We start from the raw sequence: 60,453 nt of genomic DNA, 5'->3' as shown, positions 1-60,453 counted from the left end.
AGAGATAAAGAGAGAGAGGGGAGAGAGAGAGAGTGAGAGAGAGAGATAAAGAGGTGAGAGAGATAAAGAGAGAGAGAGAGAGAGAGAGAGAGAAAGAAAGAAAGAAAGAAAGAAAGAAAGAAAGAAAGAAAGAAAGAAAGAAAGAAAGAAAGAAAGAAAGAAAGAAAGAAAGAAAGAAAGAAAGAAAGAAAGAAAGAAAGAAAGAAAGAAAGAAAGAAAGAAAGAAAGAAAGAAAGAAAGAAAGAAAGAAAAGGGAGATAATAAAAGGATGACTTCTTTGTTGGTTCCTAGAGGGCATCATTACAATCAAACATTTCTGAGGATACCATGGTTAACTGGGTTGGATTCATTCCTGAGGATACCATGGTTAACTGGGTTGGATTCATTCCTGAGGATACCATGGTTAACTGGGTTGGATTCATTCCTGAGGATACCATGGTTAACTGGGTTGGATTCATTCCTGAGGATACCATGGTTAACTGGGTTGGATTCAAACAACATAGTGTGACTGACCTTCCATTACAAAGCTGTTGCGAAGAATCCACAGGATACATAAACGTGATGGACACTACAACAAAGGACAGAATGACCCGTGTATTGTCAGCCAAGCCTAGTGAACCTTTTCAGTGAAGAATCCAGCCAAGCCTAGTGACCCTTTTCAGTGAAGAATCCAGACAAGTCTGGTGAACCATTTCAGTGTGGAATCCAGCCGAGCCTAGTGAACCTTTTCAGTGAAGAATTCAGCCGAGCCTAGTGAACCTTTTCAGTGAGGAGTCCAGCCGAGCCTAGTGAACCTTTTCAGTGAGGAGTCCAGCCAAGCCTAGTGAACCTTTTCAGTGAGGAGTCCAGTCAAGCCTAGTGAACCTTTTCAGTGAGGAGTCCAGTCAAGCCTAGTGAACCTTTTCAGTGAGGTATCTTTTCAGAAGGACCAAAAATGAACAGGGACTCTATGGGGTATGAGTTATACATGGTATCAAGGGAAACCTCTGTCCTGCAGCACCGTCTGTCCTAAACATGTTATAAACCTCTGTCCTGCAGCACTGTTTGTCCTAAACATGTTATAAACCTCTGTCATGCAGCACTGTTTGTCCTAAACATGTTATAAACCTCTGTCATGCAGCACTGTTTGTCCTAAACATGTTAGAAACATTACAGTCTATCAATGTTTACATGAACTTGAGGAAATTATGTCATCTAATATGTAAATACTGTAAATTCTCTTGAGTAATTCTAATCATATCAACCTGTTACAACTGGATTCAGTGATGTCATATGTAGAGACAGACTATCTAGTACTGTAGGTCGCCCCTTTAAAGCACACTTCTTTACACCTGACAGCCGTGGATCCTTTGGCTGCTACTATGGCTTATCATAATACTATTTACCAGGCTTACTGTCCTAAATGATATAGCAGTGTTGTGATGTTCCATATTGGACATCAAAAGGAGGTCAGCTGCTCTGCATGGTTGAATATGTTGTCTTCTGCTGCCTACTCAAACAAACTGTATGTGTGTGTTACAGTGTGCATGTGTGCACATGCTTGTGAGCATATGTCTGTCTGTCTGTCTGTCTGTCCGTCTGTCTGTCTGTGTGTGTCAGCCTGGGTGGGCTCTGACCCTGTGATGACATTTTGTCTCATCTGCGACCTACTCTATGGTGTCTCAGAAGGCTATTCTTACTTCCTACCCTGGCCTGACATGCACCGATCCCTCAGATGCCTGTCATCAGCAGCAACACAGTGGCAGACAGTCAGTCATTCTACCATCCACTCGTGTTACTATTTCAAGTTTAACTTCCATGTGTAAGGAATATATTGGAAAACATACTCATTCACTGACTGTACAGAGGGACTATCCACCCACTAAACTTGAAGATGACTATCTGACACAATAATTAATCTCGGTTACCCAGAAGTACTTCTGTGGGGAATGCCGTTAAAGGAGCAATATGCAGGAATCGCTCCACCATTTCCTGGTTTGTAAAGTTCTCATAGTTCTCCTGAGTTTATGTGCCAAATCAAGCAGTAGTAGATCTTTAACCTAAATGATTGTATTTTCAGCTGTTTGAAGCTGGTGTTCAAAACCGAAAGTAAAAGACGAGGAAATGAAACTTAAACACGGGAAGCATAGAAATAGCGTACATCTACCTCTTCTTAGATTTGCTTTCAATGAGAATGACAGATCTATAACTCACAATTCTATGTGAATTTGGTCAGGTCTTAAAGTTACATATTGCAGCTTTAACAATTGTGCAAAGGAAGGAAGTGATGTCTCCCTCGCAAACGGAAACTCGGCCATATCCCTCCCTTCCGCTAATTTCACCCGTGTTTATCACGGCCAAAAAGCACATGTTTGTTACCATTTATTTTTATGATACAGACAATTATGACTTTGTGACTGTGGTATCTAGTAGAAAACTTGTATTATCTGCACATGGGGTTGAAAATCACAGCACCAGATTATGCACCGCCAATCGCCCAATCATGATTCGTCCAAATAATCAACGACAAAAACCCCAAACCAGGAACTACTGCTGCTTGTAATCACATAATTCTATGCAAACCTTGACAGATTATCACCTTTTATCTGTCCATGAGAATTGTCCCACAATAATTTGTATTTATTATTTAACCTTTATTTAACTAGACAAGTCAGTTAAGAACAAATTGTACCCCGGCCAAATCCGGACAACTCTGGGACAATTGTGCGTCGCCGTATGGGACTCCCAATCACGGCCTCATGTGATACAGCCTGGATTCAAACCAGGGAATGTAGTGACGCATCTTGTGCTGAGATGCAGTGCCTTAGACCGCTGCGCCACTCGGGAGCCCAAATGACAAAATAATAAAATAATATGAAGTCATGTCAATATGAAATATAACTTACAGATTGAAAGTGAAGCTTGTTTTTCAACCTCTGCCCACATGATGTGTCAGTTACCTCCTCTTAAACTCTGCTGGTCTTGCTAGGTGCCACTTAAGGGTTAAGACTGCCTTTGAGGCGCCTGCTTAGCCTGCTTAACAGGGCTGATCGCTCCTGAGCCCCCCACGGCCCGTAAAACAGACAGAAGAAAGTGTTGGAATCCCTCTACGACATGAACAATTAGTGCACTGACCTCTGGCCGCTGGAGGAATGTTCATCCAGACAGATGTAGAGATATTAACAGAATGCACATAACACAGAATAATACTATTTAGCATTGGGACAGCCCATTCAGTAATAAAACTACGAGTGCTGTTCAGCACTGGGACAGGCCATTCAGTAATAACACTACGAGGGCTGATCAGCACTGGGACAGCCCATTCAGTAATAACACTACGAGGGCTGTTCAGCACTGGGACAGCCCATTCAGTAATAACACTACCAGAGCTGTTCAGCACTGGGACAGCCCATTCAGTAATAACACTACGAGGGCTGTTCAGCACTGGGACAGCCCATTCAGTAATAACACTACCAGGGCTGTTCAGCACTGGGACAGCACATTCAGTAATGTGCTAGATGGCCCATTCATAGTCCTACAAGCATATCAGAAAACCCCACACTAGTATTATACTTCAGATGATACTTCTACTCAAAATCCCAGCACAAGATATATATCCAGTCATATAGATAGAGGACTGTATATGTTTCCCAAGGAGGATCAATGACACGAGCCCTTTAGTAATCCCTGAAATATCTCTGATAATCTCTCTGACATGAGAAGCACAGGGGATGGGGTTGATGACGGCTGTACTGACAGTCTCATGATGATGGCTGTACTGACAGTCCCATGATGACGGTGGTACTGACAGTCTCATGATGATGGCTGTACTGACAATCCCATGATGATGGCTGTACTGACAGTCTCATGATGATGGCTGTACTGACAGTCCCATGATGACGGTGGTACTGACAGTCCCATGATGATGGCTGTACTGACAGTCTCATGATGACGGTAGTACTGACAGTCTCATGATGACGGCTGTACTGACAGTCCCATGATGACGGCTGTACTGACAGTCTCATGATGATGGTGGTACTGACAGTCTCATGCTGACGGCTGTACTGACAGTCTCATGATGATGGCTGTACTGACAGTCCATGATGACAGCTGTACTGACAGTCTCATGATGATGGCTGTACTGACAGTCCATGATGACGGCTGTACTGACAGTCTCATGATGACGGCTGTACTGACAGTCCCATGATGACAGCTGTACTGACAGTCCATGATGACGGCTGTACTGACAGTCCCTTGATGACGGCTGTACTGACAGTCTCATGATGACAGCTGTACTGACAGTCCCTTGATGACGGCTGTACTGACAGTCTCATGATGACGGCTGTACTGACAGTCCCTTGACAAATGGAGGTATTTCAGTAGTAAATGTCCAGACAGACAGGAAGGAACCGTACTAGCAAGACGGATGGAGGTATTTCAGTAGTAAATGTCCAGACAGACAGGAAGGAACCGTACTAGCAAGACGGATGGAGGTATTTCAGTAGTAAATGTCCAGACAGACAGGAAGGAACCGTAAGACGGATGGAGGTATTTCAGTAGTAAATGTCCAGACAGACAGGAAGGAACCATACTAGCAAGATGGATGGAGGTATTTCAGTAGTAAATGTCCAGACAGACAGGAGGGAACCGTAAGACGGATGGAGGTATTTCAGTAGTAAATGTCCAGACAGACAGGAAGGAACCATACTAGCAAGACGGATGGAGGTATTTCAGTAGTAAATGTCCAGACAGACAGGAAGGAACCGTACTAACCCCAACAGATTGAGATTCCTCATGTAAAGTCTTTCAACAGCACTTTGCAGAACACACCCCTGTCAACAGCACCTTGCAGAACACACCCCTGTCAACAGCACCTTGCAGAACACACCCCTGTCAACAGCACCTTGCAGAACACACCCCTGTCAACAGCACCTTGCAGAACACACCCCTGTCAACAGCACCTTGCAGAACACACCCCTGTCAACAGCACCTTGCAGAACACACCCCTGTCAACAGCACCTTGCAGAACACACCCCTGTCAACAGCACCTTGCAGAACACACCCCTGTCAACAGCACCTTGCAGAACACACCCCTGTCAACAGCACCTTGCAGAACACACCCCTGGAATGAAGAAATTAAGCAACCACGACACGTCTCTTGGGACGCCAACAGCAGGCGACGATGTCTGTTTGTGTTCCAGCTGTCATGTCCCTGATAAGGACATTTGGTGCAGTAGTGACGGCCGTGTCCGTCTTCATTAATCCATGTCACAGCATGACTCTGATAAGCTCTGGACATCTGGTGTAGTAGTGACGGCCGTGTCCGTCTTCATTTGGTGCAGTAGTGACGGCCGTGTCCGTCTTCATTAATCCATGTCACAGCATGACACACACGTTCCCTGAAGGCACTGACATCCTTCTACGGCTACAGACTTCGTCTAAACTTTAAAGGGATGTGTCATCAGTTAAAGTGGGTCTCTAAATAACCTAGGACAGAAACAAGGTCTGTCATATGTCACATGTGGAACAGAGAGGTAATGTGGAAGATTCTGGCTGCATCTAATCTGTATGTGTCTGGAACAACTCAACGCTTTGCAAGAAAGCACACAAGATGCCCAATGTTCCTTTGAATAATGATATGACTTGCTGCTTTTTAAAGCTAAGAAAATGTCCACACAGCTTCTAAGTCAATCAGCCTGCAGGACTCTAGAACTCAGTAGAGTAGCAAAAAGATGAACAACAACTATTGCACAACGTTGTTTAGAAATATTTAAAGTAGTGTTTGCGACACAGGCAATATTGACAGGAATGGTGAACAGTTGCCCAATGTGTTGTCTGACTTACACTCAGGTTACTGAAATGCTAGGACGGGGTGACACAGTGCATGGGAAAGTCAACTGAAAACACAGTCAGACAAATCCAAACACATCCCATACATCTCTGGTTCAACAAACAGACCCTTTGAACCAACCCACTTAGTACACAACACATTGACAACACATTGACTGATGAATGGACTGAGTCGGTTCAAAACCAATTCATACAAGGTTTTTAGTAATACCCACACGGCAGTAATACCCACTGATTAACATGGATCTTGCAATGATGAATAGACAATAAAAATGATGCATTGCTGTTGTCCACATTTAGAAAATAATGTGTTTATAAACTTGCAATCATTTAGTCTGTTATGAATAGATCAGTTAGTAATCTGTTATGAACAGATCAGTCAGTTAGTCTGTTATGAACAGATCAGTCAGTTAGTCTGTTATGAACAGATCAGTCAGTTAGTAGTCTGTTATGAACAGATCAGTTAGTAGTATGTTATGAACAGATCAGTCAGTTTGTTACAAACAGATCAGTCAGTTAGTAGTCTGTTATGAACAGATCAGTCAGTTAGTAGTCTGTTATGAACAGATCAGTCAGTTTGTAATCTGTTATGAACAGATCAGTCAGTTAGTAGTCTGTTATGAACAGATCAGTTAGTAGTATGTTATGAACAGATCAGTCAGTTAGTCTGTTATGAACAGATCAGTTAGTAGTCTGTTATGAACAGATCAGTCAGTTTGTAATCTGTTATGAACAGATCAGTCAGTTAGTAGTCTGTTATGAACAGATCAGTTAGTAGTATGTTATGAACAGATCGGTCAGTTAGTCTGTTATGAACAGATCAGTTAGTAATCTGATATGAATAGATCAGTTAGTAGTCTGTTATGAACAGATCAGTCAGTCTGTTACAAACAGATCAGTCAGTTAGTAGTCTGTTATGAACAGATCAGTCAGTGTGTAATCTGTTATGAACAGATCAGTCAGTTAGTAGTCTGTTATGAACAGATCAGTCAGTTTGTTAAGAACAGATCAGTCAGTTAGTAGTTTGTTATGAACAGATCAGTCAGTCTGTTATGAACAGATCAGTCAGCTAGTAGTCTGTTATGAACAGATCAGTCAGTTTGTAGTCTGTTATGAATAGATCAGTCAGTCTGTTATGAACAGATCGGTCAGTTAGTAGTCTGTTATGAACAGATCAGTCGGTTAGTAGTCTGTTATGAACAGATCAGTCAGTTAGTAGTCTGTTATGAACAGATCAGTCAGTTAGTAGTCTGTTATGAACAGATCAGTCAGTTTGTTATGAACAGATCAGTCAGTTAGTAGTCTGTTGTGGACAGATCAGTCAGTTTGTTATGAACAGATCAGTCAGTTAGGAGTCTGTTATGAACAGATCAGTCAGTTTGTTATGAACAGATCAGTCAGTTAGTAGTCTGTTATGAACAGATCAGTCAGTTAGTAGTCTGTTATGAACAGATCCGTCAGTTAGTAGTCTGTTATGAACAGATCCGTCAGTTTGTTATGAACAGATCAGTCAGTTAGTAGTCTGTTAGGAACAGATCAGTCAGTTAGTAGTCTGTTATGAACAGATCAGTCAGTTAGTAGTCTGTTATGAACAGATATGTTAGTAGTCTGTTATGAACAGATCAGTCAGTTAGTAGTCTGTTATGAACAGATCAGTTAGTTAGTAGTCTGTTATGAACAGATCAGTCAGTTGGTAGTCTGTTATGAACAGATCAGTCAGTTAGTAGTCTGTTATGAGCAGATCAGTCAGTAGTCTGTTATGAACAGACCAGTCAGTTAGTAGTCTGTTATGAACAGATCAGTCAGTAGTCTGTTATGAACAGACCAGTCAGTTAGTCTGTTATGAACAGATCAGTCAGTTAGTAGTCTGTTATGAACAGATCAGTCAGTAGTCTGTTATGAACAGACCAGTCAGTTAGTAGTCTGTTATGAACAGGTCAGTCAGTAGTCTGTTATGAACAGACCAGTCAGTTAGTCTATTATGAACAGATCAGTCAGTTAGTAGTCTGTTATGAACAGATCAGTTAGTCTGTTATGGACAGATCAGTCAGTTAGTAGTCTGTAATGAACAGATCAGTCAGTTAGTAGTCTGTTATGAACAGATCAGTCAGTTAGTAGTCTGTAATGAACAGATCAGTCAGTTAGTAGTCTGTTATGGACAGATCAGTCAGTTAGTCTGTTATGAACAGATCAGTTAGTCTGTTATGGACAGATCAGTCAGTTAGTCTGTTATGAACAGATCAGTCAGTTAGTCTGTTATGAACAGATCAGTCATTCATACTCATCGGACAACACATTGGTCTACACCACTGACTGTCTGTAGACCTGAAGATGAACATGGGAGAGGGATTTAAATCCAGAGCTATTAGTAAATGATTCATTAAGATACAAGTAACCTGTGCAGGTGTGTCGGGGTTAGATGTTCTCTACGGACCAATGAGGGGTTAGATGTTCTCTACGGACCAATGAGGGGTTAGATGTTCTCTACGGACCAATCGGGTTAGATGTTCTCTACGGACCAATCGGGTTAGATGTTCTCTACGGACCAATCGGGTTAGATGTTCTCTACGGACCAATGAGCGGTTAGATGTTCTCTACGGACCAATCGGGTTATATGTTCTCTATGGACCAATGAGCGGTACAATACAGAGCAGAGCCTGGATTTCATATGGCTACAGAATGCAGTGTTCAATTCAGTTCTGGATTTCATATGGCTACAACAGAATACAGTGTTTAATTCAGTTCTGGATTTCATCACTGTTGAACTTTCAGAGCATGACATTTTTTACCTCCTCCAATACTGAGTAGATTTGACTGAAGTTTTGTGGTGAACTGCTTGTGTGGACGTGCTGTGTGGACGTGCTGTGTGTGAGAAACCATGACGACACCGAGGAAACTGTGACTGTTATCAACCCTCTATTGACTAATTGAGACCTGCTATGTTAGATAGCAGGTGTTCCACTCCTGGACACATCAGAGCTTGACATCATTCACTCATGTTCCATCAACAAACTAAGAAGCTGGTGTAAACTTGAGTGAAGTTTCAATAAAAACCAAACAGTTTATGTTAAATATCTTTATTTATTCGCTTCGATTTAAACATTTCAAATGAATTATACACCATGCAGTTAGAATGGCCATGAATCAATCATATTCCTGCTTTTATTTGGAGCCTCCATAAGGTCACAGGCAGAGTTCAAAGCAACATCTGAAAGCTCCTTTTCCTTGTGGTGCTGTTCCTTCATTGAGGGAACGTCTTACAGCACCCCACAGCCATACTAGGCATGGCGGAGCAAACTGCAACAATGTAACCATTTACAAATGGAACACACGTCTAGAACCTTGTGTACATATATCCAAATCATGCTCTGAGATCATCAAATTAAAAGCATAACAGAAATGATCAACACATACTTGGGGAATGAATCTCCATTCTGATTCAACATAATTCACTTCCTGGTGAGATTTATTTACATGACCTTTACTTCAAATGAGTTTATATTAGGCAAGTCAGTTACCAAGACATGTTTATTTACAATGACAGTTTGGCAAGTGGTGAGAGGCAAGTTCGGTGATAAATAACTAAAACAATTGGAGCCACATTGTAAGTAGAAAGCTTACATTACATTTTTTTTTTAAACAATTTCTCTTTCTGTTAGTGTTTTGGATATAGAGTGTATGGCACTGTTCCCCAGGATCACTGCATGAACATCTCTGATTGGCTGATCAGCATCACTGCATTAGCCTAGTATGGATACAGTGCAGTGCACTAAGCTGTCAAACACTGCCCTCTAACGGTGGATATTGAAACCTACCTCACAATTTGAGGCTCTTGGTAAAATTGGGACATTTTTTGGGTCTCAACGCAGTGGTCATTACAATCAGTTGCATAATTGAAATAAAAAACTGGGTGGTTCGAGCCCTGAATGCTGATTGGCTGACAGCCGTATACCACGGGTATGACAAAACATTTATTTTTACTGCTCTAATTACGTTGGTAACCAGTTTATAATATCAATAAGGCACCTCGGGGGTTTGTGGTATAGGGCCAATATACCACGGCTAAGGGCTGTGTCCAGGCACTCTGTGTTGCGTCGTGCCTTAGAACAGCCCTTAGCCGTGGTATATTGGCCCTATACCACACCCCCTCGGGCCTTATTGCTTAAATAGAGCACAGCTTGTTTTGTAAGTGAATTAAAACATTACATTCAAACTGAATGAATATGGTGCAAAACACAGTGCAGGTGGGCGATCATTCCAGTCTGAACTTTGAACTTCTTTAGGTGAACTATCATACATTCCTAATGCAGTCGGAAAAGCAAAGGATTCTTCAACAACAAGTAAAGATCATGTTTACATTACTGTGACTGTCATATGCTATACAATGTGGTTCTTAGTGATGGCATATCACCCTCTGTAATATACATGTAACCATCTATCAGCACACATCTTCCCCTCCAAGACAACACTACAATGAAATATATATGTACATGTACAATGGAAAAGAGAGAGACATACAATATGCGAAAACTATGAAAGATGCCACAGAGTAGAGTGGAAGGGGGCAGACGGGTCTTACTCCTAGACCCAGGGGAAGGACAGGAGGATGAGGGCAGAGGGGTCTTACTCCTAGACCCAGAGGAAGGACAGGAGGCTGAGGGCAGAGGGGTCTTACTCCTAGACCCAGGGGAAGGACAGGAGGATGAGGGCAGAGGGGTCTTACTCCTAGACCCAGAGGAAGGATAGGAGGATGAGGGCAGAGGGGTCTTACTCCTAGACCCAGGGGAAGGACAGGAGGCTGAGGGCAGAGAGGTCTTACTCCTAGACCCAGAGGAAGGATAGGAGGATGAGGGCAGAGGGGTCTTACTCCTAGACCCAGGGGAAGGATAGGAGGCTGAGGACAGAGGGGTCTTACTCCTAGACCCAGAGGAAGGACAGGAGGCTGAGGGCAGAGGGGTCTTACTCCTAGACCCAGGGGAAGGACAGGAGGATGAGGGCAGAGGGGTCTTACTCCTAGACCCAGAGGAAGGATAGGAGGATGAGGGCAGAGGGGTCTTACTCCTAGACCCAGGGGAAGGACAGGAGGCTGAGGGCAGAGAGGTCTTACTCCTAGACCCAGAGGAAGGATAGGAGGATGAGGGCAGAGGGGTCTTACTCCTAGACCCAGGGGAAGGATAGGAGGCTGAGGACAGAGGGGTCTTACTCCTAGACCCAGAGGAAGGACAGGAGGCTGAGGGCAGAGGGGTCTTACTCCTAGACCCAGGGGAAGGACAGGAGGATGAGGGCAGAGGGGTCTTACTCCTAGACCCAGAGGAAGGATAGGAGGATGAGGGCAGAGGGGTCTTACTCCTAGACCCAGGGGAAGGATAGGAGGATGAGGGCAGAGGGGTCTTACTCCTAGACCCAGAGGAAGGATAGGAGGATGAGGGCAGAGGGGTCTTACTCCTAGACCCAGGGGAAGGATAGGAGGATGAGGGCAGAGGGGTCTTACTCCTAGACCCAGAGGAAGGATAGGAGGCTGAGGACAGAGGGGTCTTACTCCTAGACCCAGGGGAAGGATAGGAGGATGAGGGCAGAGGGGTCTTACTCCTAGACCCAGAGGAAGGATAGGAGGATGAGGGCAGAGGGGTCTTACTCCTAGACCCAGAGGAAGGACTGGAGGATGAGGGCAGAGGGGTCTTACTCCTAGACCCAGAGGAAGGACAAGATGATGAGGGCAGAGGGGTCTTACTCCTAGACCCAGAGGAAGGACAGGACAGGAGGATGAGGACAGAGGGGTCTTACTCCTAGACCCAGGGGAAGGACAGGAGGATGAGGGCAGAGGGGTCTTACTGGGAATGGGACAGTCTGTACCTACCACACATGCACTCGTGACTCAGGGTCTAGATTCTACATGGTTACTTGGTGCTGAGGTTGTAGCTGTGGCTGTAGAGGCCTCCTCCTCTGATGACTGTAGGGGAAGACAGGGGGTGTTGGCCTGGCCGGATGGGCTTAGCTGGAAGACAGAACATAGTCATCAATACAAACACACACTGCCACCCCCACCCCCACACACACCACCAACCCACCCTCCCTCCCCTCCCTCCCTCCCTCCAATCCCTCCCCTCCCTCCATCCTTACCGATCTGAGCGGAGTTTCCTCTCCTGGCCATGTTCTTGGCCCTGACGACCTCCTTGATGCGGTCCACCTCTAGCTGGTAGCGTTTCCTGTCCCTCATAGCGTTCTCCTTGGCATCCTTCAGGGCATTCTCCAGGGCCTTGACCCGCTCGGCCGTGGCCCGCAGACGCTTCTCCAGCTTGGGAAGCTCGCAGCGCAGGTCCGCGTTGTCACGCACCAACTGGGAGGGAGAGGGGGGACACAGGGAGGGAGGGAGGGGGGAGACAGGGAGGGAGAGGGGGGACACAGGGAGGGAGGGAGGGAGGGAGGGAGGGAGGGGGAGGGAGGTGGGAGACAGGGAGGGAGAGGGAGGACACAGGGAGGGAGGGAGGGAGGGGACACAGGGAGGGAGAGGGGGGACACAGGGAGGGAGGGAGGGAGGGAGACAGGGAGGGGGGACACAGGGAAGGAGGGAGGGGGGAGACAGGGAGGGAGAGGGAGGACACAGGGAGGGAGGGAGGGAGGGAGGGAGGGAGGGAGGGAGGGAGGGAGGGAGGGAGGGAGGGAGGGAGGGAGGGGAGGGAGGGAGGGAGGGAGGGAGGGAGGGAGGGAGGGAGGGAGGGGGGAGGGGAGGGAGGGAGGGAGGAAAGGGGGGAGACAGGGAGGGAGACAGGGAGAGAGAGAAACAGAGATATGAGGGTCAGCTTACGAAGCTTGCAGCGCAGGTCTGCGTTGTCATGCACTAACTGGATGGACACTGCCAGAAGGGGGCAGGAATAATAAATCAATCAAATGTATTTATCATTTCGAACAAATCAAACAATCAGACGATACATTTTCTCCACCTGCAAAGATGTACAGTACCTGTTTAATAATGTCCCAGTACAGTACCTGCTTAATAATGTCCCAGTACAGTACCTGCTTAATAATGTCCCAGTACAGTACCTGTTTAATAATGTCCCAGTACAGTACCTGTTTAATAATGTCCCAGTACAGTACCTGCTTAATAATGTCCCAGTACAGTACCTGCTTAATAATGTCCCAGTACAGTACCTGCTTAATAATGTCCCAGTACAGTACCTGCTTAATAATGTCCCAGTACAGTACCTGTTTAATAATGTCCCAGTACAGTACCTGCTTAATAATGTCCCAGTACAGTACCTGCTTAATAATGTCCCAGTACAGTACCTGCTTAATAATGTCCCAGTACAGTACCTGCTTAATAATGTCCCAGTACCTGCTTATTAATGTCCCAGTACAGTACCTGCTTAATAATGTCCCGGTACAGTACCTGCTTAATAATGTCCCGGTACAGTACCTGCTTAATAATGTCCCAGTACAGTCCCTGCTTAATAATGTCCCAGTACAGTACCTGCTTAATAATGTCCCAGTACAGTACCTGCTTAATAATGTCCCAGTACCTTCTTAATAATGTCCCAGTACAGTACCTGCTTAATAATGTCCCAGTACAGTACCTGCTTGTGGACTTTAGTGAGTTGCTCCAGGTTATTCTCCAGGAAGGAGATCTTCTGTTTCTGGGCGGCGCTGCCCACTCCATCCTCACAGTCCAGCTCTGCACTCTGAACACAACAGGAGAGAAACATCAGTCAGTCTGTCAACACAAAGCACAGACTATAGACTACAGAGCACAGACTACAGACAACTCTGCACTCTGGACATAACAGGAGAGGAGAGAAACATCAGTCAGTCTGTCAACACAAAGCACAGACTACAGAGCACGGACTACACACTACAGAGCACAGACTACACACTACAGAGCGCAGACTACAGACTACAGGTCCTCACTGAAAGACAACAGACTACAGACGAGTATCTCTGACATTCTGCAGACAGGTTGGGGCATTCTGATACACAGCCTCTCTTACATGGGAGAATACCTCCTTACCTTCTTGACGCGTGTTGTGAGGTCTTGAACAAAGAGCCTGCGTAGGTTATGAAGAGTCTGCAGCTCTTTGGCCTTTAAAGACAAAACAGAAAGAAGACACACTTGTGAGTCAGCCAGCCAGCCAGCCAGCCAGCCAGTCAGTCAGTCAGTCAGTCAGTCAGTGAGTCAGTCAGACAGTCAGCCAGCCAGCCAGCCAGTGAGTCAGTCAGTCAGTCAGTCAGTCAGTCAGTCAGTCAGTCAGTCAGTCAGTCAGTGAGTCAGTGAGTCAGTCAGTCAGTCATAGAGCCTTGACATACCACAGTCTCCTCCAGTCCCTTGAGGTCCTGTCTGGCCTGCTCTCTCTGCTCGTTGAAGATGACCAGCTTCTGGAGCTTCATGTCCTTCTCCTGTTCCTCCACCTTCAGCTTCTCATGGTCAGACATCAGCCTCCTCTGCTCCAGCATCAGGCCCTGGTTCAGACTGGGAGAGACACGGAGGAGGAGAGGGGGAGAGCAGAGGTAGAGGAAAGGTAGGGGAGAGGAAGAGGAGAGGTAGGGAGAGGTAGGGGAGAGGAAGAGGAGAGGTAGGGGAGAGGTAGAGGAGAGGTAGAGGAGAGGTAGGGGGAGAGGAAGAGGAGAGGTAGAGAGAGGTAGGGAAGAGGTAGAGGAGAGGTAGGGGAGAGGTAGAGGAGAGGTAGGGGAGAGGTAGAGGAGAGGTAGAGGAGAGGAAGGGGAGGGGTAGAGGAGAGGTAGAGGAGGGGTAGAGGAGAGGTAGAGGAGAGGAAGAGGAGAGGTAGGGGAGAGGTATGGGAGAGGTAGGGGAGAGGTAGGGGAGAGGAAGAGGAGAGGTAGGGGAGAGGTAGGGAGAGGTAGGGGAGAGGAAAGAGGAGAGGTAGGGGAGAGGTAGAGGAGAGGTAGGGGAGAGGTAGGGGTAGAGGAGAGGAAGAGGAGAGGTAGGGGAGAGGTAGAGGAGAGGTAGGGGGAGAGGTAGAGGAGAGGTAGGGAGGGGTGGGGGAGGGGTAGAGGAGAGGTAGGGGAGGGGGAGAGGAGAGGTAGAGGAGGGGTAGGGGAGAGGTAGAGGAGAGGTAGGGGAGAGGTAGGGGAGAGGAAGAGGAGAGGTAGGGGAGAGGTAGAGGAGAGGTAGGGGAGAGGTAGGGGGTAGAGGAGAGGAAGAGGAGAGGTAGGGGAGAGGTAGAGGAGAGGTAGGGGAGAGGTAGAGGAGAGGTAGGGGGAGGGGTGGGGGAGGGGGTAGAGGAGAGGTAGGGAGGGGTAGAGGAGAGGTAGAGGAGGGGGTAGAGGAGAGGTAGAGGAGAGGAAGAGGAGAGGTAGGGAGAGGTATGGGAGAGGTAGAGGAGAGGGTGAAAAGGAGGAGAGAAAAGACTAAGTTATAGAGGCTTTATGGAGCTTTATAAGGCCTATATAGATGCTTCAGATGTAATGACCTTTTATACCACCTTTCATTTAGTACTGCATTATGACAGCCTGTAAAGGATTTGTGAAGCCGTTATGAATGCCCTATGAAGCCTTTATGAATGCCCTATGAAGCCTTTATGAATGCCCTATGAAGCCTTTACGAATGCCCTATGAAGCCTTTCCGAATGCCCTATGAAGCCTTTACGAATGCCCTATGAAGCCTTTATGAATGCCCTATGAAGCCTTTATGAATGACCTATGAAGCCTTTATGAATGCCCTATGAAGCCTTTACGAATGCCCTATGAAGCCTTTATGAATGCCTATGAAGCCTTTATGAAAGCCCTATGAGCCTTTACAAATGCCCTATGAAGCCTTTACGAATTCCCTATGAAGCCTTTACGAATGCCCTATGAAGCCTTTATAAATGCCCTATGAAGCCTTTATAAATGCCCTAGCAGTTAGAAAAGTGTGGACAAACACAGAGAGTCGCCGGACGGTATATATAGCTTCTCACTCTGTGAGTTCATCCAGCATCCTCTGTTTGTCATCGATCTCATCCCTGAGTCGGGCCAGCTGCTTCTGGTGGGCCTCTCTGTGAGCCTCCATCTGCTGTTCTAGAGTCTTCTACAGGATGGACAGGAGGACGGATCAGAGGACACACACAGAGACACACACACGGGTAAATCTAATCTGTACTCCAACAGAATAATCATCCTACTTCCAGATCCACCTTGTGGACGTCTTTAATCCCAGGTTTAATCACCTTAACCTCCTCTTCACCCCCTCCAGTCTACTGACGTGCTCCTTCTCCGTGTCCACCACTGACACCTCGTGCATTTTCTCTGAGGAACAACAATGTGAACCAGGTTATAAAGGAAGCAGTGGTGTGGATAGAGGAGATGTGTAGAGGGAGTCGTGCATCTCACCCTGAGCGTGCATCTTGGCCAGCTCCTCAGTCAGAGCGTCCTGACTCTCCTCCAGCTGTCTCTTCTTCTGTTCCATGTTCTGCATGTAGTCTGTCAGGGACTTGATCTTGGCCTGGTGCTGCAGCACAACACACCAACACCGGATCAGCACTTCTAAACCTTCCCTGTTGTCACACCTACTGAACACAGCCCTGTTTGGCCGTTTTGTAGGACTTTAGCAGAGAGTGAAAAGATATTCAGAGACTCAACGTAGGACAATGAAAGTGCATTTCTGCATCGGCCTTAAGACGCTTCACAATTAACCTGGCCCCTCTGTTACCTGGGAGATGAGCAGCTGACAGGAAGCCAGCTCCTTCTCGTTGGCGGCCATCTTGCGTGACGTGTCACCCTGGGAGCTTTCCAGCTGCTTGGAGCGGTTCACCAGAGACTTGACCTCTGACCTCATCTTACTGATGTAGAGACGGGTCATGGTGAACTCTTCCTCAATCACTCCACCGTTACCGTTCCCCCTCAGCCATCTAGACAGGAAACAGAAGACTGCATATAAAGCCTGGGGGGTGAACAGTAGGATTAGAACAGTCCAGGAGGAAGATATACTGTTAGGAAACTAAAGAGCATCAACTCTGACTCATGTTGTATGTTGTGGAGAGGTTTGCTAGCTACACAGGTCAACCATGTTACAACCCGTTAAGTTAACAGGACTGTTGTGAATGGGTCTGTTTGTATTTGGTTCGGTGTGTGTCTATGTGTATCTGCTGTGTAGGTCCCCTCACCACCTTGATGTCACTGGTGCCCATGGAGGCTCCTATCTCACTGAGGTCTCTGAGCAGCAGGTGGAGGATCTCTGCAGCTCTCTTCTTCTGGTGTCCACTGAGCTCCTGGAGCGTGGTCAGCTCCATCTGAACTGACAACAGGACCGTCTGGGGAACACACATCAGTCACATGCCAGTTGTCCTTCACCGCATCATTAAGGACCCTCTATACGGTTCTAGTACCTCATCTATCCACAGGGGAACTTGGGAAGACTCATTAGAACATAGCTATATGGATCACTCACACATCAGGGGGTACCTCGGCAGAATAAAATGTCATTAAGGGTGCAGTAAACCCCATAATAAGCTGAACTGCTCTAGGCCCCTCTATCCCTCCCATCATGCCCAGAGACCCACAGTCCTCTGCTGCAGCTCCTCCTGCAGCTGTTGGTTGGCCTGGCTCCTGTCCTCCACCTCCTGGCTCTTCTGGTCGTAGTTCACAGCCAGCTCCTCCAACGCCTGCAGCACCTCCTTCACCTAGAGCCATAAGAACATAATGATGAACATCTAGTCAAATGGCAACCCAGACTATCACATCTCCCTCCCCTCTCACACCACTGCCACTCTCTTGTTGTCATTGATGCATAGTCACTTTAATTAACTCTGTACATACTACCTCAACTAACCGGTGCCCTGCACATTGACTGTACCGGCTCCCCCTGTATATATCCTCCACATTAACTCTACATACTACCTCAACTAACGGTGCCCAGTGCACATTGAACTCTGTAATACCCTGTATATAGCCTCCACATTGACTCTGTAATACCCTGTATATAGCCTCCACATTGACTCTGTAATACCCTGTATATAGCCTCCACATTGACTCTGTAATACCCTGTATATAGCCACCACAATTGACTCTGTAATATCCTGTATATAGCCTCCACACCCCCCCCTGTATATAGCCTCCACACCCCCTGTTTCCTGTATATAGCCTCCACACCCCCCTGTATATAGCCTCCACACCCCCCTGTATATAGCCTCCACACCCCCCTGTATATAGCCTCCACACCCCCTGTATATAGCCTCCACACCCCCCTGTATATAGCCTCCACATTGACTCTGTACAGGTACCCCCTGTATATAGCCTCCACATTGACTCTGTACAGGTACCCCTGTATATAGCCTCCACACCCCCTGTATATAGCCTCCACACCCCTGTATATAGCCTCCACACCCCCCTGTATATAGCCTCCACACCCCCCTGTATATAGCCTCCACCCCCCCCTGTATATAGCCTCCACCCCCCCTGTATATAGCCTCCACCCCCCCCTGTATATAGCCTCCATACCCCCTGTATATAGCCTCCACACCCCCCTGTATATAGCCTCCACACCCCCCTGTATATAGCCTCCATACCCCCCTGTATATAGCCTCCACACCCCCCTGTATATAGCCTCCACACCCCCCTGTATATAGCCTCCACACCCCCCTGTATATAGCCTCCACACCCCCCTGTATATAGCCTCCACACCCCCCTGTATATAGCCTACACACCCCCTGTATATAGCCTCCACACCCCCTGTATATAGCCTCCACACCCCCCTGTATATAGCCTCCACACCCCCCTGTATATAGCCTCCACACCCCCCTGTATATAGCCTCCATACCCCCTGTATATAGCCTCCACACCCCCTGTATATAGCCTCCACACCCCCCTGTATATAGCCTCCATACCCCCCTGTATATAGCCTCCACACCCCCTGTATATAGCCTCCACACCCCCCTGTATATAGCCTCCACACCCCCCTGTATATAGCCTCCACACCCCCTGTATATAGCCTCCACACCCCCCTGTATATAGCCTCCACACCCCCCTGTATATAGCCTCCACACCCCCTGTATATAGCCTCCACACCCCCTGTATATAGCCTCCACACCCCCTGTATATAGCCTCCACACCCCCCTGCATATAGCCTCCACACCCCCTGTATATAGCCTCCATACCCCTGTATATAGCCTCCACACCCCCTGTATATAGCCTCCATACCCCCTGTATATAGCCTCCACACCCCCTGTATATAGCCTCCACACCCCCCTGTATATAGCCTCCATACCCCCTGTATATAGCCTCCACACCCCCCTGTATATAGCCTCCACACCCCCTGTATATAGCCTCCACACCCCCCTGTATATAGCCTCCATACCCCTGTATATAGCCTCCACACCTCCCTGTATATAGCCTCCATACCCCCTGTATATAGCCTCCACACCCCCTGTATATAGCCTCCACACCCCCTGTATATAGCCTCCACACCCCCCTGTATATAGCCTCCACACCCCCTGTATATAGCCTCCACACCCCCTGTATATAGCCTCCACACCCCCTTGTATATAGCCTCCACACCCCCTGTATATAGCCTCCACACCCCTGTATATAGCCTCCACACCCCCCTGTATATAGCCTCACACCCCCCTGTATATAGCCTCCACACCCCCTGTATATAGCCTCCACACCCCCTGTATATAGCCTCCACACCCCCCTGTATATAGCCTCCACACCCCCTGTATATAGCCTCCACACCCCCTGTATATAGCCTCCACACCCCCTGTATATAGCCTCCACACCCCCTGTATATAGCCTCCACACCCCCTGTATATAGCCTCCACCCCCCCCTGTATATAGCCTCCACCCCCCCCCTGTTATATAGCCTCCATACCCCTGTATATAGCCTCCACACCCCCCTGTATATAGCCTCCACACCCCCCTGTATATAGCCTCCATACCCCCCTGTATATAGGCCTCCACACCCCCCTGTATATAGCCTCCACAACCCCCCTGTATATAGCCTCCACACCCCCCTGTATATAGCCTCCACACCCCCCTGTATATAGCCTACACACCCCCCTGTATATAGCCTCCACACCCCCCGTGATATAGCCTCCACACCCCCCTGTATATAGCCTGTATATAGCCTCCACAACCCCCCTGTATATAGCCTCCATACCCCCCTGTATATAGCCTCCACACCCCCTGTATATAGCCTCCACACCCCCTGTATATAGCCTCCACACCCCCTGTATATAGCCTCCACACCCCTGTATATAGCCTCCACACCCCTGTATATAGCCTCCACACCCCCTGTATATAGCCTCCACACCCCCTGTATATAGCTTCCACACCCCCCTGTATATAGCCTCCACACCACCCTTGTATATAGCCTCCACACCCCCTGTATATAGCCTCCAACCCCCCTGTAATATAGCCTCCACACCCCCCCTTGTATATAGCCTCCACACCCCCCTTGTATATAGCCTCCACACCCCCTGTATATAGCCTCCACACCCCCTGTATATAGCCTCCACACCCCCCTGTATATAGCCTCCACACCCCCTGTATATAGCCTCCACACCCCCTGTATATAGCCTCCACACCCCCTGTATATAGCCTCCACACCCCCTTGTATATAGCCTCCACACCCCTGTATATAGCCTCCACACCCCCTGTATATAGCCTCCACACCCCCTGTATATAGCCTCCACACCCCCTGTATATAGCCTCCACACCCCCTGTATATAGCCTCCACACCCCCTGTATATAGCCTCCACACCCCCTGTATATAGCCTCCACACCCCCTGTATATAGCCTCCACACCCCCTGTATATAGCCTCCACACCCCCTGTATATAGCCTCCACACCCCCCTGTATATAGCCTCCACCCCCCCCTGTATATAGCCTCCATACCCCCTGTATATAAGCCTCCACACCCCCTGTATATAGCCTCCACACCCCCCTGTATATAGCCTCCATACCCCCCTGTATATAGCCTCCACACCCCCCTGTATATAGCCTCCATACCCCCCTGTATATAGCCTCCACACCCCCCTGTATATAGCCTCCACACCCCCCCTGTATAGCCTTTATAGCCTCCACACCCCCCTGTATATAGCCTACACACCCCCCTGTATATAGCCTCCACACCCCCCTGTATATAGACTCCACACCCCCTGTATATAGCCTCCACACCCCCCTGTATATAGCCTCCACCACCCCCCTGTATATAGCCTCCATACCCCCCTGTATATAGCCTCCACACCCCCTGTATATAGCCTCCACTACCCCCTGTATATGCCTCCACACCCCCGTATATAGCCTCCACACCCCCTGTATATAGCCTCAACACCCCCTGTATATAGCCTTGCCACACCCCCTGTATATAGCCTCCACACCCCCTGTATATAGCCTCCACACCCCCTGTATATAGCCTCCACACCCCCTGTATATAGCCTCCACACCCCCCTGTATATAGCCTCCACACCACCTGTATATAGCCTCCACACCCCCTGTATATAGCCTCCACACCCCCCCTGTAATTAGCCTCCACACCCCCTGTATATAGCCTCCACACCCCCTGTATATAGCCTCCACACCCCCTGTATATAGCCTCCACACCCCCCCTGTATATAGCCTCCACACCCCCTGTATATAGCCTCCACACCCCCTGTATATAGCCTCCACACCCCCCTGTATATAGCCTCCCCACCCCCTGTATATAGCCCTCCACACCCCCCTGTATATAGCCTCCACACCCCCCTGTATATAGCCTCCACACCCCCTGTATATAGCCTCCACACCCCCTGTATATAGCCTCCACACCCCCTGTATATAGCCTCCACACCCCCTGTATATAGCCTCCACACCCCCTGTATATAGCCTTCCACACCCCCTGTATATAGCCTCCACACCCCTTGTATATAGCCTCCACACCCCCTGTATATAGCCTCCACACCCCCCCTGTATATAGCCTCCACACCCCCCTTGTATATAGCCTCCCACCCCCTGTATATAGCCTCCACACCCCCCTGTATATAGCCTCCATACCCCCCTGTATATAGCCTCCACACCCCCCTGTATATAGCCTCCATACCCCCTGTATATAGCCTCCACACCCCCCTGGTATATAGCCTCCACACCCCCTGTATATAGCCTCCCATACCCCTGTATATAGCCTCCATACCCCCCTGTATATAGCCTCCATACCCCCCTGTATATAGCCTCCATACCCCCCTGTATATAGCCTCCATACCCCCCTGTATATAGCCTCCACACCCCCCTGTATATAGCCTCCACACCCCCTGTATATAGCCTCACACCCCCCTGTATATAGCCTCCACACCCCCCTGTATATAGCCTCCACACCCCCCTGTATATAGCCTCCACACCCCCCTTGTATATAGCCTCCACACCCCCTGTATATAGCCTCCACACCCCCTGTATATAGCCTCCACACCCCCCTGTATATAGCCTCCACACCCCCTGTATATAGCCTCCACACCCCCTGTATATAGCCTCCATACCCCCTGTATATAGCCTCCATACCCCCCTGTATATAGCCTCCATACCCCCCTGTATATAGCCTCCACACCCCCCTGTATATAGCCTCCACACCCCCCTGTATATAGCCTCCACACCCCCCTGTATATAGCCTCCACACCCCCCTGTATATAGCCTCCACACCCCCCTGTATATAGCCTCCACACCCCCCTTGTATATAGCCTCCACACCCCCTGTATATAGCCTCCACACCCCCTGTATAGCCTCCACCCCCCCTGTATATAGCCTCCACACCCCCTGTATATAGCCTCCACACCCCCTGTATATAGCCTCCACACCCCCCTGTATATAGCCTCCACACCCCCTGTATATAGCCTCCACACCCCCCTGTATATAGCCTCCACACCCCCCTGTATATAGCCTCCACACCCCCTGTATATAGCCTCCACACCCCCTGTATATAGCCTCCACACCCCCTGTATATAGCCTCCACACCCCCTGTATATAGCCTCCACACCCCCTGTATATAGCCTCCACACCCCCTGTATATAGCCTCCACACCCCTTGTATATAGCCTCCACACCCCCTGTATATAGCCTCCACACCCCCTGTATATAGCCTCCACACCCCCCTTGTATATAGCCTCCACACCCCCTGTATATAGCCTCCACACCCCCCTGTATATAGCCTCCATACCCCCTGTATATAGCCTCCACACCCCCCTGTATATAGCCTCCATACCCCCCTGTATATAGCCTCCACACCCCCCTGTATATAGCCTCCACACCCCCTGTATATAGCCTCCATACCCCCTGTATATAGCCTCCATACCCCCCTGTATATAGCCTCCATACCCCCCTGTATATAGCCTCCATACCCCCCTGTATATAGCCTCCATACCCCCCTGTATATAGCCTCCATACCCCCCTGTATATAGCCTCCACACCCCCTGTATATAGCCTCCACACCCCCCTGTATATAGCCTCCACACCCCCCTGTATATAGCCTCCACACCCCCTGTATATAGCCTCCACACCCCCTGTATATAGCCTCCACATTGACTCTGTATATATTGTTATTTTTTACTGCTCCTCTGTAATTACTTGTTACTTTTATCTCCTATTCTTATCCATATTTTTTGAAACTGCATTGTTGGATACGGGCTCGTAAGTAAGCATTTCACGGTAAGGTCTACTACACCTGCTGTATTCAGCGCATGTGACTAATACAATTTGATTTGATGGGCTCATTTAGAAATCTGGAATAACATGGATTCATCCAGAATATTCTCCTTCACCTCCTCCTTGGCAGCCTCGTTCTCCGTCTGCAGACGAGACAGATCCTCATGGATCTTCTCATAGTCCCTTCTCGTCGACGCCAGCAGCTGAGGAGAGACCCACACGGGGGCACACACAGGGACACACACAGGGACACACACAGGGACACACACAGGGACACACATATACACAGGGACACACATATACACAGGGACACAGACAGGGACACACACAGGGAGACACATATACACAGGAACACAGACAGGGACACACACAGGGAGACACATATACACAGGGACACAGACAGGGACACAGACAGGGACACACACAGGGACACACACAGGGACACACACAGGGAGACACATACACAAAGGGACACACACAGGGAGACACATACACAAAGGGACACACAGGTACACAAACAGGGACACACACGAAAAAGGGAACACACACAGGGACACACACAGGGACACACACAGGGACACACACAGGGACACACAGGGACACACACAGGGACACACACAGGGACACACAGGGACACACACAGGGACACACACAGGGACACACACAGGGACACACACAGGGACACACAGGGACACACAGGCAAATGCACACCATTTAACATGGTTGAATCCCCCTTAGATGTAGATCATCCATCTGAAAGCATCATCAAGACATTGGACTTTTAAGAAGAACAGTGTCTCCAGCCACATCATCATGACGAGGAAGCAAAATGCATCAGATGACTCAAAACGTCCAAGATCTGGACAACTTTACTTTTTAACATTTTAAAATTGATTTATTTCACCTTTATTTAACCAGGTAGGCAAGTTGAGAACAAGTTCTCATTTACAATTGCGACCTGGCCAAGATAAAGCAAAGCAGTTCGACACATACAACAACACAGAGTTACACATGGAGTAAAACAAACATACAGTCAATAATACTGTAGAAAAATAAGTCTATATACAATGTGAGCAAATGAGGTGAGATAAGGGAGGTAAAGGCAAAAAAAAGGCCATGGTGGCAAAGTAAATACAATATAGCAAGTAAAACACTGATGGTAGATGTGCAGTGGAAGAATGTGCAAAGTAGAGAGAGAAATAATGGGGTGCAAAAGAGCAAAATAAATAAATAAACACAGTAGGGGGAGAGGTAGTTGTTTGGGCTAAATTATAGATGGGCTATGTACAGGTGCAGTAATCTGTGAGCTGCTCTGACAGCTGGTGCTTAAAGCTAGTGAGGGAGATAAGTGTTTCCAGTTTCAGAGATTTTTGTAGTTCGTTCCAGTCATTGGCAGCAGAGAACTGGAAGGAGAGGCGGCCAAAGGAAGAATTGGCTTTGGGGGTGACCAGTGAGATATACCTGCTGGAGCGCGTGCTACAGGTGGGTGCTGCTATGGTGACCAGCGAGCTGAGATAAGGGGGGACTTTACCTAGCAGGGTCTTGTAGATGACCTGGAGCCAGTGGGTTTGGCAACGAGTATGAAGCGAGGGCCAGCCAACAAGAGCGTACAGATCGCAATGGTGGGTAGTACATGGGGCTTTGGTGACAAAACGGATGGCACTGTGATAGACTGCATCCAATTTATTGAGTAGGGTATTGGAGGATATTTTGTAAATGACATCGCCGAAGTCGAGGATCAGTAGGATGGTCAGTTTTACAAGGGTATGTTTGGCAGCATGAGCGAAGGATGCTTTGTTGCGAAATAGGAAGCCAATTATAGATTTAACTTTGGATTGGAGATGTTTGATATGAGTCTGGAAGGAGAGTTTACAGTCTAACCAGACAGCTAGGTATTTGTAGTTGTCCACATATTCTAAGTCAGAACCAGTGATGCTGGACAGGCGGCTAGGTGCAGGCAGCGATCGGTTGAAGAGCATGCATTTAGTTTTGCTTGTATTTAAGAGCAATTGGAGGCCACGGAAGGAGAGTTGTATGGCATTGACTGCTTACATGCAAAACATTTTGGACTGACAGACTGTATCAACAGTGGACTAATGAGAAACAATACCAAAATATAGTTTTTGAGTGACATTTTCCTTTAACATGAGAAAGAGGGTTGTTCATGATTGGTCACCTCATCCTGGTCTAACATCTGTTCCTTGAGTTTCTCAGCCAGCTGGCTCTGCTGGTTGATCTCATCATCCTGGGTGACACAAACAAAACAAGCAGCAATTTACATTTCAGTTAGAATAGAATTGGTAACATTGATTTGTCTGTAAAAAATCCAACCCCTTCCTGTTCCTGCCCAATCTAGCCTTCCATTTAATGTTGATGCATGTTTGTTATTTAAACTGTGTTTCAATGTCTGTTATTCTTTATGTACGTTGAGTTTGTACCCTCCAAAATGATTTGACTTCTCTAATCTAGTCTGGTTAGATTTCCCTTGTTGACCTTGTCGTCCAGTTGTTTGTACAGATTGCTGATGTCCTCCTCGTACTTGCTCTTCTCCTCGGTGGAGACCAGAACCAGTCCGTTAGCTGGAGCCATGTTATCTATGATGGGAGTGTTGTCACACGGCTCCAGGTGCTTCTGCTCCTTAGCACTCAGCTGCTCCTCCTCAGGGACGTTCTCACCTGAGACAGGGACAAACAGATTCTCTACCCTGAACTGTGCACTCATTCACTCAATATCTACCATTGGAACACTAACTCATGTCCAACTCAGTGTGGCTCTGTCGATTTCATATGAAGGGTTTCAATCATTTCTCTCTCTCTCTGCCCTCCCTCCCCACTCCCTCCTCAATCTCTCCCTCTCCCTCACTGTTCCTCCAGCGGTTGAGCTCCATCTCTCTCCCTCCTCCCCATCTCCCTCCCTCCTCCCTCACGTTCCTCCAGCGGTTGAGCTCCATCTCCCTCCCTCCTCCCTCACTGTTCCTCCAGCGGTTGAGCTCCATCTCTCTCCCTCCTCCCCATCTCCCTCCCTCCTCCCTCACGTTCCTCCAGCGGTTGAGCTCCATCTCCCTCCCTCCTCCCTCACTGTTCCTCCAGCGGTTGAGCTCCATCTCTCTCCCTCCTCCCCATCTCCCTCCCTCCTCCCTCACGTTCCTCCAGCGGTTGAGCTCCATCTCCCTCCCTCCTCCCTCACTGTTCCTCCAGCGGTTAAGCTCCATCTCCCCCCTCCCCATCTCCCTCCCTCACCGTTCCTCCAGCGTTTGAGCTCCATCTCCCTCCCTCCCCATCTCCCTCCCTCCTCCCTCACCGTTCCTCCAGCGGTTGAGTTCCATCTCCAGCCTGTGGATAACGTTCTTCAGACTCTTGTTCTTGTCTTTCTCCTTGTTGTACTTGTTCTTCCACTCCTCAGCAGTCAGCTCCAGGTTCACAGACACGGTGTTCTTGATGGTCTTGGCTCTGTGTGGAGGGTGGGACAGACACTCAGACTCCTATATCTAATCACACCCTATTCCCTATACAGCAGTGCACTACTTTGACATGGCTAATGGGCTGTAATTCATCCACTAAAGGACATTGTGGCCTCATTTACTCATCACTTTTTTCTCCACAGTATATTTTTTTGTCAGAACAGGAACAGATGGATAAACATTGAATCAACACAACTGGAGGAGGTGATCCAATAAGAAGCAGGGAGGCTCCATATTTGAAGTGGTCTGAGATCTATTGCAGGAGGTTGTCCCCTGTGAAGATGACCGGGGACTAATTAGCCCTGCTGGGTACTGTAGACCGTACAATGATGTGTAAAGTCCAACTCCTCTCAGTCTCCTCTCACAGACAGCAGTGGTGGTCACATGGGTGCAGAAAGTGCAGTGGAGCGCACCACACCATGCCGCACCACACCATGCCGCACCACACCATACCACACCATGCTGCACCACACCATGCCGCACCACACCATGCTGCACCACACCACCCCATGCCGCACCACACCACACCATGCTGCACCACACCACACCATGCTGCACCACACCACGCCGCACCACACCACATCATGCCGCACCACACCATGCCGCACCACACCACACCATGCCGCACCATACCATGCCACACCACACCACACCATGCAACACCACACCATGCCGCACCACACCACACCATGCCACACCACACCATGCCGCACCACACCACACCATGCTGCACCACACCACACCATGCCGCACCACACCATGCCATAGAATGTGCTGGAAGTCCCCTGTGTCCTCTAGCAGGGCAGCAGAGATATAATGTTCTGGAAGTCCCCTGTGTCCTCTAGCAGGGCAGCAGAGATAGAATGTTCTGGAAGTCCCCTGTGTCCTCTAGCATGGTAGCAGAGATAGAATGTGCTGGAAGTCCCCTGTGTCCTCTGGCAAGGTAGCAGAGATATAATGTTCTGGAAGTCCCCTGTGTCCTCTGGCATGGTAGCAGAGATAGAATGTGCTGGAAGTCCCCTGTGTCCTCTAGCACACAGAGCAGCCTAGGCGAACTCCCACTGTTGCTACTGTTGCTGTCCAGCCAGGAGGCAGGACCAAACCCTACAGATCAGGATTTAGGGGAGTGGATGGATGTAACACTTAGCTAAAGGTCAGAGAGATGAACAATGTCTTCATCATCTGGATAAAGATTTAGAGAAGAGGCTTGTTATGCAACCACTCAGTCAGCACTGAATAGGAGGGAAGATACTGGGAATCACCAGCTCTACTCATCATCAACAGTCAGCACTGAATAGGAGGGAAGATACTGGGAGTCACCAGCTCTACTCATCATCAACAGTCAGCACTGAATAGGAGGGAAGATACTGGGAGTCACCAGCTCTACTCATCATCAACAGTCAGCCCTGAATAGGAGGGAAGATACTGGGAATCACCAGCTCTACTCATCATCAACAGTCAGCACTGAATAGGAGGGAAGATACTGGGAGTCACCAGCTCTACTCATCATCAACAGTCAGCCCTGAATAGGAGGGAAGATACTGGGAATCACCAGCTCTACTCATCATCAACAGTCAGCCCTGAATAGGAGGGAAGATACTGGGAATCACCAGCTCTACTCATCATCAACAGTAAGCCCTGAATAGGAGGGAAGATACTGGGAACCACCAGCTCTACTCATCATCAACAGTCAGCCCTGAATAGGAGGGAAGATACTGGGAATCACTAGCTCTACTCATCATCAACAGTCAGCCCTGAATAGGAGGGAAGATACTGGGAATCACCAGCTCTACTCATCATCAACAGTCAGCCCTGAATAGGAGGGAAGATACTGGGAACCACCAGCTCTACTCATCATCAACAGTCAGCCCTGAATAGGAGGGAAGATACTGGGAATCACTAGCTCTACTCATCATCAACAGTCAGCCCTGAATAGGAGGGAAGATACTGGGAATCACTAGCTCTACTCATCATCAACAGTCAGCCCTGAATAGGAGGGAAGATACTGGGAATCACCAGCTCTACTCATCATCAACAGTCAGCCCTGAATAGGAAGGAAGATACTGGGAATCACCAGCTCTACTCATCATCAACAGTCAGCCCTGAATAGGAGGGAAGATACTGGGAATCACCAGCTCTACTCATCATCAACAGTCAGCCCTGAATAGGAGGGAAGATACTGGGAACCACCAGCTCTACTCATCATCAACAGTCAGCCCTGAATAGGAGGGAAGATACTGGGAATCACTAGCTCTACTCATCATCAACAGTCAGCCCTGAATAGGAGGGAAGATACTGGGAATCACTAGCTCTACTCATCATCAACAGTCAGCCCTGAATAGGAGGGAAGATACTGGGAATCACCAGCTCTACTTATCATCAACAGTCAGCCCTGAATAGGAGGGAAGATACTGGGAATCACCAGCTCTACTCATCATCAACAGTCACTGTCCGTCTCCTGGTGGATTAAGGACGGCCCATCTGCCATGGAGGGGCTGACCCACCTCTGTCCCAACAGGGTAGACTTATGTTAACAGTCTGCCACTAGACCAGGTAAACTGTAGAGAGGTGCTGACTCACCTCTGTCCCAACAGGGTAGACTTATGTTAACAGTCTGTCACTAGACCAGGTAAACTGTAGAGAGGTGCTGACTCACCTCTGTCCCAACAGGGTAGACTTATGTTAACAGTCTGCCACTAGACCAGGTAAACTGTAGAGAGGTGCTGACTCACCTCTGTCCCAACAGGGTAGACTTATGTTAACAGTCTGCCACTAGACCAGGTAAACTGTAGAGAGGTGCTGACCCACCTCTGTCCCAACAGGGTAGACTTATGTTAACAGTCTGTCACTAGACCAGGTAAACTGTAGAGAGGTGCTGACTCACCTCTGTCCCAACAGGGTAGACTTATGTTAACAGTCTGCCACTAGACCAGGTAAACTGTAGAGAGGTGCTGACCCACCTCTGTCCCAACAGGGTAGACTTATGTTAACAGTCTGTCACTAGACCAGGTAAACTGTAGAGAGGTGCTGACCCACCTCTGTCCGAACATGAGGGTAGACTTGGTCTCACACTCGTTGTAGATGGAGGGAGATGCACAGATGATGATGGTGGTCCTACAGTTCCCCCCTAGAGAGTCCTGCAGGATACGGGTCATCTTGCTGTCCCTGTACGGGACGTGGGTTTTCTGAAAACAAACAACACATTATTTACCCATCAGGGCCTTTCAACAGACAGCCTCATAGATAACCAGTCAGTCTCATAGATAACCAGTCAGCCTCATAGATAACCAGTCAGTCTCATAGATAACCAGTCAGTCTCATAGATAACCAGTCAGCCATCAGGACCTTTCAACAGTCAGCCTCATAGATAACCAGTCAGCCTCATAGATAACCAGACAGTCTCATAGATAACCAGTCAGTCTCATAGATAACCAGTCAGTCTCATAGATAACAAGTCAGTCTCATAGATAACAAGTCAGTCTCATAGATAACCAGAGAGTCTCATAGATAACCAGTCAGCCATCAGGGCCTTTCAACAGACAGCCTCATAGATAACCAGTCAGCCATCAGGGCCTTTCAACAGACAGTCTCATAGATAACCAGTCAGCCTCATAGATAACCAGTCAGCCATCAGGGCTTTTCAACAGACAGCCTCATAGATAACCAGACAGTCTCATAGATAACCAGTCAGCCATCAGGGCCTTTCAACAGACAGTCTCATAGATAACCAGACAGTCTCATAGATAACCAGTCAGCCATCAGGGCCAGATCAGAATAAAAACATGACCTCACTGCTGACGCATAACTTTTTTTCAGCAAAAGCACATTTTGGTTTATTGTTTTTACACAGTTTCAATGTCACATATGCAAAGTATTCAGTAATCCCTGCTGATGTCCCTATATTAAAGAGAGAAGGGTAAGATATATAGAGAGAACTCACTGTCCCCTCAGCCAGAGCAGAGATGACATTCCCCAGAGCAGAGAGGGACTTATTGATATTTTTAGCTTCGTCCAACACGGCTCCTTCAGCACCTGTCTTACTGACCTTAAAGAGACAAACAGAGAGAGAAACGACTGTCAGCAGGGGAGAGAGGCCACACAATGCAGCAGCATCTTCTAACTGACGGGTCTGGAGTTATAACACCTTATAACACAGTAATAGCACAGTTATAGTTATAACACCTTATAACACAGTAATAGCACAGTTATAGTTATAACACCTTATAACACAGTTAGAACAGGCATAACACAATTCGTTTGTTGGGAGTCTGTCTTCATGAGTCAGCAGGCGGGAGAGGACATAGGATGCTTCAGCATCTTACACCTGACTGACAAGCTGGGAGTTATAACACCTTATAACACAGTAATAGCACAGTTATAGTTATAACACAGGTATGCAGTTCTAACACACGTTATGGCGGTTCATTGGCCTCTTCATCAGACAAGCCTAGAGTTATAACACCGTTATGACAAGTTATAAACAGTTCTAACACACGTTATGGCGGTTCATTGGCCTCTTCATCAGACAAGCCTAGAGTTATAACACCGTTATGACAAGTTATAAACAGTTCTAACACACGTTATGGCGGTTCATTGGCCTCTTCATCAGACAAGCCTAGAGTTATAACACCGTTATGACAAGTTATAAACAGTTCTAACACACGTTATGGCGGTTCATTGGCCTCTTCATCAGACAAGCCTAGAGTTATAACACCGTTATGACAAGTTATAAACAGTTCTAACACACGTTATGGCGGTTCATTGGCCTCTTCATCAGACAAGCCTAGAGTTATAACACCGTTATGACAAGTTATAAACAGTTCTAACACACGTTATGGCGGTTCATTGGCCTCTTCATCAGACAAGCCTAGAGTTATAACACCGTTATGACAAGTTATAAACAGTTCTAACACACGTTATGGCGGTTCATTGGCCTCTTCATCAGACAAGCCTAGAGTTATAACACCGTTATGACAAGTTATAAACAGTTCTAACACACGTTATGGCGGTTCATTGGCCTCTTCATCAGACAAGCCTAGAGTTATAACACCGTTATGACAAGTTATAAACAGTTCTAACACACGTTATGGCGGTTCATTGGCCTCTTCATCAGACAAGCCTAGAGTTATAACACCGTTATGACAAGTTATAAACAGTTCTAACACACGTTATGGCGGTTCATTGGCCTCTTCATCAGACAAGCCTAGAGTTATAACACCGTTATGACAAGTTATAAACAGTTCTAACACACGTTATGGCGGTTCATTGGCCTCTTCATCAGACAAGCCTAGAGTTATAACACAGTTATGACAAGTTATAAACAGTTCTAACACACGTTATGGCGGTTCATTGGCCTCTTCATCAGACAAGCCTAGAGTTATAACACAGTTATGACAAGTTATAAACAGTTCTAACACACGTTATGGCGGTTCATTGGCCTCTTCATCAGACAAGCCTAGAGTTATAACACAGTTATGACAAGTTATAAACAGTTCTAACACACGTTATGGTGGTTTGTTGGGGTCTGCCTTTACCATCATACTGATTTACCTTCTCACTCCCAGCCAGATCCACCAGGTATAACTTCCCTGACAGTTTCTTCTCTGTTTCCACATTCTCTTGTTTGATGTTGATCAGGAAGATGCTGTGGCTTCTGGAACTGTGCTCATTCATGTCTATGAACAGGACAAAATACGTATATATTATAGAAGTATATATTATAGTAGTATATATTATAGAAGACGTATATATTATAGAAGAGGTATATATTATAGAAGAAGTATACATTATAGAAGAAGTATATATTATAGAAGAAGTATATATTATAGAAGAGATATATTTTAGAATAAGTATTTATTATTGAAGTAGTATATATTATTGAAGTATATATTATAGTAGAAGTATATCTAATAGAAGAGGTATATCTAATAGAAGTATATCTAATAATTATATCTTATTGAAGAAGTATATATTATAAAATAAGTATATATTTTAGAAGAAGTATATTATAGAAGTATATCTTATCAAATAAGTAAGTCTAATTGAAGTATATATTATAGAAAAATATATTTTATAGAAGAAGTATATCTAATAGAAGTATATCTAATAGAATAAGTATATCTTATTGAAGTATATATTATAAAATAAGTATATATTTTAGAAGAAGTATATATTATTGAAGAACTATATATTATAGAAGAAGTATATATTATTGAAGAACTATATTTTATTGAAGAAGTATATATTATAGTAGAAGTATATATTATAGAAGAAGTATATCTAATAGAATAAGTATTTATTATTGAAGACGTATATATTATAGAAGAAGTATATCTAATAGAATAAGTATATCTTATTGAAGAAGTATATATTATAAAATAAGTATATATTTTAGAAGAAGTATATATTATAGAAGTATATTTTATCAAATAAGTATATCTAATTAAAGTATATCTTATAGAAAAAGTATATCTTATAGAAGAAGTATATCTTACAGAAGAGGTATATATTATTGAAGAACTATATATTACAGAAGAAGTATATATTATTGAAGAACTATATATTATAGAAGAAGTATATATTATTGAAGAACTATATTTTATAGAAGTAGTATATATTATAGTAGCAATGATACCCTTCTGGAACCTTCCTAGGGAAAGTTTCCTGGCCTCTGTGCATCTGCTTGCAGGCTGGGATAGTGTTAAACACTGACAACTGTTGATCTAAGAAGGGCTTCATAAATAAATGTGATTGATTGATAGAAGAGACACAACATACTTGTCACAGCCACGTGCCGGTTGGCCTTTCCCTCATCGATGACATCCATGACTTCCTCTGGACTGGACACAAAGCGTTCTGTACAACCCTGGGACAGGATCACATCACAGCTTTAACAGGTTGGTGCCTTTTATGATTTCTATAACATTTTTTTTATTTTAACAATTAACTAGGCAAGTCAGTTAAGAACAAATTATTATTTAAAATGACAGCCTAACCCGGCCAAACCCTTCCCTAACCCGGACGACGCTGGGACAATTGTGCGCCGCCCTATGGGACTCCCGACCACGGACGGTTGTGATACAGCCCGGGATCAAACCCGAGTCTGTAGTGACGCCTCTAGCACTGCGTTGCAGTGCCTTAGACCGCTGCGCCACTCGGGAGACAGCCTTATAATAAGACATTAGATAGGCTGATACATGCTGATGGCAAGAAATAAAGCAGTATATACCTGCAGAATGTGTTACCTAACCATCTGTTCTGCTCACCTTGACATGTGTTACCTAACCATCTGTTCTGCTCACCTTGACATGTGTTACCTAACCATCTGTACTGCTCACCTTGACATGTGTTACCTAACCATCTGTTCTGCTCACCTTGACATGTGTTACCTAACCATCTGTTCTGCTCACCTTGACATGTGTTACCTAACCATCTGTTCTGCTCACCTTGACATGTGTTACCTAACCATCTGTTCTGCTCACCTTGGCATGTGTTACCTAACCATCTGTTCTGCTCACCTTGACATGTGTTACCTAACCATCTGTACTGCTCACCTTGACATGTGTTACCTAACCATCTGTACTGCTCACCTTGACATGTGTTACCTAACCATCTGTTCTGCTCACCTTGACATGTGTTACCTAACCATCTGTTCTGCTCACCTTGACATGTGTTACCTAACCATCTGTTCTGCTCACCTTGACATGTGTTACCTAACCATCTGTTCTGCTCACCTTGACATGTGTTACCTAACCATCTGTTCTGCTCACCTTGACATGTGTTACCTAACCATCTGTACTGCTCACCTTGACATGTGTTACCTAACCATCTGTACTGCTCACCTTGACATGTGTTACCTAACCATCTGTTCTGCTCACCTTGACATGTGTTACCTAACCATCTGTTCTGCTCACCTTGACATGTGTTACCTAACCATCTGTACTGCTCACCTTGACATGTGTTACCTAACCATCTGTTCTGCTCACCTTGACATGTGTTACCTAACCATCTGTTCTGCTCACCTTGACATGTGTTACCTAACCATCTGTTCTGCTCACCTTGACATGTGTTACCTAACAATCTGTTCTGCCTCACCTTGACATGTGTTACCTAACCATCTGTTCTGCTCACCTTGACATGTGTTACCTAACCATCTGTACTGCTCACCTTGACATGTGTTACCTAACCATCTGTACTGCTCACCTTGACATGTGTTACCTAACCATCTGTTCTGCTCACCTTGACATGTGTTACCTAACCATCTGTTCTGCTCACCTTGACATGTGTTACCTAACCATCTGTTCTGCTCACCTTGACATGTGTTACCTAACCATCTGTACTGCTCACCTTGACATGTGTTACCTAACCATCTGTACTGCTCACCTTGACATGTGTTACCTAACCATCTGTTCTGCTCACCTTGACATGTGTTACCTAACCATCTGTACTGCTCACCTTGACATGTGTTACCTAACCATCTGTTCTGCTCACCTTGACATGTGTTACCTAACCATCTGTTCTGCTCACCTTGACATGTGTTACCTAACCATCTGTTCTGCTCACCTTGACATGTGTTACCTAACCATCTGTACTGCTCACCTTGACATGTGTTACCTAACCATCTGTACTGCTCACCTTCACATGTGTTACCTAACCATCTGTTCTGCTCACCTTGACATGTGTTACCTAACCATCTGTACTGCTCACCTTGACATGTGTTACCTAACCATCTGTACTGCTCACCTTGACATGTGTTACCTAACCATCTGTTCTGCTCACCTTGACATGTGTTACCTAACCATCTGTACTGCTCACCTTGACATGTGTTACCTAACCATCTGTACTGCTCACCTTGACATGTGTTACCTAACCATCTGTACTGCTCACCTTGACATGTGTTACCTAACCATCTGTACTGCTCACCTTGACATGTGTTACCTAACCATCTGTACTGCTCACCTTGACATGTGTTACCTAACCATCTGTACTGCTCACCTTGACATGTGTTACCTAACCATCTGTTCTGCTCACCTTGACATAGGGAACTCTGTTCTTGTCCTCATGCACAGCCAGGTTGGTCTTCGACACTGGAAAAGAGGGAAACGAGTCATTAGGAAAGGATAGCTAGTCAGTTGTACAACTGAATGTATTCAACTGAAATGTGTCTGAATCAGAGAGGTGCAGGGGGCTGCCTTAATCGACATCCATGAGAGCAGTTGCTGTCTTGTTCTACCTTGTTCAAGAGTAGAACGCCAGATTTTTCCACCTTGCCGCCTCGGGGATTTGAACCAGTGACCTTTCAGTTACTGGCTCACCGCTCTTAACCACTAGGCTACCCCATTATGACCTGTCTAAAATGGTCTCTGCTCGTCTTCAAACGACTTCTCTTTGAAGTCCATCCAACACGAGTTCTTCTTACCATCTAGTAAGTCTCGGATCTTGTCCAGGTAGATCTCAAAATACGAGACCTGTACCAGAAAACAGGAATCAATACAGGGTACATTTTGATGACCATAGAAATGGTAGGAGGCCGTCTGCGCTCCTTAAAGGTCCTTGATACCAAATAGAATCTGTTCCAGGTGTGTAGGTATCAAAATGAGAATACTGGAAGGGATGGAGACTGACACACTGTTTAACCTCTGGATTTATTTTGATGACCAGACATCTTACATTTTGATGACCAGACATCTTGTTGATATTGATTTGATACTTGTTGAATGACTTTGTCTTTCTTATTGGGCTCTGAGGGAATAAATAAAGTTGAATTTAACAATTGAATACCTTGATGTGGAACTCGAGGTTCTCGTCCATGGAGTAGATGTGATCGAAGATGTCGTGAGCGATGCGTGGGATGATGCCCATCAGCTGGGGGTCGTGGAGCTTGCCCTGCGATGAGGAACAATACATTACATCACACTCAATACTGATTATTATCACTAAATAGTCTGGGGTCCGGGGAACTTCCCTTATAGCCAGCTGTTGTAATGCTCCGGGTGTCGTGGGTGTGGAGTCAAATGCAGGAGACAGAGAGTTCAATGCTGTGCGTCTTTTAATAGCACCAACGCACCACAGGGTGCTCACAAAAGTTACGTTCCCAAACACAGGGAATCAAAAATGTACAATGGAACAAATCACGACCAGGCACAAACACGTACCTCTACAACAGAGCCGAAGGTTACATAGAAATAATCCCGCACAACAACCAGGCGGGCCGGCTGTCTAATAAAGACAAACGAATTAAACATACACAGGTGCTACCACTAAACATACAAGGAGGGGGAGGAAAACAATCAGTGGCAGCTAATAGGCCGGTGACGACGACCGCCGAGCGCCACCCGCCCGGGAAGGGGAAAAACCCTCGGTCGGACTCGTGACAGCTGTTCTATATACACTGAATATCTACAGCGGTTCTATGTAATAGACATCTATACCCCCAAGAAGCAGCTGTTCTATATACACTGAATATCTACAGCGGTTCTATGTAATAGACATCTATACCCCCAAGAGGCAGCTGTTCTATATACACTGAATATCTACAGCGGTTCTATGTAATAGACATCTATACCCCCAAGAAGCAGCTGTTCTATATACACTGAATATCTACAGCGGTTCTATGTAATAGACATCTATACCCCCAAGAAGCAGCTGTTCTATATACACTGAATATCTACAGCGGTTCTATGTAATAGACATCTATACCCCCAAGAAGCAGCTGTTCTATATACTGTTCTCTATCTACTGCTGGCTTTAGCTGATCCTTGCTGTTCAGTGATGAAGAAACAACTGCCAGTTTATAAAACCATTAACTGCTCGAGGATAAATGCAACCTATAGCGTTGGTGGTCCAGTTCTGTAAATCACCCACACTACAGAACCATAATCTCACCCTAAATCAATTCAGTCTCAGAGAGTAATGAAATTACGCAATGAATGTCTGCCACCCTAACTGATCTGATGTGTTTTACTGCTCTTAGAAAGGCTGGACTGACTTCCAGTGAAACATCATGTCAGAAGGCTCTCTGCTGAACTGTCTGAGAATAGTCCGTTCAGTCGTCTTGGTACCGTGTTCCCAGGGCGTACTGTACCTACAACATATAGGCTGCCTTTAGATCATATATTCCCTGTCTCTGTTCATTTAGGCAGGTGCCATTACTACAGAGAATCAGGCTGACCTCCATGGTGTGGGTCTTCCCCGAGGAGGTCTGTCCATAGGCAAAGATGGTTCCATTGTATCCTCCAAGGACGTCTGTGTGAATACAATACAATACAGTTCAATTTCATTTGTCCAGAAATGTGTATTTTTGCTGTCTGGTGTTTTTTTACCAACCCGCCGGACACCACACATACACAAGGAATGTGGATCAGTCATAATAACACTTATTCTACAAGGGGAAGGACTCACCAGCTGGGGTTAGCATCCTTCAACTATCTGTCTGGGGTTAGCCTACCTTCAACAATCTGTCTGGGGTTAGCCTACCTTCAACAATCTGTCTGGGGTTAGCCTACCTTCAACAATCTGTCTGGGGTTAGCCTACCTTCAATCTGTCTGGGGTTAGCCTACCTTCAACAATCTGTCTGGGGTTAGCCTACCTTCAACAATCTGTCTGGGGTTAGCCTACCTTCAACAATCTGTCTGGGGTTAGCCTACCTTCAACAATCTGTCTGGGGTTAGCATCCTTCAACAATCTGTCTGGGGTTAGCATCCTTCAACAATCTGTCTGGGGTTAGCCTACCTTCAACAATCTGTCTGGGGTTTAGCATCCTTCAACAATCTGTCTGGGGTTAGCCTAGTTTCAACAATCTGTCTGGGGTTAGCATCCTTCAACAATCTGTCTGGGGTTAGCCTACTTTCAACAATCTGTCTGTGGTTAGCATCCTTCAACAATCTGTCTGGGGTTAGCCTACTTTCAACAATCTGTCTGGGGTTAGCATCCTTCAACAATCTGTCTGGGGTTAGCCTACCTTCAACAATCTGTCTGGGGTTAGCCTACCTTCAACTTTCTGTCTGGGGTTAGCCTACCTTCAACCATCTGTCTGGGGTTAGCCTACCTTCAACAATCTGTCTGGGGTTAGCCTATCTTCAACTATCTGTCTGGGGTTAGCCTACCTTCAACAATCTGTCTGGGGTTAGCATCCTTCAACTATCTGTCTGGGGTTAGCATCCTTCAACAATCTGTCTGGGGTTAGCATCCTTCAACAATCTGTCTTGGGTTAGCCTACGTTCAACAATCTGTCTGGGGTTAGCATCCTTCAACAATCTGTCTGGGGTTAGCCTACCTTCAACAATCTGTCTGGGGTTAGCATCCTTCAACAATCTGTCTGGGGTCAGCCTACCTTCAACAATCTGTCTGGGGTTAGCATCCTTCAACAATCTGTCTGAGGTTAGCATCCTTCAACAATCTGTCTGGGGTTAGCATCCTTCAACAATCTCTCTGGGGTTAGCATCCTTCAACTATCTGTCTGGGGTTAGCCTAACTTCAACAATCTGTCTGGGGTTAGCATCCTTCAACAATCTGTCTGGGGTTAGCCTACCTTCAACAATCTGTCTGGGGTTAGCATCCTTCAACAATCTGTCTGGGGTTAGCCTACCTTCAACAATCTGTCTGGGGTTAGCCTACCTTCAACAATCGGTCTGGGGTTAGCATCCTTCAACAATCTGTCTGGGGTTAGCCTACCTTCAACAATCTGTCTGGGGTTAGCCTACCTTCAACAATCTGTCTGGGGTTAGCATCCTTCAACAATCTGTCTGAGGTTAGCCTACCTTCAACAATCTGTTTGGGGTTAGCCTACCTTCAACAATCTGTCTGGGGTTAGCCTACCTTTAACAATCTGTTTGGGGTTAGTCTACCTTTAACAATCTGTTTGGGGTTAGTCTACCTTCAAAATCTGTTTGGGGTTCACCTACTTTCAACAATAAGTTTGGGGTTAACCTACCTTTAACAATAAGTTTGGGGTTAACCTACCTTTAACAATCTGTTTGGGGTTAACCTACCTTTAACAATCTGTTTGGGGTTAACTTACCTTTAACAATCTGTTTTGCACAGGCATCGTAGACCTGCTCCTGGGCTGTATTGGGAGGCAGGACGCGGTCAAAGACATACGGTTTACCCTGTCCAGAACAGACAAAATGCACAGTGATTACAGAGCTCTATGGGAAAGAGGTAATGGGTAAATACCACCTCGTACTTTATTCTCTCTAACAACACTCTGTTAATGGTAATCAATCATCAATAGCAGAGCTTGTGAATGGTAATCAATAATCAATAGCGTAGTTTGTGAATGGTAATAAATAGTCAATAGCAGTGCTTGTGAATGGTAATCAATAATCAATAGCGGAGTTTGTGAATGGTAATAAATATTCAATAGCAGAGTTTGTGAATGGTAATCAATATTCAATAGCAGAGCTTGTGAATGGTAATCAATCAACAATACCAGAGCTTGTGAATGGTAATCAATCATCAATACCAGAGCTTGTGAATGGTAATCAATCATCAATAGCAGAGATTGTGAATGGTAATCAATCATCAATACCAGAGCTTGTGAATGATAATTAATAATCAATACCAGAGCTTGTGAATGATAATTAATAATCAATAGCAGAGCTTGTGAGACAATTACAATAGAGCTACAAGCAGCAGGTTTAATCAACACAATCCAGCCTGGTCTATGGGAACGGACACAACACAAGACAACCAGCCTGTCAGCAGCTGAGCTATCTGTCTGTAGACTACAGGAGAATGAGGAGATGCCTGTACCAGCTGAGCTGTCTGTCTGCAGGCTGCAGGAGAATGCATTGATGTCTGTAACAGCTAGCAGGCCTACTGCTTTAAACAGAGGCTTCTGTTCTTTCTCTGGAACTAAAGTGATTGATGTGAGATCTCATAGGCCTTCATAATACACAACTGCATTAGGCCTCAATTTCATATTATATTAGGTAAATATGTGGTATACAGTGTACTTCCTTAACACACACACACACACACTGACACAATGTTTCATTATGATGGCAGGCAACCTTATGCATAATACATAAACACTGAACGGGTGTTGAGCAAGGGGAGGAGCTTAATGACGAGATACTGTTTACAGACAGACAAGCTATTGTGATGAGAACTCTGTAGAACCTTCTGTATAGAAGACATTTTAATAAGATGCTGCCCATGAGCATGCAAAAAAAGACCCTTTAGCTCTTATCTAGATGTTTTGTAAGAATCTATGTCGACACTTGCTCCTCGAGCGTCTTATTCCAAATTCATGGGCATTAATATGGAATTGTTCCCCCCTTTACTGCTGTAACAGCCTCTCCACTCTTCTGGGAAGGCTTTCCACTAGATGTTGGAACATTACTGCTTTAACAGCCTCTCCACTCTTCTGGGAAGGTTTTCCACTAGATGTTGGAACATTAGTGCTGTAACAGCCTCTCCACTCTTCTGGGAAGGTTTTCCACTAGATGTTGGAACATTAGTGAGGTCGGGTACTGTTGTTGGGTGAATAGGACTGGCTCGCAGTCAGCGTTTCAATTCATCCCAAAGGTGTTTGACGGGGTTGAGGTCAGGGCACTGTGCAAGCCAGTCAAGTTCTTCCACACCATCTCGACAAACCATTTCTGTATCGACCTTGCTTTGTGCACGGTGGCATTGTCTTGCTGAAATAGGAAAGGGCCTTCCCCAAACTGTTGCCACAAAGTTGGAAGCAAAGGATCATCTAGAAGGTCATTGTATGCTGTAGCGTTAAGATTTTCCTTCAATGGAACTAAGGGGCCTAGTCCGCTGCATGAAAAACAGCCCCAGACCATAATTCCTCCTCCACCAAACTTTACAGTTGGCACTATGCATTCGGGCAGGTAGTGTTCTCCTGGCATCCGCCAAACCCAGATTTGTCAGTCGTGCTGCCAGATGGTGAAGCGTGATTCATCACCCCAGAGAACGCGTTTCCACTGCTCCAGAGTCCAATGGCGGCGAGCTTTACACCACTCCAGCCGAGGCATGGCATTGCAGATGTTGATCTTAGGCTTGTGTGCGGCTGCTCGCCTCAGCGGTTCCGTTATGATAGCTTGTGTGGCCTACCACTTCGCGGCTGAGCGGTTCCGTTCTGATAGCTTGTGTGGCCGACCACTTCGCGGCTGAGCTGCTGTTGCTCATAGATGTTTCCACTTCACAATAAAAGGACTTCCAGTTGACCGGGGCAGCTCCACTAGGGAATAAATTTGACCAACTGACTTGTCGGAAAGGTGGCATCCTATGATGGTGCCACATTGAAAGTCACTGAGCTCTTCAGTAAGGCCATTCTACTGCCAAATGATTTCTTATGAAGATTGCACGGCTGTGTGTTCGATTTTATACACCTGTCAGCAACATGTGCGGCTGAAATAGCTGAATCCATTATTTGGAAGGGATGTCCACATACACTATATATACAAATGTATCTTGATTGGGCAGGTGATGGGCACACACAGCGTAAGGCTGGAGAAGTCTATATGACTCCCTTGCCACTAGCTGAAAACCTGAAATCCATTGACATCAATTTAACAGGCTTGCCACTTTTAAAATGGTAACATTAAATAAATCCTATTAGATCCAATCAAAACGTTCAAAGGTATAGGCTGCGTGTGCTTTGTAGTTAGTAGAATGAGAGGAAATGCCTTATATGGTGTTTATTTTCCTTTAATGAGTGCTTCCATTCACCACAGGTGACAGAGAAGGACAGTATGTTAGCCACCTGGAATCTGCCACCTCAGCAGAGTGAATACCGCATAACAGCAGTGTCAAAGTACAATCTGTCTCTTTGGCAACAGCCTCGGGTCCCTGTCTCTCTCTGGCAACAGCCCCGGGTCCCTGTCTCTCTCTGGCAACAGCCTCGGGTCCCTGTCTCTCTCTGGCAACAGCCCCGGGTCCCTGTCTCTCTCTGGCAACAGCCTCGGGTCCCTGTCTCTCTCTGGCAACAGCCCCGGGTCCCTGTCTGACAACAATTCTCAGGCCATCAGCTGCAGCGCAACACAATCAAAACATGTAGGCTACCAACAAATGCTCTGCAGGGGGTCACAAACATTTTTTGGAATGTTTGTGGAAGTTGCCACATACATCTTTTTAAAAACAAAAATCCATAGGCTACAATCCAATGTGCTGCGTGTAAAGATTGTCAATAAATTGGGCGCTCTCTATTGCAAATGCTCACTGCATTGCACATTGCGTTTTGCTAGTGTTTGAGTCGTCTAGTTGTGGCAACAATAGACCTACACAAGCAACGTTATATTCAGAAGATAAATTAACTATTAGATGCAGCACTTACAGTTATAATCACGGTGTCGTCTTCTTTGAATTTGGGGATGTATTTGTCTCCTCTTGTTATTTCGGATTCATTTAGTGGCCTGAATCGGCACATTACTTTCACGCCGTATTCGGCTGCAGCATCCGCCATGGTTGCGTTCTATCCAGGCAAGCAGATATCCAGATCAACTTTGATCCGCGGATGGTTTTTATCTGTTGAATGATTGTAAGTAAACCAACGCGTCCTTCACTCAAAGTGCCCCTATTTCGCTACGCCACGGGCATTTAGTTGAGACAGATTCCGATCAGAATGAAAATTATTGGATGAAACAATGATAAAAATCCTACAAAAATATAATTTACAAAGAGATAGGTAAAGGTAAAGCCTATCCTTCAGAAGAGACGAGTGCCGCGGAGTTGAGAAACCCCCGCATCGTACTGCACGTTGCTCTGCGCTCTTCTCTTCCACACTGCATCAGCATCAGCACCACTCCCCTTCCTCCTCCCCCCTCCCTCTGGGCTGGAGCCCAGCATCTCGCTGCTCGATATAACAGCTAGAGGTCAGTGTTTAACTAAAGGAAATGAATCGTTTCAAATGTGAAATTCTATTGCCCATCAATGGAGAAAAAAAACTACTACCTGCAACTAATTGCAATATATTTAAATTCCTTTTGATAGAATGTGATGATTGGATGTGCATGAACGTTTAAAACAGTATCATGTGTATCAACACATAAAAGGTTCAATAAGAGTGCACTTAAATGCCAAATAATTCAAGTAGGAGTGAACAGTTTTTACTATCTTAAAACATCTGTGCAACATTGTTCAAATGTTACATCACTGTATGACCTGTCATGTTTACAATATTTACACAATAAAAAACGGCTGCTTACATGAAATAGACAACGCCAAACAATGAGAAAACATGGGACTTCACACTATTTGTCCTAGCACCCACAATGCAACAAATGACATCAAATGCACAACACACTTTACAAAGTAGTCTACTTTTGTAAAGTACACACACACACACACACACACACACACACACACACACACACATTAGTGAGAAAACTTAGTTACATGTGGAAAAACCAACACTGACAACAGCAACATGTTAAAAACACACAAATAAAGACTCAAAGAGCAAGCAAGGGTAAGAAAAACAGCACACACACACACACACACACACACACACACACACCTCCAAAAATAAAACACACACACACGTGTGAATAAATTGTGCTGCACTGACCATTTGACCGACAACAGAAAGGTAAAAGTGAAAAGACATTATACAACATGGGGTTTGAACACGAGACTGACTGGGTCTCTCGGTCATTGCACAAGGGCAGAATGAACTTCACGTGTTCTCTTAACTGCTCTCAAGAGTATTTGTGAAAAGCTTCATTAAAAAGCATGAATACTTTTCTAGAAGTAGAGTGAAATACTTTTCTGTCTGGAGTGAATTACAGTTGATCCATCTAGACATGGTTTGTAATATGAACGGTTACACAGATCATTTTTTTATTTTTTTAAAAGATTGACGTTCTGAAGTTGATTTAATGATTTATGATGTAACTTATTTGAATTGCACACAACACGCTGTAGTGAATATAACAAGTCTGTTTTCAATGGGGCAATAAAAAGCATCCAAATCTCATCAGCACAAAACGTAGTGAAGCCGTTCTATATGCAGACAGTCTCCGATTAACACACTTCTATTGGAATTGTATTCAGTAGTGATTTCTCCACTAAACAACCCCATGACAGCACCCGGCCTGAAGGCCCAAACCGACAGGGCCCGGCCTGAAGGCCCAAACCGACAGGGCTCGGCCTGAAGTCCCAAACCGACAGGGCTCGGACTGAAGTCCCAAACCGTCAGGGCTCGGCCTGAAGGCCCAAACCGACAGGGCTCGGCCTGAAGTACCAAACCGACAGGGCTCGGCCTGAAGGCCCAAACCAACACTTCTTTCTTTCCATACTAATATGACATACTGCCCATTATCCATTTGAAACGTTTCTTCTATCCTTTAAACTATTATTGTACTTATCTGCACTGATTTTAATGAATCATTTAGGTCGTTAAAAGTTGATTCTGAATTATTATTATTTTTTCAAAGATCGCATGCTGCCTAAATATATAGTGAAGCCTTTTCAGACCTTATGCTTATAAATAAGCATGGTCCCCAGAGACTGGAGATACGCAACCTTAACTTTCTGGAAGGAGGCAGTCAATGACCTCTTCAGGACATGATCTACTGTAACAAACACTACAGAAGAGATAGCTAGCAGAAGGGAAAAACACAGTAGTACACAACGTCAAGGGATCCAAAAAGAACACATTTCAAATCAAACTGGAAAACAGTCAGGTTAATGGCTAAACTGAATACAGCATATAGGCTATTTCTGTGTAAAATAAACACGTAAGGCTTTGAGTTTATAACTCTCGGTTGTATTATTGCCATCTAGAATATTGTAAAGCTTAAAATAAATATGAAATACTGTACATAAATAATTTATAACAAATAAACTACACATAAGGCCCCTAAATTGTAGGATGAAATCTTTTCCACCATTTTACCTCAGGCAGTTAGTGTTATTTTCACAATCCACTCTTACGTCATAGTAACATACGGCATCTATGCTTGTGGTTGGTTACGCGATCTAAAGCTATAGCTGTGTGATAAAATTATGACACTATTTGAAAATGATATTAAGAAAAATATCAAAAACATCAAAAATAAATGTAAATGATGCAAAAACAGCTGACTGGTATTTGACAACAGTCTGTGGTTTTAGTAGGTTGAGATCCTGGAATTAGAAGGATGTTTCATTCCAGTCATCCTTTTTCTCTGGTAACCGTAGAAACAGAAAGACTTTCAGCTGGTAAAGTTCACTCTGTTTTTAAAACACATAAAATGAACAAACACTTAGTGGTGTTGAAGTGAAGCCCGTTTCTCCTGGGTCTGGATTCAGAAAGCGTCTCAGAGTTGGGGGTGCTGAACTAGGATCAGTCTCGCCCCTCTTAGACCTGATTCTACTGCCTGTGATGATCTAGTAGCAGGCCCCCATCTGTATATGTCATCTTATTCATTATAATATTAAAAGTGAAACTGATCTGTGATCAGCACTCCTACTCCTCGAATGCTTTCTGAATACAGACCCTGCTGGTCAAGCCAATAAACAGCAGGTCTATAACATCCCCATATAAAAGCTTCCGGCTGGATCTCGTCTTTACATGTCCCTTTGCATACAGTCAGAATGACAGTGTGTGTTGAAGAAAAACCAGGACATCGGTGCCCTTCTGCTGCTGCTGCTTTGTACAATACAAGTTCACATGTGCATTATTAAGTATGTTGTACATCACCAGTGTACAATATTTACATACGTTTCTTAATATTCATGAAATCTTCCGTATTACCTATATACATATTGAAAATGTATCAGAAATATTTGGACTGTCTATTTTCTTTCAAATGTAGTATTTTTCTTCTATTTATCAGTTGGTTTTTTAAATATGTTATTCTAGAAAAAATAGTTGTCATTCAGCTAGCTGTAGACACATTACAACCGTTGGTTTTTACAGTTGAAATTCAAAACTGTAATATTTGTGTTTGGCTTTTCCAGGACTTTCAATGTCAGTCAGCTACGGAGGTCGTGGGACGATAATGTACCACTACTATCCATATTGTAGCACCTGGTTGGAGTTCAAAGGTCGCGGCGGGGCGGTCTGAACCGTTGTTCCAAGGCTGGGCACTGGCTAGATACTGGACTGTCATTAGCTGACCAAACACATTCAATGTTATCTGGAGATCTTTCTCCTCTTGGGCTTGGGCAGCTTCACCTGTCTGTCTCTGGAAGGGATCTGATGGACCTGAGGACAGAGAAGACATAATACATTAATGGATGACCAGGGCTCTAATTTAACTGGGTGGTTCCAGCCCTGAATGCCGATTGGCCGACAGTCGTGGTATAATCAGACTGTATACCCAGGTATGACATTTATTTTTACTGCTCTAATTACGTTGGTAACCAGTTTATAATATCAATAAGGCACCTCGGGGGTTTGTGGTATATGGCCAATATACCACGGCTAAGGGCTGTATCCAGGCTCTCCACGTTGCGTCATGCCTAAGAACAGTCCTTAGCCGGGGTATAGTGGCCCATATCACACCCCTGGGGCCTTATTGCTTAAATGGAACCCTAACATTTAAATAACATTTAACTTTTAGCCTTAACCCAAAACCTAACTTTTAGCCTTAACCCAAACCCTAACTTTTAGCCTTAACCCAAACCCTAACATTTAAATAACATTTAACTTTTAGCCTTAGCCCAAACCCTAACTTTTAGCCTTAACCCAAACCCTAACTTTTAGCCTTAACCCAAACCCTAACATTTAAATAACATTTAACTTTTAGCCTTAACCCAAACCCTAACATTTAAATAACATTTAACTTTTAGCCTTAGCCCAAACCCTAACTTTTAGCCTTAGCCCAAACCCTAACTTTTAGCCTTAACCCAAACCCTAACATTTAAATAACATTTAACTTTTAGCCTTAGCCCAAACCCAAACTTTTAGCCTTAGCCTTAGCCCAAACCCTAACTTTTAGCCTTAGCCCAAACCCTAACTTTTAGCCTTAGCCCAAACCCTAACTTTTAGCCTTAACCCAAACCCTAACTTTTAGCCTTAGCCCAAACCCTAACTTTTAGCCTTAACCCAAACCCTAACATTTAAATAACATTTAACTTTTAGCCTTAACCCAAACCCTAACATTTAAATAACATTTAACTTTTAGCCTTAGCCCAAACCCTAACTTTTAGCCTTAGCCCAAACCCTAACTTTTAGCCTTAGCCCAAACCCTAACTTTTAGCCTTAACCCAAACCCTAACTTTTAGCCTTAACCCAAACCCTAACTTTTAGCCTTAACCCAAACCCTAACTTTTAGCCTTAACCCAAACCCTAACTTTTAGCCTTAACCCAAACCCTAACTTTTAGCCTTAACTTTTAACCCTAACCTAAGGACAGAGAAGACAATAGAAGATGTATTAATAGCAACCAAACAACCCAGTCTCTGTTGGCTTGTGCGGGTAGTAGTGTACATTCTACAGTGTTTAATAGCACCTGAGTTCAGACAGAACTCCACAGACATCCTAATCTGACTAAGCTGTCCTCTTTTCCACTCAAAGTGTCTGGTTTCATATTTCGCATGTCTGAATTCAGAGGAAAGGCAGCAAGATGCATTAACAGCACAGTGAATCCTTTTCAAATTGAAATGTGGTGCTGGTTGAGGGGTTGTTGCAGCTTGTTTATGTAATCCTCTGACTGGGGTGTGTGTGTGTGTGAGGTGTCTCCCGGCTGACACAGAGACAGCCCTTTGATCAACAGTGGCTGTAGTCTTAGTTCTGCTCAGCTTAGCCTGGGGGACAGTCTAGAGAGAAGGAGGGGAGAGAGAGAGAAGGAGGGCAGAGGGAGAGAGGTAGAGGGGCAGAGGGAGAGAGGTAGAGGGGCAGAGGGAGAGAGAAGGAGGGCAGAGGGAGAGAGGAGGAGGGGCAGAGGGAGAGAGAAGGAGGGCCAGAGGGAGAGAGAAGGAGGGCCAGAGGGAGAGAGAAGGAGGGCAGAGGGAGAGAGGAGGAGGGGAGAGGGAGAGAGGAGGAGGGGAGGGAGACAGAGGGGCAGAGGGAGAGGAGGGAGACAGAGGGGCAGAGGGAGAGAGAAGGAGGGCAGAGGGAGAGAAGAGGAGGGGAGGGAGACAGAGGGGCAGAGGGAGAGGAGGGAGACAGAGGGGCAGAGGGAGAGGAGGGAGACAGAGGGGCAGAGGGAGAGAGAAGGAGGGCAGAGGGAGAGAGGAGGAGGGGCAGAGGGAGAGAGAAGGAGGGCAGAGGGAGAGAGAAGGAGGGCAGAGGGAGAGAGAAGGAGGGCAGAGGGAGAGGGAGAGAAGAGGAGGGGAGGGAGACAGAGGGGCAGAGGGAGAGGAGGGAGACAGAGGGGCAGAGGGAGAGAGAATGAGGGCAGAGGGAGAGAGGTAGAGGGGCAGAGGGAGAGAGAAGGAGGGCAGAGGGAGAGAAGAGGAGGGGAGGGAGACAGAGGGGCAGAGGGAGAGGAGGGAGACAGAGGGGCAGAGGGAGAGAGAAGGAGGGCAGAGGGAGAGAGAAGGAGGGCAGAGGGAGAGGGAGGGAGACAGAGGGGCAGAGGGAGAGGAGGGAGACAGAGGGGCAGAGGGAGAGAGAAGGAGGGCAGAGGGAGAGAGGTAGAGGGGCAGAGGGAGAGAAGAGGAGAGGAGGGAGACAGAGGGGCAGAGGGAGAGAGAAGGAGGGCAGAGGGAGAGAGGAGGAGGGGCAGAGGGAGAGAGAAGGAGGGCAGAGGGAGAGAGAAGGAGGGCAGAGGGAGAGAGAAGGAGGGCAGAGGGAGAGAGAAGGAGGGCAGAGGGAGAGAGAAGGAGGGCAGAGGGAGAGAGAAGGAGGGCAGAGGGAGAGAGAAGGAGGGCAGAGGGAGAGAGAAGGAGGGCAGAGGGAGAGAGAAGGAGGGCAGAGGGAGAGAGAAGGAGGGCAGAGGGAGAGAGAAGGAGGGCAGAGAGAGAGAGAAGGAGGGCAGAGAGAGAGAGGAGGGCAGAGAGAGAGAGGAGGGCAGAGAGAGAGAGAAGGAGGGCAGAGAGAGAGAGAGAAGGAGGGCAGAGAGAGAGAGAGATGGAGGGCAGAGAGAGAGATGGAGGGCAGAGAGAGAGATGGAGGGCAGAGAGAGAGAGGAGGGCAGAGAGAGAGATGGAGGGCAGAGAGAGGAAGGAGGGCAGAGGAAGAAAGGAGGGCAAAGGAAGAGAGGTAGAGGGGCAGAGGGGAGAGAGGTAGAGGGACAGAGGGAGAGAGGTAGAGGGGCAGAGGGAGAGAGGTAGAGGGGGCAGAGGGAGAGAGGTAGAGGGGCAGAGGGAGAGAGGTAGAGGGGCAGAGGGAGAGAGGTAGAGGGAGAGAGGTAGAGGGGCAGAGGGAGAGAGGTAGAGGGGCAGAGGGAGAGAGGTAGAGGGGCAGAGGGAGAGAGGTAGAGGGGCAGAGGGAGAGAGGTAGAGGGGCAGAGGAGAGAGGTAGAGGGGCAGAGGGAGAGAGGTAGAGGGGCAGAGGGAGAGAGGTAGAGGGGCAGAGGGAGAGAGAAGGAGGGCAGAGGGGAGAGAGGTAGAGGGGCAGAGGGAGAGAGAAGGAGGGCAGAGGGAGAGAGGGTAGAGGGGCAGAGGGAGAGGAAGGAGGCAGAGGAGAGAAGGAGGCAGAGGGAGAGAGAAGGAGGGCAGAGGGAGAGAGAAGGAGGGCAGAGGGAGAGAGAAGGAGGGCAGAGGGAGAGAGAAGGAGGGGAGGGAGACAGAGGAGAGGCCATCTGGGAGAGCATGGTGTTCTAATCTTTCTAGATGGTACTAGTATACTCACAGTCCCTGACATCTTGTCCAGCTCACTCATGGCCTCATGTATAGCAGCTTCTAAATGATTATTCAACTTCCCAGCTCTGTTGGGAACAATGAAAACAAAATCATGTCTCAGAAACATCAATAAGTCCATACCTAAACACTCAGCATTTTCTTTTCGCTTTGGACAAAAACATAAATAGATTTGTTCAACTCTGCCTCCTGCCACGCAGGGATAAAGTATGCAATATAACATGAGCTGTAAGCAATGACACTGACTGGTCCAGGTACATTTTACAGAACATTGAGGGAGAAGAGCTAAGGTAAGCGCTGTGTGTGTGTGTGTGTGTGTGTGAGTGAGTGAGTGAGTGAGTGAGTGAGTGAGTGAGTGAGTGAGAGAACAGGTGCAGTGGAGGAGGTTTTTCATCATCAGGGGGTAATGACGAGCCAGCCAGGGCAGCATCAGGAGTAATGACTAGCCAGCCAGGGCATCCAGGGGGTAATGACTAGCCAGCCAGGGCATCCTGGGGGTAATGACTAGCCAGCCAGGGCATCCAGGGGGTAATGACTAGCCAGCCAGGGCATCCAGGGGGTAATGACTAGCCAGCCAGGGCAACACCAGGGGGTAATGACTAGGCCAGCCAGGGCAGCATCAGGAGTAATGACTAGCCAGCCAGGGCATCATCAGGAGTAATGACTAGCCAGCCAGGGCAACACCAGGGGGTAATGACTAGGCCAGCCAGGGCATCCAGGGGGTAATGACTAGCCAGCCAGGGAAACATCAGGGGGTAATGACTAGCCAGCCAGGGCAACACCAGGGGGTAATGACTAGCCAGCCAGGGCAACACCAGGGGGTAATGACGAGCCAGCCAGGGCATCATCAGGGGTAATGACGAGCCAGCCAGGGCATCATCAGGAGTAATGACTAGCCAGCCAGGGCAACACCAGGGGGTAATGACTAGGCCAGCCAGGGCATCATCAGGAGTAATGACTAGCCAGCCAGGGCATCATCAGGAGTAATGACTAGCCAGCCAGGGCATCCAGGGGGTAATGACTAGCCAGCCAGGGCAACACCAGGGGGTAATGACTAGCCAGCCAGGGAAACACCAGGGGGTAATGACTAGCCAGCCAGGGAAACACCAGGGGGTAATGACTAGCCAGCCAGGGAAACACCAGGGGGTAATGACTAGCCAGCCAGGGCAACACCAGGGGGTAATGACTAGCCAGCCAGGGCATCATCCGGGGTAATGACTAGCCAGCCAGGGCATCATCAGGGGTAATGACTAGCCAGCCAGGGCATCATCAGGGGTAATGACTAGCCAGCCAGGGCATCATCAGGGGTAATGACTAGCCAGCCAGGGCATCATCAGGGGTAATGACTAGCCAGCCAGGGCATCATCAGTGGTAATGACTAGCCAGCCAGGGCATCATCAGTGGTAATGACTAGCCAGCCAGGGCATCATCAGTGGTAATGACTAGCCAGCCAGGGCATCACCTGGGGTAATGACTAGCCAGCCAGGGCATCACCAGGGGGTAATGACTAGCCAGCCAGGGCATCATCAGGGGTAATGACTAGCCAGCCAGGGCATCATCAGGGGTAATGACTAGCCAGCCAGGGCATCACCAGGGGTAATGACTAGCCAGCCAGGGCATCACCAGGGGGTAATGACTAGCCAGCCAGGGCATCATCAGGGGTAATGACTAGCCAGCCAGGGCATCACCAGGGGGTAATGACTAGCCAGCCAGGGCATCATCAGGGGTAATGACTAGCCAGCCAGGGCATCATCAGGGGTAATGACTAGCCAGCCAGGGCATCATCAGGGGTAATGACTAGCCAGCCAGGGCATCATCAGTGGTAATGACTAGCCAGCCAGGGCATCACCAGGGGTAATGACTAGCCAGCCAGGGCATCACCAGGGGTAATGACTAGCCAGCCAGGGCATCACCAGGGGGTAATGACTAGCCAGCCAGGGCATCATCAGGGGTAATGACTAGCCAGCCAGGGCATCACCAGGGGGGTAATGACTAGCCAGCCAGGGCATCATCAGGGGTAATGACTAGACAGCCAGGGCATCATCAGGGGTAATGACTAGCCAGCCAGGGCATCATCAGGGGTAATGACTAGCCAGCCAGGGCATCATCAGGGGTAATGACTAGACAGCCAGGGCATCATCAGGGGTAATGACTAGCCAGCCAGGGCATCATCAGGGGTAATGACTAGCCAGCCAGGGCATCATCAGGGGTAATGACTAGCCAGCCAGGGCATCATCAGGGGTAATGACTAGCCAGCCAGGGCATCACCAGGGGTAATGACTAGCCAGCCAGGGGCATCACCAGGGGGTAATGACTAGCCAGCCAGGGCATCATCAGGGGTAATGACTAGCCAGCCAGGGCATCATCAGGGGTAATGACTAGCCAGCCAGGGCATCACCAGGGGGTAATGACTAGCCAGCCAGGGCATCACCAGGGGTAATGACTAGCCAGCCAGGGCATCATCAGGGGTAATGACTAGCCAGCCAGGGCATCATCAGGGGTAATGACTAGACAGCCAGGGCATCATCAGGGGTAATGACTAGCCAGCCAGGGCATCATCAGGGGTAATGACTAGCCAGCCAGGGCATCATCAGGGGTAATGACTAGCCAGCCAGGGCATCATCAGGGGTAATGACTAGCCAGCCAGGGCATCACCAGGGGGTAATGACTAGCCAGCCAGGGCATCATCAGGGGGTAATGACTAGCCAGCCAGGGCATCACCAGGGGTAATGACTAGCCAGCCAGGGCATCATCAGGGGTAATGACTAGCCAGCCAGGGCATCATCAGGGGTAATGACTAGCCAGCCAGGGCATCATCAGGGGTAATGACTAGCCAGCCAGGGCATCATCAGGGGTAATGACTAGACAGCCAGGGCATCATCAGGGGTAATGACTAGCCAGCCAGGGCATCATCAGGGGTAATGACTAGCCAGCCAGGGCATCATCAGGGGTAATGACTAGCCAGCCAGGGCATCATCAGGGGTAATGACTAGCCAGCCAGGGCATCACCAGGGGTAATGACTAGCCAGCCAGGGCATCATCAGGGGTAATGACTAGCCAGCCAGGGGCATCATCAGGGGTAATGACTAGCCAGCCAGGGCATCATCAGGGGTAATGACTAGCCAGCCAGGGCATCATCAGGGGTAATGACTAGCCAGCCTGGGCATCATCAGGGGTAATGACTAGCCAGCCAGGGCATCATCAGGGGGTAATGACTAGCCAGCCAGGGCATCATCAGGGGTAATGACTAGCCAGCCAGGGCATCACCAGGGGGTAATGACTAGCCAGCCAGGGCATCATCAGGGGTAATGACTAGACAGCCAGGGCATCATCAGGGGTAATGACTAGCCAGCCAGGGCATCATCAGGGGTAATGACTAGCCAGCCAGGGCATCATCAGGGGTAATGACTAGACAGCCAGGGCATCATCAGGGGTAATGACTAGCCAGCCAGGGCATCATCAGGGGTAATGACTAGCCAGCCAGGGCATCATCAGGGGTAATGACTAGCCAGCCAGGGCATCATCAGGGGTAATGACTAGCCAGCCTGGGCATCATCAGGGGTAATGACTAGCCAGCCAGGGCATCATCAGGGGGTAATGACTAGCCAGCCAGGGCATCATCAGGGGTAATGACTAGCCAGCCAGGGCATCACCAGGGGGTAATGACTAGCCAGCCAGGGCATCATCAGGGGTAATGACTAGACAGCCAGGGCATCATCAGGGGTAATGACTAGCCAGCCAGGGCATCATCAGGGGTAATGACTAGCCAGCCAGGGCATCATCAGGGGTAATGACTAGCCAGCCAGGGCATCACCAGGGGTAATGACTAGCCAGCCAGGGCATCATCAGGGGTAATGACTAGCCAGCCAGGGCATCATCAGGGGTAATGACTAGCCAGCCAGGGCATCATCAGGGGTAATGACTAGCCAGCCAGGGCATCATCAGGGGTAATGACTAGCCAGCCCTGGGCATCATCAGGGGTAATGACTAGCCAGCCAGGGCATCATCAGGGGGTAATGACTAGCCAGCCAGGGCATCATCAGGGGTAATGACTAGCCAGCCAGGGCATCACCAGGGGGTAATGACTAGCCAGCCAGGGCATCATCAGGGGTAATGACTAGACAGCCAGGGCATCATCAGGGGTAATGACTAGCCAGCCAGGGCATCATCAGGGGTAATGACTAGCCAGCCAGGGCATCATCAGGGGTAATGACTAGACAGCCAGGGCATCATCAGGGGTAATGACTAGCCAGCCAGGGCATCATCAGGGGTAATGACTAGCCAGCCAGGGCATCATCAGGGGTAATGACTAGCCAGCCAGGGCATCATCAGGGGTAATGACTAGCCAGCCAGGGCATCACCAGGGGTAATGACTAGCCAGCCAGGGCATCACCAGGGGGTAATGACTAGCCAGCCAGGGCATCATCAGGGGTAATGACTAGCCAGCCAGGGCATCATCAGGGGTAATGACTAGCCAGCCAGGGCATCACCAGGGGGTAATGACTAGCCAGCCAGGGCATCACCAGGGGTAATGACTAGCCAGCCAGGGCATCATCAGGGGTAATGACTAGCCAGCCAGGGCATCATCAGGGTAATGACTAGACAGCCAGGGCATCATCAGGGGTAATGACTAGCCAGCCAGGGCATCATCAGGGGTAATGACTAGCCAGCCAGGGCATCATCAGGGGTAATGACTAGCCAGCCAGGGCATCATCAGGGGTAATGACTAGCCAGCCAGGGCATCACCAGGGGGTAATGACTAGCCAGCCAGGGCATCATCAGGGGTAATGACTAGCCAGCCAGGGCAATCACCAGGGGTAATGACTAGCCAGCCAGGGCATCATCAGGGGTAATGACTAGCCAGCCAGGGCATCATCAGGGGTAATGACTAGCCAGCCAGGGCATCATCAGGGGTAATGACTAGCCAGCCAGGGCATCATCAGGGGTAATGACTAGACAGCCAGGGCATCATCAGGGGTAATGACTAGCCAGCCAGGGCATCATCAGGGGTAATGACTAGCCAGCCAGGGCATCATCAGGGGTAATGACTAGCCAGCCAGGGCATCATCAGGGGTAATGACTAGCCAGCCAGGGCATCACCAGGGGGTAATGACTAGCCAGCCAGGGCATCATCAGGGGTAATGACTAGCCAGCCAGGGCATCATCAGGGGTAATGACTAGCCAGCCAGGGCATCATCAGGGGTAATGACTAGCCAGCCAGGGCATCATCAGGGGTAATGACTAGCCAGCCTGGGCATCATCAGGGGTAATGACTAGCCAGCCAGGGCATCATCAGGGGGTAATGACTAGCCAGCCAGGGCATCATCAGGGGTAATGACTAGCCAGCCTGGGCATCATCAGGGGTAATGACTAGACAGCCAGGGCATCACCAGGGGTAATGACTAGCCAGCCAGGGCATCATCAGGGGTAATGACTAGCCAGCCTGGGCATCATCAGGGGTAATGACTAGCCAGCCAGGGCATCACCAGGGGTAATGACTAGCCAGCCAGGGCATCATCAGGGGTAATGACTAGCCAGCCAGGGCATCATCAGGGGTAATGACTAGACAGCCAGGGCATCACCAGTGGTAATGACTAGCCAGCCAGGGCATCATCAGGGGTAATGACTAGCCAGCCAGGGCATCATCAGGGGTAATGACTAGACAGCCAGGGCATCACCAGTGGTAATGACTAGCCAGCCAGGGCATCACCAGGGGTAATGACTAGCCAGCCAGGGCATCATCAGGGGTAATGACTAGCCAGCCAGGGCATCATCAGAGGTAATGACTAGCCAGCCAGGGCATCATCAGGGGTAATGACTAGCCAGCCAGGGCATCATCAGGGGTAATGACTAGCCAGCCAGGGCAACACCAGGGGGTAATGACTAGCCAGCCAGGGCATCATCAGGGGTAATGACTAGCCAGCCAGGGCATCATCAGGGGTAATGACTAGCCAGCCAGGGCATCATCAGGGAAGCAGCAGTCCCAAAAACACCCTCTTCAGTGCATTACTTTGACCAGGGCTCAGAGTGGGACAGAGAGTACAGACAGGTGATTCAGTAGTCAGTGGTATTAACCTCTCCTCAACACAGAGCAGCCAGCCAGGATGGAACTAACCAGCCAGGATGGAACTAACCAGCCAGGATGAAACTAACCAGCCAGGATGAAACTAACCAGCCAGGATGAAACTAACCAGCCAGGATGGAACTAACCAGCCAGGATGGAACTAACCAGCCAGGATGGAACTAACCAGCCAGGATGGAACTAACCAGCCAGGATGGAACTAACCAGCCAGGATGGAACTAACCAGCCAGGATGGAACTAACCAGCCAGGATGGAACTAACCAGCCAGGATGGAACTAACCTGGCCCATCAACATTCTAGAATGAATTCCACTCTTAAATAGAGCAAATAAAACACATCTGTTCATCTTTTTAAAACACAGGAGAAACTGGTTCCACATACACACTGATGTAAATCATCACAACATGTCCCCATCCATCCTACAGCAATATAACTTACTTTTCGGTCCTCTTGGTCGCTCTGTCAAGGGCCTCTAGGTCATGTGTCAGTGTTTTCAGCTTCTCCGTCTCCACCTGGGGTAATAACAGATGTCAGACAGGTGTTTTCAGCTTCTCCGTCTCCACCTGGGGTAATAACAGATGTCTCCACCTGGGGGTAATAACAGATGTCCGGTCCCACCTGGGGGGTAATAACAGATGTCTCCACCTGGGGGTAATAACAGATGTCTCCACCTGGGGGTAATAACAGATGTCTCCACCTGGGGGTAATAACAGATGTCTCCACCTGGGGGTAATAACAGATGTCTCCACCTGGGGGTAATAACAGATGTTCACTGGGGGTAATAACAGATGTCTCCACCTGGGGGTAATAACAGATGTCTCCACCTGGGGGTAATAACAGATGTCTCCACCTGGGGGTAATAACAGATGTCTCCACCTGGGGGTAATAACAGATGTCTCCACCTGGGGGTAATAACAGATGTCTCCACCTGGGGGTAATAACAGATGTCAGACATTATGTTGGGTCTAAGAATAGGACCAAAAGCCTGACTATAGGTCCCATCAACATGACCATCAGTAGCAGAAGTAGTGACAGTTACTTTTATCTAAAAAGGTACAAAAGTCAAGTCAATAGTGAAAGAACTAGATTTGTGGGTGTGTATTTTTCTTTCACCTGTCTCTGAAGACATCTCACCTTGCTGTCCTCTCTGAGCTGCAGGCTGCCATGGTGATGGTTGTGCCCCGCCTCCTCCCCTGACAGTTTACCAGGCCAGGATGGGAACCCTTTAAAGCCCTGACCCCAGACCAGATCCCCCATGTTAAACGTCCTGGGTCTATAGTGGAGCATCTCTGACGACGGGCTGTCCGGCTGCCTAAGGTCCTCCTCGCTGCTCAGGGACTTGGTGTCAGACGGGCTGGGGGCACAGCCTCCGTTAAAGTGCCCGTTGTAGTGGCCCACGTACTCTTTAACCAACGGACCCTCCAGGCTGGTGGAGGAGCTGGGAGACTGGTCGTCCCCGGTTAGGTCCCCCTGTCTGGGGGGGCCGAGGGGGTCAGACACACCGTACCCCCGTAGAGAGAACTGGACCTGGGGGGGTCCGACGCCACCTCCGTTCATATGGGCGCATCTCTCCACAGTCTGATCCAACCTCTCTTTGTAGTTAACGATGTTCACGGCCGTCCGGTTGCAGTTGTTGAAGCGGTTGAATCCATCCTCCAGGAAGGCCTTGTCTGAGGGGGCGGGGAGAGAGTGGTGGTGACCTTCGTGGGGGGAGCTGTCGGCTGGACAGGGGGGTGCAGGAGCTAGACTCCCAGGTCTCTCCATACAGGGGCTGCTGCGGACATGAGTGGAGCACTCTAGGAACTCCTCACCGCCCCATGCCGTGTGACCTCTGTCCAGACTTCCAGAGTACCCGGTCTCGCCTTCCCACTGCCCCCTGGGGGTGCCATGGCCTGGGGATCTGAAGTAGTCCTGGTGGGAGGCCTCTGGAAGTGCACCCTGACCCTCGGGGATGCTAACAGTACTCTTCCCCTGACCAGAGTGCTTCTGGGGCCGTCCTGCTCTGACCTGCCTGGGTCTGGGCTGTTGGCTCAGGGTCGGTGTCTGCTCCACCTCCTGGTGCGCCACCCGGTGGCCACTATGGCTGACTGCAGCATGGCTGTGAGGGAGGTTGTGGTTGATGCTGACCGGCTCCCCTACGGAGTTAGTGAAGGCAGTCATGGTGCTGAGAGTGGGTACCGGGCTGGACTGGGTAGTGCCACTAACCGTGGTGGTGATGACTACATGCATTCCTTTACTGGCCGCATCCACCACAGCCCTGTAGATGGCATCTACAGACTCCACCCCTCCGCTGGGTAGCCTATCAGAGCCGTGCATCCCTGGGGGAAGCCCTTCTCCCTGAGTCTGTTGCATCTCCTGTTGGCTGACACCAAACTGGGTGTGTGACAGCATCCCCTGAGACTCAGGAAGTGATGTCATACCAGACTGAGAGATCATCTGTGAGTGAGGGACTGAAATGCTGTTGTCTGGCAAACACCCCTGAAACAACACAGATGTAAAGTTCATTGAGAGAAAAATGAAAACGTGTCATTATCACTCCTAGCATGTCAGAGAATCCACAACTATTGGGGTCTTTTGAGGAGGACGGAATGTATCATGTAGATCATCCACCCGTAGTGAAGAGTGAATCAGATAATCTTGTCATCTCTATTCATTCTATTTCTATCTGCCACGCTCAGAGCGTTTCACGTCACTGAACACACCCTTCAAACAGACAGACTAACCTGGAAGTTCTGGAACAGGCAGGCCATAGGGTGGGCGTTGGAGGAGTTGTTTTCAGGGAAGCCAGGTTGCTGTGAGCCCTGGTAGCCAGGAGGGAGACCCTGCATGGCCCGCTGAATGCCCTGATGAAGCTGCTGCTGCTGGGCATGACGCTGCTGGAACACCTGGGTACCACCGCCACTGCTGGAACTGTTGATGACGTGGGGCTGGAGGCTGGTTATGCTGCAGTTTACGAGGTTAGATGGGTCTCCTGTTGGGGTGGAAGAATAATACTGTTCATTGTTATTTTCAAATCAGGGAAATTCCACACCTTAACTGCCTGGAGAAGACAGGTCAGAGGGGTAACTCAATGCTGAGCAAAATGATGGAAGAAGTGGGAAGATGGAAATTCTTGTAATTGAACGAATAAACTGGAGAACCCGATGGCTTAGGCTGTAGTACTGTGCTCCACTCCTCACAGGTCTATTTTCTCCTCCTAACTAGTTTCTCCTCTCACTAGTCTAGCCCCTCTCCTCTCACTAGTCTAGCTCCTCTCCTCTCACTAGTCTAGCTCCTCTCCTCTCACTAGTCTAGCTCCTCTCCTCCTCGCTCACTAGCTCCCCTCCTCTCACTAGTCTAGCTCCCCTCCTCTCACTAGTCTAGCTCCCCTCCTCTCACTAGTCTAGCTCCCCTCCTCTCACTAGTCTAGCTCCCCTCCTCTCACTAGTCTAGCTCCCTCCTCTCACTAGTCTAGCTCCCCTCCTCTCACTAGTCTAGCTCCCCTCCTCTCACTAGTCTAGCTCCTCTCCTCCTCTCACTAGTCTAGCTCCTCTCCTCCTCTCACTAGTCTAGCTCCTCTCCTCCTCTCACTAGTCTAGCTCCTCTCCTCCTCTCACTAGTCTAGCTCCTCTCCTCCTCTCACTAGTCTAGCTCCCCTCCTCTCACTAGTCTAGCTCCTCTCCTCCTCTCACTAATCTAGCTCCTCCCCTCCTCTCACTAGTCTAGCTCCCCTCCTCTCACTAGTCTAGCTCCCCTCCTCTCACTAGTCTAGCTCTCCTCCTCGCTCACTAGCTCCCCTCCTCTCACTAGTCTAGCTCCTCTCCTCCTCG

General features: G+C 47.8%; 2 protein-coding genes across 4 annotated transcripts in view; both read right to left on the bottom strand.

The window, feature by feature from the left end:
* Positions 1-9,339: 9,339 nt before the first annotated feature.
* LOC116352988 (kinesin heavy chain-like) lies at positions 9,340-43,688 on the bottom strand. The gene is given in 27 exon segments (XM_031813304.1): positions 9,340-11,824; positions 11,950-12,166; positions 13,401-13,505; positions 13,832-13,903; positions 14,128-14,290; positions 15,738-15,847; positions 15,987-15,998; positions 16,001-16,065; positions 16,150-16,267; positions 16,469-16,645; positions 16,768-16,776; positions 16,923-17,069; positions 17,319-17,438; positions 23,537-23,623; positions 25,597-25,665; positions 25,914-26,095; positions 26,721-26,869; positions 29,917-30,065; positions 30,821-30,925; positions 32,431-32,555; positions 33,658-33,745; positions 35,911-35,966; positions 36,299-36,347; positions 36,661-36,765; positions 38,051-38,124; positions 39,900-39,987; positions 43,167-43,688. Coding segments are annotated over 27 exon segments (2,868 nt in total). The 5' UTR covers positions 43,296-43,688; the 3' UTR covers positions 9,340-11,726.
* Positions 43,689-57,063: 13,375 nt separating this feature from the next.
* Positions 57,064-60,453, bottom strand: part of mbd5 (methyl-CpG binding domain protein 5) — a 12,752-nt gene continuing 9,362 nt past the window's right edge. For 2 of the 3 annotated variants that reach the window (XM_031813235.1, XM_031813234.1), the window contains exons 6-8: positions 59,368-59,615; positions 57,779-59,122; positions 57,064-57,156 (exon numbers count right to left, since the gene is read on the bottom strand). In XM_031813235.1, the coding sequence (XP_031669095.1) occupies positions 57,079-57,156; positions 57,779-59,122; positions 59,368-59,615 (1,670 nt within the window). In that variant the 3' untranslated portion in view covers positions 57,064-57,078. Of the gene's footprint in view, positions 57,208-57,778; positions 59,123-59,367; positions 59,616-60,453 lie in introns of all 3 variants that reach the window. The other variant, XM_031813236.1, reaches the window with a different exon arrangement.

Source organism: Oncorhynchus kisutch, unplaced genomic scaffold, assembly GCF_002021735.2.
Source record: "Oncorhynchus kisutch isolate 150728-3 unplaced genomic scaffold, Okis_V2 Okis05a-Okis16b_hom, whole genome shotgun sequence".
Taxonomy (NCBI): Eukaryota; Metazoa; Chordata; class Actinopteri; order Salmoniformes; family Salmonidae; genus Oncorhynchus; species Oncorhynchus kisutch.
This window is presented reverse-complemented; position numbering and strand designations above follow the sequence as displayed.